Source organism: Arachis hypogaea, chromosome 11, assembly GCF_003086295.3.
Source record: "Arachis hypogaea cultivar Tifrunner chromosome 11, arahy.Tifrunner.gnm2.J5K5, whole genome shotgun sequence".
NCBI lineage: Eukaryota > Viridiplantae > Streptophyta > Magnoliopsida > Fabales > Fabaceae > Arachis > Arachis hypogaea.
Genome location: NC_092046.1, coordinates 3,479,939 through 3,542,865, shown reverse-complemented (window position 1 = coordinate 3,542,865; position 62,927 = coordinate 3,479,939). Strand labels below are relative to the sequence as shown.

Below are 62,927 nucleotides of genomic sequence, written 5' to 3'. Positions count from 1 at the left end.
AATTAATATTAAGGTTACGAGAACTGAACCAGTAGAATGATTGGTTCAATAATTTAGTGGTCCAATCAGAATCAAACCGTAGTTGAATCGGTTTAGTTAGATATACAATAAAATTATTAAAAATTTAATTTATAATTTGTAATATTTAAATTTAATGACTTCTAAACTAATAAAATTCAAAATTTTACCATTTTCACAATAAATTATCAATAATTTATTATTAAAAGTTTATAATCAACTTTAAACGTCAAAATTTACAATTTAAAATGAATTCTCAAACAAATAATTGGATAAAAAAAAAGAGAAAATTTCTTGCATCAACAAATTTACGGAGATTTCTCTATGTGGCAATACAGATTCCACTTCTTTTCCATGTCATACACACCCTAGCAAACACAAACAACCAAGATGAGACTCTTAACATCTGAGGAACAAGAGGGTGATTACCATAACAATACACTAAAAAATCTTTAGTCACACGGAAGACAGATTCATCATTAATTATTACATTCTTTTTTCTTATGGCTCTTTTTAAAAATTACCATAACAACATATATCATTTTATGGTTGTTCCATTTATAAGATATTACCAATCATAATAATCAGAATCGAACTGATAATCAATCTGATTATACAACCGAATCACTAGATCACTGATTTAACTGGTGGACCACTTATTCACTGGTTAATTCGATCATAATTAAAAAGTATGTAAAAATATAAAATTAAAACTAAAATTGATTTTTTCATCATGCTTAAATACACTCTCATCACAATTAACTTTTACAAAATTTGCTTTCAAACACTTTTAAATCTTACTAGCAAACAAACAACACAATTTATTCAAAAACTCTGTAGCAAAGAAAAACTCCATTGTAAACATCTAAACCAATAAAAAATATGGTTATTACGATTCAACCATTATAAAGTATAAATATTGAAAATATGGTTATTTCAATTCAACCATGTACTCCAAATGTTAACAAGAAAGAGAATTTGGCTACGATCCTTGATCCCGGCCTAAAACCAATTTGCAATGAAAGATTAGTTAATGAGATGTTGCCGTCCGAAACTCAAAAAATGCTAGACGCTATATATCATACAAATGCAAAATAGTTTCATTCCAGCCAAGTAATATTTAAATTGATTAATCCCTCAAAAGTTAATAATGCTTATTCTTAAGATGGTGGCGTTCTTGATGGTGTTTGTGATGAAGATATTTTTAAAATTCTAACAAAAGAAAAATAAAAGATTTACAACAATAAAACGTTGCCTATACAAGCATAATCATTAGGCAGATAGGTCCCCTCGAACAGGCAGATAGGTCCCCATTTAAAACGTTGCCGTTTCGTAACTCTGTCTTTCATGGTGGGGACGAATTTTTCCTCCACGAAACGACGTCGTTCGCCTCATGATCCAATACGACGTCATTTTGTTCAACTTGGATGGGACTAAATTGTCCTGGAGGTGACACGTGACAGTTAACCTGACACGTCGGCCCATTAACCTCCACGTAGGACGTCTTGACTGGGTCAAACTATCATGGGACGTATCTGGTGTATAACTAAAAACGTTAGGGTCAAAATTTTAGTTAAATTTTGTTGGGAACAAATATGTCCGACCGTAAATTCCTTGGGGACCTATTTGGAGTATTACTCTTTTTGTTATTTTAACTTTAATTCAAGTGTCGTTTTATACAAACCAGCCAGATTTCAGTTTGATCCGACCAGCCGATTTATCAGTTATTTTTGAAATGGTGTTTTTTTTTAAGAACCGAACCGCAAATGCTTCCATTTTTTATTGGACTAGTCTAATTAATCGGTTTGATCCGGTTTTTAGAATTATAGTTCTCGGGTATCCTTGTTTCTTAATTCTTACTATGAGATATTGAGAGATACTAAGGTCATTAGAATGTTATTGTTTTGACTTTTGAGTCATCATTTAGTCATTAATTTAATTTTTTAATTTAATAATTCAACAACATACTTTATCTCATACTTTAAATATTAATAACTAATTAATAGCTCAAAATAATAAATTTAATGGTCCTTTAACATAATTCTATTTTTTGTTGACTTTTTTATTATGGAATTTTTTCTTGTAATAAGGTTTTGGTGTAAATATTTTACCGGTTCTTCTTACATTATAAACAACTGTTATCTATCTATTTGTTATTATCTATTACATTAGGGTAATGTCATAGTGAATAGTTAAAATTGTTTCTTTTGATAAAAAAAAAAAATCAAAAAAATATCATTACACGTTTTTTATAAATTTAGTAATTTTTTTTAGAAATTGTTCTTCATCCAATTTTTTTTAGTAATTTTATGGGGCAAAGTGTTGCTTGCTTCTCTTTCTTTACGTACAAGTTGGTTTTATATTTTTGTTCGCCATAGAAAAATGGTTTGTCCATATGATTTCCTGGAGGTTATCACCCCATCTAGAGAGTGTTGAAAAATCCACGTCGGGGTGATCTTTCAGACAACCCATGTCCCATAATTCCATCAACATGATAGGAAATTCATAAATGCATAGCATGGGTTAAGGTGATTATCGTGCTAGCTAACTGCACAAAACTACATGCAACGTGTGAAATTTATGAGAAATAAGGAAACGTCGTATCTTCCTGATTATTGAGAACTCAGGTCTCAACTCGCAAGCTATCCTAGTACAAAGAATTCAGCAGCACAGATCCAGCTGTAAGTACTTTATCTTCGCAGTTGCCTCTGCAAAAGCAAATATCAGTAGCATTAAAACCCATCGATGCATATGAAAGTCCAAAACGTATTTTTCTGCTTTTGTCATGTTGAATTTTCATCAATGATTTAAAAAATGGAATTAAAAGGTATCTACAGCATTACAGGACTTATCATGTAATGAAAATGTACATTGCTAAGTACAGAGATAACAAACATACCCTTGGGGCATTTTGGACTACTTGTGGTCGCCTATCAGGAACTCTCTCCGGATCCGGTATCAACTCCGGACTATCGTGCTTATAGAATGCCTGTAAAGCTCTTCCGATGAATGGGCGAACGATATTCACTTCCATGGCAGACAAATTTTTTATCTACAATATATGAAGAATTATGTTGTTCATTGCCAGCAAGAAATAAAAAGACCTATTATGAGAGGTCAACGTCCAAAATAGTCCCTTAGATTTAGGGGCGGAGCTAGCATAAAATTTTGGGAGGAGCCAAAGTTTAATTTTCGAATATAAAGAGATAAAAATAAAAATTTTAAGGAGGGCTAAACCAAAATTTACACAGTTTATAAAAAAAATTGAAGTTTAGGGGGGGCCATTGCCCATTGGCCCCCTTGAGACATGAGAGGCTCCGCCCCTGCTTAGATTGGTTGTGTGCACTATAAAATAGTCCTCGAGATCCTAATCGCTCCAATTTATGTTTCTAAGATTAGCAAAAGTGCACCATGTTAGTCCTTCAGCCCTTTTCCATCAACTGACTCATCACGCCATTAGAGACTAACGTGGCACACTTTTATCGATCTCAGGGATATAATTGGCGCAATTGGAATCTCGGAGACTATTTTAGTGCATGCGGTGAATCTCAAAGACTACTTTGGGATTTAACTCAGTATGAGAACAAACAAGTGTAGGAATGCATGCAATTCTCAATGCAACAATTGTAATTTAAGTGTAGGAAAGTGAGAACCCATTCTCTCTATATTCTACTATATCATTATCTTTTACCTGCAGAGTCAATTAAACGGCTCTACTAGAAGGCAACAAATTGTCTTGCTTGTATGCTTGCAGTTGGTTTCTAAGCATATTAGACTATTAGTATGAATACTATGGAATAGACACAGCACAAGAAAATTTAAGATTCTTTATCTCCCAGCTTTTGTAATCTAAAATTCAAGGGAGGCAACTTTATTCAAAAACAATCTAGGAGTGGAAAAAGTGTGATGAGACCAAAATAACCACGCAAAAACTTGATCTGTTATAGATAATGGTCATGTACATATCATTTTCCAAGATGACCAAGATTTAAGTTTATTGAAATATGTCGACAAAAGAGTTTAGTTTGGGTATCGGAAATTTTATATCTATATACTTTGGCAACTTGCCTACGCATTCGAGGCCCTCAAAATTTATTTGCCAAGATTATTCTTTGTAATTTTTTTTTCTTGTGAACAGAACTCTACTTTCATGAAAGAAATTATTAAAACAGAACTTTAATTTAGTACAAAATCCTATATGTAATCAACAAGAAAGAACCACTTGATTACATATGGCAGGAACACTGGTATTGTAAACAACTATCAGTGAATCAAATTTACCCAATGCAAAAAGGAAATAAAAAATATTTACCTTAACAGCAATTGTGCGACCATTGAATGCCTCCAGGTCAGTTTCAACCTTATGAAATCGTACATCTCTGATGTCCTCAATTAGAGATCTCACCTGTATAGAAAATAATAAGGTAAAGCATCCGAAAAAAAAAAAACCAGGGTATATTTCCACAAGGGAGAGGACCATTTTTATACTCACCATATATGCATCCGAAATGTCATCATTTGCACTAAAATTTGAAAAGATGTTAGTCAATGTAGTAATAGTTTGTTTGGAATGCTAGGAATAAGAATTCACTCAAGAGTTAAATTCTTTTTCTTGTTTTGGAACTAAAAATGAATGATTTGAATTCTTTTGAGAATTTCAATTCTCATTTTTCTTTCATTTGTCAATCAGACCAAAAGGGATCTGATTTCCAAATCCACTCACACACTCTTCTAACTTGAATTCTATTCTATAATATATTATAGTCATTCAAAATCATGGAATTGAGTTTCAAATAGAAATGAATTCTTTTCTTAAAGGAAATAGAATTCTTTTTTCATGTTAAATGGTTTCCAAACAAGCTTTAAGAGAAAAATGGTATACAACAGAATAATGTCTCTTTTTCTTATGAGAAGAGCAATGTCTCTTAAACTCTGGACTTACTGGTCAAACAGAAGTCTAGAAATTTCTACATAGTGAAATGGCAGTTGCTCTGACATCTCTTGCGAGTTTCGCTCAGCTTCCAAAACTTGAGTCAACTTCTCTAGTTACAGAAAAAGAAAAAGGAATTGGAATAATATTAGGCCTTGTATATTTGTTAATTTCACTTCAATGTAAACCATAAACCAAGAACCTTTAAACTAGCAATAGATCAAGACGAGAGCAGTAATATTGTACAAAACTATAGAACACATCACCATCAACAATAAAAAGGGAAAAAATTGTTACATTTTAAACCGTCTAGTAAAGTGATTACTCATATCAAGCTATTGCAAGCAATTTACGACCTGAGACGAGATTCTACCATCTTTTTTACAATAGGCACTACTCCAACTTTCTCTCTTGTATCTTCATTGCTTATTTTGTCCATACGTGCCTAACCATTCATTCATCTCAACATTCTCATCTCTGTCGCACTTAACTTATGTTCATACTCATCCTTTGCCGCCCAACACTCTATTTCATATAATATAGCCGGTCTAATGGCAGTGCGATAAAATTTTCCTTTTAAGTTTTAAAGGTACTTTTTTGTCGCATATATAACCAGACGCACTCCGCCATTTTGATCAGCCCACTTGTATCCAATGTTTTACATCCTCCTCAATTTCTCTATTATCCTGTATCATACATCCAAGATACTTAAAACATTTTACTTGCAGTAGAATGGTTTCTCTAATTTTCACTTCTATATTATTATTTCCTCCTCGCCTGCTAAACTTACATCCTATATACCATCTTACTGCGGCTTATGCTCAAACCGTATCCTTCCAAAGCTCCTCTCCACAACTCTAACTTCTGATTTAAATCTTCCATTGTTTCTCCTATAAGGACGATGTCATCGGCAAAAAGCAAACACCATGGTATTGGTTCCTGGATATGCTTACTAAGCACATCCAAAACCAATGTGAAGAGATATGGGCTTAGAAATGATCCTTGGTGCAATCCTACACCAATAGGAAATTCCTCTATCACACCACCTTGAGTCTTTACATTAGTAGTAACCCCATCATACACATCCTTACTTGCATAAATATATGCAATCCTTACCCTCTTCTTTTCCAAAACTTTCCATAGAACCTTTCTTGGTACCTATCATATACTTTTTCCAAATAAATAAACAATCATGTGTAGATCTTTTTCGTTATTCCGATATCTCTAAAAAGGCAAAAAGAAAATTTTCCTAAGGTAAATCAAAAAGGAGATTTTCTACTATTAATGACAACAAAGTTTTGATTTCAAATTCACTCTTCCATTAACCCTTCTAGTTACACTCTAGAAATATAGAAGAGGCATGAATATTGCTCAAACAGTACAAATGACTCAATGTGAAGGGAAGAAATCCCCCTTAAATATCAGATTAGGAATCATTTAACAATCAACATAACTTTAAGAGAACTTATTAAATTCCTAATTCAATTCCATAGAAATAGAGTAACCAAATTATCTATGATCTCTAAACTTATACCAAATTAAGGGATTGTGTCAATGGCCATTTGATCTCTGTTCCTAATTATTACCTGTCAATGCCTCTAACTTAATCAAGTACCTAAAATGGTATGTATCTCATGGTGCTTATAAGGTTTGAGTTGTTTCACCCACACTTTGTAATATGGTGCTCATAAACTTTAGCTTAATTCCGCTATACCCCAAAATGGTATTTAAGAAAAACTTGCACCCAATGTCCACAGTGCAAAATAAGGAGAGAATATTGTTGGAAGTTCGAAAATATTAGTTCAAACACATCCTTCAAATTTCCTTCATCTATTCTATATTTTTGGTTTCTCAATTATAGGTTGTAAAAGAAAAAATAATACGTATTATTTTTAATGGATAGAGATGTGAAAAGAGAAGCTCACCAACAGACATCCATTGAGGAGGGCAAATGGAGCACTTGCCCCTCTTTTTTAATGCAACAGCCAGCCAAAGCGGTACTTGGGCAACAATCTGTGGGATGAACGGGCCAAAATCTCCCTGCCATTGTTATTAAAAACTAAGTAAATAACAATGCACTGTGTGTAAAAGGAATTAGTGTTGAGACGTTCCATTTATTGGTTATTGCTTACAGAGATGAAATTAAGAGGACCCATCTTGAGATTGGGCACAATGTCCACAATCTCATCCTCAGCAATGAACTCAAGCTGCACGGTGACCAAATCATAACGTATTAATAATCTGTGAACAATGTCAAAGAATGAAGCAGAGCAAAGGACCAAAAAATTTTAAAAATACCTCCTCTGCTGAAAACAGTGAAAGCTCAGGATCTGATTGCCCAGCCATCTCTTCTCTCCGAACTCAAGATGCAATGAGATATACTAAGCTATGATGCACACACACTAGTACAAAAGGAAATTTTCAGAAACTTTCTGTAATACAAAATGAAGTTCTATTTACTCATTGAAATTAAAGAATATATAAAAAGAATTTCTGCACAAGTAAAAAAATTGCAGCACACAAAGACACTCAAATGGCACAAATTTCAGCACACAAAGAACACTTAGAAACAACAGAAATCGGAATAATAAAATAATAGTTTTGGGCTCTTGGCAGAAAAGAGAGAAAGAGGGCAAAGCAAGGTTGCTGGTAGGAGAGGTAACTTTGACTGAAGTTGCTATTTGTGTTGCTAGCTAGTGGCGAACAGTCAAATAAATATGAGTGACTGTGAGAGAAGAAGAGATGTGTAGGCTGAGCCAAAAAATGAAAAAGAAAGCATGGGAACAAGGGTTTCTGGAAAATAGCATTGGAGAGAATGAAAACCAAAATAAACAAAAAAAAATAAAGAAAATAAAATGATCCAGTTTTAAGTCACTAATAGTGCTGAAAAATACTTTTCTTTGCCAAAGCCTTCTTTTTCAAAGGACTTTGACCCTTGTGTGAGGTCAACATCATTTTCTTAAGACCTCTTTTTTCGTTCATTTTTTATGCAGAAAAATAGCAATAAACAAACTTATAAGACATGCAAGATGAATGAAGTGTGTGGGAGCTATTCTTTTGTGAATTACAGCAACCAGGTCCCATAACTTGATTTTGCCAATGGATATCAATGCCATATAATACAAATGACCTGAAACAGAAGAATAAATACTAGCAACAAACAGTTTAACCTGTATAAGAAGGTAGAAAGGCTACCCACATCATGATGCAATGCTATTCCCATCAAATAATAAAAACTGAAATTAAAAATCAGAGGGGAAATAGCAGACTGAGACTTGAAAAGTAACTTCAGATGATGTTGACAGAAATTTAATCATGTAAAACACAAGAACAAATCATATACGCATCAACTTGCCACAATGGGAAAAGGAACTGAGAATGCAATAGCATGATTTACTTTTTCTTGGATTTAGATACATAGAAAACACAATGTGTGAGGATAGATACTATGGCAATCCTTTTAAACAAATGACACTAAGAGAACTTAAAAACAGGTGAAGAAAGCAAGATTAATTAACTGTAAAGGGCCTAGTAAGTTCATGGTGAGTGATATAAGCAGCAAGTGTGACTACTGATCCACCCGATTACTACTTTTGATGATAGACTAAAGCAAGGCAATGACCAAAATCAATTTAAAATTAAGCTAGAAGGATACTTAACCTATTAGGGAATAATTAATTAGTCTAAGATCACTACAACTTGCTAATTAGCCTAAAGATCCTAAAGCAACTAATTAATTAAGTAAATAACTAACTTCCGATGGTATTGAAGTAAACGAACTGACACAATATCCAAAATTGCCACCAATAATGTATGTACATGGAATTATCTGCTAACAAATATTCCTTCATGACCAAATCTGCCTAGTTCTGAAGATTTGAATTTCATAATTTGGGAGAATTCAACAGTGCAACCCCTTATATGAGAAGTCCCTCAAAGATTGTATGTGATTTACACCTTCTTTCCTATCATCTATTATACAAACAAATAGAATGAAAACACCACTATAAGAATTAATAGCCAGACAAGAAGATATATTGTCTTTGAAAAGGAGTCACAATTTAAGGATAGCAATTTTCACATAAGTTCCATGAATTATGGGAAAGGGACTTGGAAACTCTAGGGCATAGTTACTAGAACCGAACCGGTAATCAATCCAGTCATATGACCAAATCACTGGTTCAACCGGTAAATCATTAATTCACCCGGGTGACCCGATCATAATTAAAAAAATATATAATTATATAAATAAAACTAAAATCATGTGTTAAAACTTAAAATGCAAGTCTTTACAAACATAATAATAATCAAATATCAAGTCTTAGACATAACCAATGATGCAAAAAGAGATATTAAATTAGTCTCTAGTACAAAATACTTTCTCAAATCTCAATCTAAATGAACAAGAGCGAGCGAAAGATAATATAATCGGTAAATCAAGTCCAAAAGATGATCTCAAAGTCGGCATCTATATCTTCATAGGACAAATTTAGAGCTTGATCAAAATTTTCCTCATTTTGATATGCATCTATATCTTCCATAGCATTCTTACTCAACTCGGCAACAATAATCAGCAACAAATTCAACTCAACTCAACGATGTTATCCAGCAACAAAATTCAACTCAACGATGTTATCCAGCAGCAAAAAACTTTGCTCCGTGATATGTTCAGCAACAATTGAACTTACGACAACAAATTCAACTCAACTCAGCGATGTTATCCAGCAACAAAATTCAACTCAATAATATTATCCAGCAACAAAAAACTTTGTTCAGTGATATGTTCAGCAACATTTCAACATACAACAACAAATGCAACTCATTCATAATTTGCAACAACAAATTCAACTATAATAATTTTCAAATCCCTAGTATTCAGCTTCAACAATTCTAAAAAACCACATACAACAACAACAACCACCAGTCCATCACCATAAAATTCTAATTTCACTATGAAACCCTAAGGTACACTGAAATTGACACTGAAAGTCTGAAAAAACAGGATCGAAGAGAGCTCACCTGGGACTGACGGTGGAGGAAGTTGACCAACTGAACTAACGGCCGAAACAAGACGACCACCACCACCGCCAGAGGGACCAGATGCTGGTTCCGTCTGCTTCTGCCGCTGACGAAGCGAGCGCAGGGAAGGCGCGACAGAGTGCGAGACCGTGACGACGAGCTTCAGTCTGAGATGAGTCCGAGACCGAGAGAAAAGTGACGGACCGGAGACGAGGTGAGGGGAGAGAGTGACGAGGTGAGGCCTGAGGGGAGAGATTGAAATAATAAACAATTAAACATGACCAGCCGGGTCACCGAGTTTACTAAAAACCGGCCAGGTCGAACCGGTTTTTTACAGGTCTAATACTTGTTCAATTTTGGAGAGCAAAATTACGAGTCCAATGGTTGAAATGGAAAAACATGAACACACAGTTTTTCCATTCTAAAACTCATTGGAAACCAGAAAAACAGATTGGAAAAATTAGAAAATGGTCGTGGAGGTACTACATCAAACGCTAAAGGGATTGGAGGAATTGCTCAGGAGTACTTTCAGAATTTATTCTGCATCTCTAACTGAGGGATCCGAGTGAAAAAATTAGCACAATTCCTCAAAAAGTCAGCCAGAGCACCAATTGAATTCTCACAAGGCCGACAAATGAGAAGGAGAATAGAAGAGCAAATTTTCCATTTACCTTTTCTTTGCACCTTGAGAAGATGAATTCACTGCAAAGTTTTATCAGTTTTACTGGAGCATGATCAAAGAGGACATTATTCAAGCAGTGACAAGCTTCTTTAATGGAGGTAATATGCCGAAATCCTTTAATCACACAGACACACACACACATTTGCTTGATTCATAAGGTGACTAGTGTTTTTATTATGACTCAAATAAGACCTATTAGCTTGGATTCTATGTTCTATAAAATTATTTTTAAAGTGCTAGTACATAGAATGCAGTTTGTTATGTATAGAGTCATAAGTGATAACCAGATCGCTTTCATAAGGTGAAGACTGATTAGTGATAATGTGCTTATTGTTTATGAATTGATGCATTTTCTAAAGAACATAATGAGGTGGGGATTGCGAGCTTACTCCGGAGGATTACAAAGCAAATTAGCTTTTGTGATCGATGGATTAGATATAATTAGAGGAGTGTTTGACTACTGTGTCTTATTCATGACTCAAGACTTTGTTAAGTCTACAAGAGGTATTTGCCAAGGGAATTCTCTTTCCCTCTATCTTTTTATTTTTTATGCATAGGAAATTAGGAATTTTTTCACTTGTCCTACAAAGAAAAAAAAAAGAATAATGTGATTAATCCATTGTCATGCGTAGAGTAATCAAGTTACAGCTAGTAGCTCTCTTGTCATGCGTAAATTTTGAGGCCTGCACAAAGCAAATATCGAGCATCATATCAGTAACAGGAAGTTAACGAAAACTGTTAATCCATTGACAGAAGAACAAACGTGATTAATTTTAAATATTTCAGAAACTAATTTGATTGAAAAAATCATTCGTGGACGGATTTAAAATTCATCCTTCAGGAACTAATTTAACCATTATTTGCTAATTAATGAAAATAGAGGCTGCAATGCACAAGCACAACTCATTCAAAATATATTTAACCCAAGACTAAACAAGCAATTCTATAAACCCCAATCAGACAAGAAGATGATAAAATTGTACGAAGTAACAAGGAAAATGACATTTACTCCGTGAAGACGGGTTACAACATGAGTTTCAATTTTTTCACTCACAAGTTGAGATGGAAGTGGTGTTTTTTAATGTGGCGTGGTTCAGAATCTGAGGGTGAAGCAGGATGAGTTAGGAAGGTGTACGAGTGAAGTCAAATATTTTTTTTTTCTTTTTGGTTCGAGAAAAAATCCAGCACCTTACCAAAACATAAACGACACCATTGCTAAGATTTTCCTATCTTCAAATTTTTCATTCAAAGGTCCCATCTGTTGAGGTTAGAGAGCAGAGTCAGATTGCTTGTAAAGCTAGTTAGGCAAAGTTGCGGAGTAAAACCCCATAATAGTCCCTCAGATTGAGCCCGTACACTAATGTTACCCCTGAGTTTCGAAATGCTCTAATTGCACCCTTCAGATTGAGCTCCGTGCGAAATTCTGGTCCCTCCACCCAATTCCGGCGTGACTTAGCAGCCGGAGCGCTGAGCTGGCAGTTCCACCACCTCCACGTGGGCTTCATCACCTTCCACCATCACCATTGTTCCTCCAATTGGAGCCATTACCCTTCTCTCCCAATTTTCCTTTCTCTTTCTCCCTTCCTCAAGCATTGTAGCTCTTTCCATTGGCCTAAGGCTGAACCACCACCGCGAGCCACCATAGCCTCCACCATCTGCGACTACCGCATCCAACCTCCTCCCTCTATCCTCTCCTTCCCCATCAGGTCCAGAGTCGTCGAGCTTTTTTCCTGGTGAACCACTTCTGCCGGGCCCGAGCTTACTGTCGCCGCCAATCTGCCATCTTCATCACCCTCTTCCACGCACCGAACCCTAGCCCTATCGCAGCTTCCAGCATCTCCATCGCCACCACCATCACCTCCAGCCTTTACCTAGCGCCGCCACATCTTCCTCACCCATTTCCTCTTCTCAGCTAAAGAGCCGGGTACCTTCATCTTTGTTCCTCATCACCGAACTACTGCTACCGCAATAGCCGCTGCAACCACTACTCTGCCGGTGTCCTCCCCTCGTCTACTTCTCCTTGTCATTTCCATCACCCATGATGACTAACCCTCCTCTCCTTCCTCACATTTCGGTTTGCCTTCTTCTCTGAGTTACAATGCCTAATGGAAACAAAATTTGAAGCCTATGATGATCAGACATAAGATTTAACTTTCAGGCAATTTATCGAACAGGTTGTATGCAGGATTCATAAACAGCAATTTCAGTTTAATGTAAGCATCAATCAACCCAAAAATTTTAACCAACCAATACACATTCAGTCCAGAAACACAAATAATCAACTATCCTAAGTCTAACAAGATCAGTAAAAGCAGAATCAAAAGGCACTGAAATAAAAAAAATAATTAGAAAAAAAAGAAACAGACACAGAGGAAGGAATGGAACCTGTGTTGAGGAGTGAAAAAAGAAGATAGCGTAAGGAGTGAAGGTAGTGTCGTAGTGGCACAGAGTTTCGCCGCCGCTGGTGGTTTTCACCGGAACTGGAAGGTGCAGACAGAGGTGGCGCCACGAACAGGGGTGTTGCGTACAGGAGGAAAGAAATGGAGAAATAGGAAAGAAAGAAAAGGAAGAAGGGAGGAGGGAGGGTCAGCGATGGTGGTCGCCGGCGGTAGAAATGGACGGACGGACGGAAGGTTGGTGTGGAGGTCTGCGGGTTGGGCTGGGTTTCAGAGAAGAAGAGAAGAAAGAAAGAAGGTTGGGCGGGCGTGGCTTCTTTAGTTTGTTGGATTCTAATTGTTGTTGAAAGTATTCTCCAAGCTTGAGGAAGGAGAGAAAAGAAGAGAGGAAGAAGAAAAGAGAAAGGGTTGCGGCGGTGGTTCTAAGGTAGTGATCTGAAGGCTGGTGAACTGAGAGAAGGAAAGGGCTGCAATGCTTGAGGAAGGGAGAAAGGAAAGGAGGATTGGAAGAAGAGAGAAGGGCAGTGGCTCCGTTGGGAGGAGAGGAGGAACGATGGTGATGGTGGAGGGTGATGAAGCCCACATGGAGGTGGTGGAACTGCCAGCTCAGCGCTCCGGCTGCCGAGTCACGCCGGAATTGGGTGGAGAGACCAGGATTTCGCACGGAGCTCAATCTGAAGGGTGCAATTAGAACATTTCAAAAGTCAGGAGTAACATTAGTGCACGGGCTCAATCTGAAGGACCATTATGGGATTTTACTCCAAAGTTGCGCTTATAATAATTTGTTGACTGACTCATTGGATAGTTAGTTATATGAGTTAGGGTTTTGAAGGTGTTCTTGTAATATGCCTCAAGCCACAGCGCGCGCATATATATATATATATATATATATATATAAAATGGTAAATTCTACCATACCTTTTATAAAATAATATATAATTTATTCTGTATGATATATCACTTTTTAATTAGTTATTAGGTTAACCATAGTTAGACTATTTTATAATTAAATTAATTTTTAAAATGGGCAATTATGTAATTTTTTAAAATATTAAAAATTGAAACATGACTTTTTCCTCAAATTATTTCCAAAAATTATATCGTAACCCTTTGTAATGGCTTTTGACCTTTTGCTCTTCTCTCATTCCTTCATCTTTGTCATGCTTTTCAAGCAGCACCTTCTCATTTATTGTAATCAAATTATAAGCCAATTGAATAACTAAAAAAACTTATAGGGAGTTTCAAGAACGAGAAGAAAAAACCAACCTGTTAGAGAATCTTTAGAGAATCATTAGAATCATTTTAGATCAGTTAGTATCGTTTATATTTATATAGCATATCTGTATATTAATTATAGGATTCTATGCTTTTATTACTTTGATTCTTCTGGCACCTATATATACCCATTGTACATTGTACTTTTGATCAAACTGAATAATACACAAAACACTTTTCTCAGTCTTATTTTTAACATGGTATCAAGAGTTTATGTTGTTTTTTTCCAGAAACTAGGGGTGAACGCGGATCGGATCGGAGCAGATATTGCCAAAATTTCGATCCGATCCGCACTAAAATCATCGGATCGGATCCAATATCCGTAGTTTTTTAGCTTGGATCCAATCTGATCCGATACGCACATTTGCGGATCGGATCGGATATCGGATATCGGATATATCCGCAAAACACAAAAAAAAATTTTAAAAGCTTATTTTTACTAAAAAAAAAATATCAATAAAATTTATTTTTTCTATTCTTTTAAATATGTTTACTCTTAAAATAATATTAAACATACTTTTCTTAAATAATAAATTAAAATAATACAACATATATGATCATTATTAGTTGAAATAAAATATAAAAAGAATATTTACTTATTTATTTCTCTATTTTTTGCGGATAAACTGATATGCGGATCGAATATGCGGATATCTATACAAAATCCGCGATCCGATCCTATTAGTGTGCGGATCGGATCCATATCCACAATTTTTGGATCGGATTCGGATAAACGCCGCGGATATGCGGATCGGATCCGATCCATGACACCTCTACCAGAAACAATAGGTTTCTAGGTCCTTTATCTCGTTCTTTCCAACGAGCTCCGCCACGCCGTCTAAAACCTCCGCATGTGCCGCCGAAACCTCGATGGCCGCACCCATTGTCTCTCTTTCCAGACGCTTCAGCAACCGTTGGATATTTGCGCACATCGAACGCTCCACAGGCTTCCACGTGTCGCGCTGCAGCTCTCCCAGTGACCCGCCCCGTGTGCCCCAATCCGACCCGCAACTCCGACCCGCGTTCCAGCTCAGCGTGTCTCCTCCCTCCAGTCCGAAGCTGCCACGCGTATTCCTTTTTGCTGACGTGGCCCATAGTGGGACCCTCCTTAAGGTTTTTTGGTGAGCTCTTTCCAATTTTACCCTCCATTTTCTCATTTTCGGCTCCCAAGTTGCAGTTTTTCTCTCCTCTCCGTGATCTTTGTATCTGCTATTATGGAAAAGTCAGTTGTTTTTACTACCACACACAAAAAGGATAAATTCTGTCGAAATTGCAACCGTTTTGGGCACCTCTTCTCTGTCTGTCCCTCTGTTGAATGTCGCACATGCCACCAGAAAAGTCATATTAGCTACCATTGTTCACAATTGTTCTGCCATTATTGCAAGCTCTCGGGAAATTTGATTACTACCTGTCCTACTCGCCCACCACGTCCTGAGCCTGCTTCTGCTGTTGATGCTACTCTTGAATCTACCACGTCTGCTTCTCTCAACCCGTCTCCTGTCTCTCTATCTGATATTGCGTCTCTTCTTCAGCGTCTTCTCTCCCTTTCTGGTAATACCCCTGCTGCTCTTTCGACTCCTCCAGGTAATTCTAAATGGTATTTTGACTCGGGATGCTTTAATCACATGTCTCCATTGCGTAATCTCTTCTCGTCTCTGTCTACCACTACAAATGGACCTTCTGTCAACACTGCTAATGGTTCCCTCTTGCACGCAACACACAAGGGTTCTATCTCCCAGTCGACTCTTAATCTTCCTGATACTTATTTTATTCCCAACTTAAACTTTAATCTTATTTCTGTTGGTCAACTTGTTGATCTGGGTTTTGATGTCACTTTTTCTATCTCTGGTTGTCGTGTATAGGATCGTCGAACGGGACAAGTCATCGGGACTGGACGTAAGGTTGGAAGGTTGTTTGAAGTTGAGAATCTTCATATTCCTCTTGTACCAAATCTCTGTGCTGCTTCTTCTCCATCTACCCTTCACTTATGGCATCAACGTCTTGCCCACAGCTCCTTAGAAAAATTGCGTCCTCTTGTGTCTCAAGGTGTTTTGGGTCAGGTTCCTAATGAATCTTTTGATTGCATTTCTTGTCAAACTGCAAAACAACCTGCTTTATCTTTTCACAATAATTCCTCTCTTGCTTGCTCTCCTTTTGATCTCATTCGCTCTGATGTTTGGGGTCCCGCTCCCATCGCTTCTATGGGAGGAGCTCGATACTTTGTTGTTTTATTGATGATTATTCACGCTTTACTTAGGTTTATTTGATGACCAATCGCCATAAGTTACCTCAGATTTATATTAACTTTGTCACTATGATTAAAACTCGGTTTTCCAAGGTCATTAAGATTTTTCGCCGTGATAATGCCATGGAATACCGTGATTTCAAACTCTTAACCTTTCTTGCAGAACAGGGTACCTTGTCTGAGTTTTCTTGCCCTGGTACGCCTCAACAAAATGGCCGAGCTGAACGCAAACACCGTCACATTCTTGACTCTGTTCATGCAATGCTTATTTCTTCTTCGTGTCCTAAGCGTACTTGGGGTGAAGATGTTCTTACTGCTGTTCATGTTATCAATAGACTCCCTTCTTCTGTTCTTGGTAATGTTACTCCCTTTGAGCGTCTTTATCGTACCTCCCCAGATTATACTTCTCTTCAAGTTTTCGGTTGTGTCTGTTTTGTTCTTCTTCAGCCTCATGAATATAGTAAACTTGAACCTCGGGCTCGTATGTGTTGTTTCCTTGGTTATGGCACTAAACACAAGGGTTATCGTTGTTGGGATCCTCCTCTCTCTAAACGTATTCGTATATCTCGTCATGTTGTCTTCTGGGAGCATCACATGTTTTTTCGGTTCTCCTCCTTTGAGTCTATTCCTCCTACTCAGTCACCTTTTTTCACTAACCCCAATGTTGATTTTTTTTCCTAGTGACGATTCTACAGGTTCTATCTCGAGTCACCCTCCACAGCTTCCTATTCTTCCGCCTTCTCCATCTCCCGATGATTCCGGACCGGATGACGCTCCTACTCCTACCGTCATGCCTCCTCCTTCCACTCGCTGTTCCAGGGTGAGAAATTCACCTTCTCATCTTCTTGATTATCATTGTTTTTCTACTATTCTTCATCAACATGAACTTAAGTCATTCAGAGAAGCCTCCACAAATCCAAATTGGCACCAAGCAATGTAGGAAGAAATACAGGCACTTGAAAAAGCACACACTTGGGACTTGGTTGATTCTCCTTCTAATCAGGAAGTTGTGGGAAGCAGATGGGTATACAAGATTAAGACTCACTCTGATGGTTCTATTGACTGTTATAAGGCATGATTGGTTGTTCAAGGTTGTACGCAAGAGTATGGTATTGACTATGAAGAGACTTTTTCTCCTATTGCTCGTCTCACATCTGTTCAAGCTCTTCTTGCCATTGCTGCGGTCAAAAAATGGTCTCTCAGTCAGATGGATGTAGAATGCATTTCTTAATGAAGATTTGAAACCGAATGTCTATATGAAACCCCCTTCGGATTATTCTTGTCCTTCTGGCAAAGTTTGTCTCCTTCGCAAGGCACTCTATGGGCTTAAGCAAGCTCCTCGTGAATGGTTTGACAAGTTCAGCACTACCATATGCTGTCTTGGTTTCACTTGCAGTCCTCATGAGAATGCTCTCTTTATTTGTAAAAGTGAATGTGGAGTTGTTCTTCTACTTCTGTATGTTGATGACATTATCATTACTGGAGATGATGCTGATGGTATCTCTGATCTTAAGGCGTCCCTTCAGCGTACTTTTGAGATGAAAGATCTTGGTTCTCTCAGCTATTTTCTTGGTCTAGAAGTCATATCCACCGATGATGGCATCTATCTCTCTCAAGCTAAATATGCTTCAGATCTTCTTGCTCGAGCCGGAATTACAGATAGTCGCACTGAGTCTACTCCTCTTGAGCCTAATGTTCGATTTACTCCTAGGGATGGCACTATTTTGGATAATCATACTCTCTATCGACAGCTAGTTGGAGGACTCGTCTACTTAATTGTCACCCGACCAGACATCGCCTTTCCAGTTCATGTACTTAGCCAGTTCTTGTCAGCTCCTCGTACTACTCACTATGCGGCAGTTCTTCGCATTCTTCGTTACTTCAAAGGCACTCTATTTCATGGCCTTTATTTTTCTGCCCATTCCTCTTTGTTCCTTCAGGCATACTCCGATGCTGATTGGGCTGGTGATCCCATTAATCGTCGTTCTACTACTGGTTACTGTTTGTTTCTTGGCGACGCTCTCATTTCTTGGCGTGCTAAGAAGCAAATGTTCACTGCTCGATCAAGTACAGAGGCTGAGTACCGTGCCCTCGCTGACACCACTGCTGAGGTTATCTCGATTCGTTGGCTTCTCGAAGATTTGGGTGCTCCTCAATCGTCCCCTACTGATGTTTTTTGTGACAACCGCAGTGCTATTCAGATTGCCCATAATGATGTCTTTCATGAACACACCAAACACATTAAGATTGATTGTCACTTTGTTCGGCAACGTATCCTTATTGATGGTGTTCGTCTCATTGCTGTCGGAACACTGGATCAGACTGCTGATATCTTCACGAAAGCTCATCACCCGACTCGTTTTCGGACTTTGTTATCCAAACTCAAGATGGTATCTTTAGCTCCCACTTGAGTTTGAGGGGGGATATTAGAGAATCATTAGAATCATTTTAGATCAGTATATATCTTTTGTATTTATATAGCATATTTGTATATTAATTGTAGGATTCTATGCTGTTATTACTTTGATTCTTCTGGCACCTATATATACCCCTTGTACATTGTACTTTTGATCAACTTGAATAATACACAAAACACTTTTCTTAGATTTCTCTCTTGTTTCTAACACAACCTATCAAAGCACGGCGAAACAGACTCTGGGCAGGGTGACAACAGCGACGGACGAGGATGCGACGACGAGAGATGCACCGGAGCAAGGAGACGCGATGACACAGAGCAGGGAAGCCACGGACACGACGACGCAGTGTTAGATACACACCAGAGCTGGCGAGACGAATCAGAGGAGCCGGCGATCGTGACTTCTGGACTCTGAAGTTCGGCCGTTCGAAACTTCAGGAAAGGCTGATTGGTGAGGAAGAGTTGCTGAGTGATATTGAGAGAGAACAAGGAAGAAGAATTTAGGATTAAGACCACCATTTACTTGATTTGAAAAATTAAAAAAACCAGTTTCTAATATTTTAATAAATGATATGTTTACCCCTTTTAAAAATTTAATTACAATATAATCTAATTATGATTAAGATAGTAATTCAAATTAAAAGTAAATATCCAATTAAATTGTGATATATCATAAAGAGTAATTTACATATTATTTTAAAGAAGATCGAGTAAAATTCATATATATATATCTTGTTCACACATGTTCAGAAGTCTTATGCTAATATACTGCACTCTTATTCTTTTAATTCTAGTTTCATATACTGCACTCTTATTCTTTCAATTCTAGTTTCATTCTTCTTATTCCATAGTGAAGAGCATTGAAAATCTCTTGGTTCAGTGTAAAACCTCATCACACCATAGATATTATATGATTGGGCACATTGAAAATACATATTTTAATTTAGAGTAAAGTATCGTTTTTGTCCCTAATGATTGGAGTAAGTACTATTTGTGTCTCTAACGTTTAAATCGTCTTATTTGTATTCTTAACGCTTATAAAAATGATTCAATGTTATCCTACTATCAATTATATTAACAAATCAGATTATATTTTTCAATTATTCTCACTTGGATGTATTCATTCTCAATTAGGTCTCACTTGGATGTGTTTGATTTTAATATTATACCCACTATTTGTGTTTAGATTCAATTATGTCCCTAGAAAAGTGAATTATGTAAATGTTGTAGGAATTAGTTTTAACATTTGATGAGCTATTTTTTAGAGTAGATCATCGATTCTATCTCAAACATTTATATTCTAACTTCAAGAAGAAATTTTTAAAACTCAAACTAAAGCACTCATGATGTGTAATTGACGGCAGGATAACATTAAAGATATAAATAGGACGATTTAAACATTAGGGACACAAATAGGATTTACCCCAAACGTTGAGACAAAAACGATATTTACTCTTTAATTTATCATATAATTTAAGAGTTTGAGTATTAAAAATAAAAATGGGTCATTTACATCTTGATGTTAAGATGAAATAAGATGTGGAATTGATTGAGATGAAATAAGATGGGTCATTTATTCGTTATTTAATTCTTATTTAATGTCAATATTCTACTGGATTTCTCCACAATTACGTGCAGCTACAGCAACAATTTGACAAGTAACTACAAAAAAAAGTAATGAATTCATAGTCCTCAATCAAAATCCTGTAGACCCTTTCTTTTGAAGACCAATCCCAGAGGGGTTTGTTAATAGGCCACACTTGTAGTTCTTCGAATCATATGTGACGACGGTATGGTCATGTTCTTCTTGAAAATAACATCAAATCTATCAATGAGCGAAATTCAGAGCATCAATCATGTTCATGAACAGAGACCGATTTACATCGGAAATCAGCTTTAATGTGAGCAGATTCTTATTGAGTGTTCATCTAAAGGGTTTTTAGAATATTAAATACTCTAATCAAGATTTTATAATTATCTTTGTATAACGATATTTTATTTTTATTATTGAATGATAGATTTTAGAATTTAATTTTTATATTTTATAAAAATATTATTTTTGTTTAAAATAGGGCAAAATAAATAAGTCACACTTCTTAATTTAATCATTTATTTATATCTTTTAACTTAATTTTTTTTGAATGAATAATTTCATAATATAATATAAAAATTTATCCATCTCTTTAATATTATTTACAGATCAAAATTAATTATTAAAATTAGTTATAAATATATGTGTTGTTTAATTTATTTTTAATATATATTTTATATTTTAATGTATACTTTATTCTAATAATTAATTTTAGTGTATATTTAACATAATTGATAAAAATTTCTATAATTAAAAAATTTAAAATTCAATTTTTAGTAACCAAAATAAAAATTTTTAGTATTAGACAAATATTGCAACATGAATATTGTCTAATAAGAAAGAGTGCTCACAAACACACTCACTCAATTACTTTTTAATTTTTTTTTTAAGAGAAGGAGAGAACTATATGCTAATTTTACAAGAGAACATTATCTCATCTAAACGAATCCAACAACAAACTTTTAGGATTCTTGAAAAATCCAGAGTTTTTTTGTGGTAGTTGTTGTCATGGTGGTTGGCTTGTCATAATGAATGGTTCTTAATTAATTTGTTGTGGAAAGTTGAAAGTGTTTGATATAATTAACAATATATTATGAGTATAGCAATTTATACTGTAAGAATGTTATATTAGAGAAAATACCAAAAGAAAATATTTGTTGACCAATTACTCAAATGAATTAAAACCTCAAATATATTCAAAATATCTTATAGTATTAAATTAAATGGTGTATATTTAAAAAACAATCATTAATATAAAAAGAAGATATAAAATTTAACACAAATCTTTTCTTACGAAAAAAACCAATAAATAGACTTAATATACAAAACAAATGTAAAAAACTCCAATACAAAAAATTCTAGGAGTTCTTAACAGCGAGTTTTCTAACTCACACCCATGACTCTCTAACTTAATTGGCTTACATTGTGAATTTAGACATTTTAAAACACTAAATCCTTAGCATTTATATAGGCAACAAATGTGAATAATTTGGCAGAAATATCCATCACATATGCATGTGATGAACACACAAATTTCAATTACTTGCAATATGCATGTGAACACACAAGTTGCATTGAAAAAAAATGTTTTGCTCCATAAGTTTTTCAACCTTTTAAATATATTGCATTCAAATTTTGTTGCTACCACTATGCATATTGAGACTCTGACTATTTATTACAACTTGAACCTTTTTTAAATTTCTACCATTTGTATGAAACTATAATTTGATAACCTTGTACTCATATTGATTTTGATTTTCTTCATATATATATATATATATATATATATATCGGATCGAATTTGAAAAAATTCGATATTCGATCTATTTACAAACCATTTGAGTTTTTGTAATTATGGATCAAGTTAGTTTCTCTTATATAGTCTATTTTGACGCCATTAATAAGAGGCTAAAATGAATCGAAATAATCATACTCACCTCACATGACACATGCAAAATAATTTGGGATATATATGGTATTGTCAAATAATGTGAAGATGCCACAAGGCACTTTTTGATCTACATGAACATCTTATTAACAAGTTCAAAGATAAAATTCACAAAAAAAAAAAAAAAAACTTAGATTCATATTTTTGCTATGCGTTGTTTTTCTATCTTTTTTCTTATAATATTGAGAAAACAAATTGATCCATTTAAAAACTCATAGACCAAATTGACGAATAACAATAACTTTTTTTTTGTTTTGAATCATCTCATTTTAAAATTAGACACTCAAAATTAAATTATTTTTGTCAATTTCTATAATTTCATTAAATTTATAATTAAGTTTCTACAGTATAAAAATTTTCAATTAAATACTTATGTTGTTTTAAATTTTATAATTAGATTCTTACTATACTTAAAGTTAGAATTAATGGAATATTTTCTCTTTAAATTCAAAATACTCATACTTAAAAGCCTAAATTTCTAAATTTGGACGTTTTTTTATTTTCAAAATTTTTTATTAATTCTAATATTTTAGATTTGGTAAGAACCTAATTAGAAAATTTAGAATAATATAAGAATTTAATTAAAAATTTTTAAATTTAGAGATTTAATTATAAATTTAAAAAACTTATAACGAATCATAAAGTAATTTAACGGACAATCAATTTAACTAAGAACCAACAAACTTTGAACAATTTTCATTAAAATAATTGTCGGGGTCTCGGGGATCCAAACGATTAACACCATGCTATTTTATTTTTTAGCCTCAATCTACTAACATTCCCAATTTCGCTCACTTACACTCTCTTTTTTTTTCACTCTTCCCCTTCAGCTTGTCTCAAAAATTCAAACTACTCCTAACTCACACTCACAATTATTCAAAATAGGTAAAAATTCAGGTGAAATCGACTTCATGTGAAGTTGATATCTAAGAGCCGTTAGATAAAAATTGAGTTAAATCAGTCAAATCATCTAACGACTCTCAGGTATCAACTTCATGTGAAGTCGACTGCACCTCAATTTCTACCTTCAAACTATCAAATCAAATCTTCTCTCGCCCCATAACAAACCTATCTCCGCCGGTCACAACTCTATAATGTCACAACTGCCACACATATATTCCAACATCCAAAACTTAAAATTCAATTTCACGACAAAAAAAAAAAAAGAAGAAAAGATGACAGATATTTTAATATTTATATGTTATATTTGTCTATCTGAAGTCTAAATAATTTTTTTTGTAAGGTTAGCATCACTAGCTGATTTGTTTTCAAATGATGCTTAATGACACACAATTCAATTGGCAAAGAGTCAAATAAATAAAAATAATGTGGCCCAATCACCTTAAATTCAAGTGGTGTAGGGTCCCTTTAATTTGAACATAATCTTTCACCATCGATAATATTTTTATTATATTTAATTATTTACTATTTAGCATGTATTGTTGTTTATTTATTCTTTTACAGTAGTTACTCTTATGATAATATGAGTAGTCACCTTTGAATTTAGTAAAGCTAACTGTTTGTTTAAAACATATAAGCGTAAAAATTCTTTTCATAATGCAGACAAAATATGGTATTTTAATTTATATATGTAGACTTCATTAGGGTAAAATTTATCTCTATTTTTATCTTCCCCGCTTAATATTTGTTTAAATAAAAGTCAATTCATAGGATTACTCATAAAATTATACTGGCCCTAATTAAATTTCACAAATTAAAGTATTGACCTTAAACATTTTCTCATTAATTAAAACAAACTTTGTCTATACTTGTAATAGAATCACATTTTGTTGGTCTTTAGTATTTTTCTGAAGTAAATGCTGTAGGCCCTGCAAGCATTTGCACAATTAAATTATCCTGGCCGTAATTAATTTCACAAATTAAAGTATTGACTTTAAACATTTTCTGATTAATTAAACAAACTTTGTCTTTTTGTAATAGAATCGCACTTTGTTGGTCTTTAGTATTTTTTTCAGAAGTAATTGCTATACTCGCGTGCACGCATTTGCACAATTTAATAATTCTAATCCTTTTACATACATCGTCACCATCCAAAAATCTAATTAAATTAGAATTATAGAAAGAAAATGTGTATATGACTGGAAAGTTCTAATTAATTTATTAACTTATGTTTTATGCAAATTAAATTTCAGATGCATATCAGTCAATGCCTTAAAAATTGACACATACCCTATCTTCTTTGGTCTTATAGTTTATACAAATTCATTAATTTAATTACATTTCAGTGCTCCAATAATAATTGGGATGAAAATGATAAATTTTACAAACTTACTCCTCATGTTGTCATGCACATGTAGGTTATCTTGCTCATTTTTATCTAAATATATTTAAGATATAATATTTATCTAATTAAATACACTAGCTAATAAAATGGATAAAAAAATTTTAACAACAAAATGAGATTAAATAAAAAGCTTTATTATATATTTACCTAGTATATATAACGCGTACAATCATTGTTGACTTTAATAAAAAAATAGGAATGCTAGAGGCCAATAATTTTGGTATTTTGTAACTATCAATTGACCATCAATGATATTTTTAATGGTGTGAGATTATATTTAATGATAAAAAATCACTCACTTTTCTTTTAATGGTTAAGTGTTGGCCAGAAAATACAAAAATTGTTGACCCCTAGACTTTTCTTTAAAAAATTACTAGTATAGAACCGTAATCACTATATATTCACCGCAACCAAACTTACCATCATATACCTAGCCTAGTAATTAATATTGATTGCTTTGTCATATATATTACATGTTATGGTAGTTACTATTATGATCATTTAATTATTTAAAAAGTATTGTTAAAATTAAAATAATATTTTTTTAGTTTCACAAATTTTTTAATTTTAAAATAATAAATATTATAAAAGAAGAGTATTAGAGGGCAGTAACTTTTGTGTTTTGTAACCATTAATTGGTTATTAATAGTGTTTTTAATGGTGTAAGATTATATCCAATAGTGAAAGATGACTCATTTTTTTATGATTAAGTACTGGCCATAAAACACAAAAATTGCTGGTTCCTAGATTTTCTCATTATTAAAATATAAAAAAAAGAGAAAGTATGAGGAGCCAATAGAATATTTATACAATGTGTACAATGGAAGTTTAGAGAGTATTAGAGATATAATCATTAGTGTTACCTTTTTCCATCAGCTGAAACTTTTGAGATGAGTAGTATTATGCATGGTATTAGAGCGCTAGATTCGAAAGGTCAAGAGTTTGAGCCTTGGTGAATCCCAAAATCAGTTTAAACTTTTGGGAAGATGTTTATTATCGTTAGTACTCGAATGGTTATTCTAGATAGTATGAAAGATTTTCATTTTGTAACTCAACAGCCCATTATATACATTGTACAAATAGTCCATTGTCTCCTTAGCAGGATCCTTTAAAAAAAATGATCTTAATTCTGATAGTAGTCACCGCAGATTCCATATATATAGAGAGAGAAAGAGAAACGTTACCAGCATATGGACAACACATTAATAACTAAAACCAAAATTCTTGTTAAGCATAAAACTCTGGAGATAGCTTGAAGAACAAGAGTACATTTTCGATCAGATGAAGCGAGAGAGAATCTCCGGCGCACTACCGGCGGCAGAACAAGAAGAGCGCAATCGGAAGATAGTGAAATCAGTGTACAAGGCGTTGCGTGGAGGCGGCGACACGGCGAAGGTAGAGAAGATAGTGGGAAAAGAGCTTGAATGGTGGTACCATGGGCCTCCACATTGGCATCACATGATGAAAGCGTTGACTGGGAAGTCAACGGGAGATTGTTTCGAGTTTAGGCCAAGGAGAGTGAAGGCCATTGGTGATGAGCGTGTGATTGTTGAAGGGTGGGAAGGGGTGGGAGAGTATTGGGTGCACGTGTGGGGACTCAAGCAGGGGATAATTTCCCAGCTGCGTGAGTACTTCAACACCTTGGTCACTGTAGTGGTGGTGGTTCGCGTCGATGAGGATGGTGGCGGTTGTAAGCGCCAGGAAGAAGTTAGCTTATGGCGGACCACGTCTTGGGCTAGGGCTCGTGGATCTTTACCTGATCTTGTCCTTGCCATATAAATCATACAAAAATAATTGTTTTCCTATTAGGATGAATGAAATTTAGAGAATTGGGTGATATATATATATATATATATATATATTGAAAACTCAGATACAATTAATTTTATATAAAATTGATAACCGAAAATTATTAGATAAAAATTTAATTAAATTATTTAACGATTTTTATTTATTAATTTTACGTAAAATTGATATGAATTTTCACAATATGATATTGTTAGTATTTTTTTTAGTATACGTGTGCAAGTGTGTAACTGTAACGATCACCATATATTTATGGTTTACGAATAAAATGCGTTCAAATTAACGATTTTGTTGGTTAATATATTATTTTTTTTATGTTTTCTTTTTATTCTTTTTATCTGCATATAGTTCGGAGTTTCTTTTTTAAGGGACTAAAGTTTGTGAGATTTTGATTTTTAATTGTATCTTTCATTACGATAAGATAAGAATTAATTTGTAGCGAATTAAAATTTTATTTAAAAATTTATTGTTAATTAATAAATTGCTATATGCACAAAATATAGATATTAAATTATCATAATTTTGTGTCAATAAGATTTTTAAAAAAATCATGTTAGATTCATCTTTTGGCTGTCTAAATACTGGACCCATGATTATTTTCATTTCATTTCAATAAACGAAATAAATCATTAATTTTAGAAAAAAAAAGTTTGTGAGTCTTCATTTTTATTATTGAAACCTAATTTTAAATTCAATTCGAAATGAGACGTCAAAAGTGGCAGAGATTTTTGACAATTATTTTTTGGTAAACGCTACAGTACTGTTTCTAAAATAAAAAGTAAATTATCCTTGAGATATATATAGTATTTATAATTACAATTAAGTTAAATATTAATTATAATAATTAGATATATATTTTTTATTTTTCTTTTTTTTTATGATTATTTAAATTTAGTTTAGCACCATTAGTTTATGGTGGTGGTGGTGGCTATTATTACCGAAAAAATTTCTTTGTGATGAACTCACAAACCCATCAACAAGGTGCATACGTATTTAGCTTGTTACACGTGGTAACATTTATACTACCGACGTACGGAGAATCTTTGTTACATAGGCACAACTCCTTTCCAACCTCAACATACACCCACTGCGCCTCATCCACCCTCTTATGCTCGGAGTTCACTATCCACAAAATTTTTGTCTCATGAAAGTGATTAAATTTTTGTGCATAATTGTCAACTCATCTTGCAAATCCTATTGTTTGCAATTGAATTCAACTTGATCTCCACCTCATCGACAACAATGTCTTTAATTTCATGAGAATCCGAATCTACCATCCCTTGAAACTTGTATTTAACATCATCAACAACAATGTCTTTAACTGTGTTTATAACTTGAGGATCTGAAAAATCTTTTCAAATGTCTTTATGACTTCTATTATCACAGACTATAAGCTCTTCTCTACCTTTAAGTCCATCAATTGCATTTGTAAAGATCTCTTCCACTTTATAAAACTTATTTAGTGAATCACTTTCAATATATACATTATAAGAGATAATTTACCTTTTATTTTAAAGAAAGTATGATAGAATTCACCTTATTTTTTTATTCTTCCAACTTAAATATGAAAAAGAGTGATACTACAAATTGGTCTCTATTAATTTTTACACAGGATGAATTTCTTTTATTCTTCAAATTTTAGACAATTTAATTAATCTCTCAATTATAATAATTTCTAGAAGAATTAAGAACTAGTTTATCACTTTTAAAATATTAAAAATTAATTTATTATTTTATTTTATCAGAGATTAATTATCTAATATTTTAAATGATAATTTTTTTTTATTTTTTAAAAATTAATTTATTTGATTAAAAAAAAAAGTTTACCACTTTTACAAGTGACTACTAATGGTTAATGGGCGAATTAAAGGTTAAAATTAAAAAAAAAAACACACACACACACTTTATGTGTACCATTGTTGGCAACCATATATTTTTACATTGGAATTTATTAATCAAGAAAAGCTAATAAAACTAAACATATATACAAACAAAGCACGGTGACATTACATCCACAAATGATAGGACGTGGCATATGACGTGGTTAATTAATGTGATTGCATATATAACCACCCATAATTTCCACAAGACCATAACTAGAATCAAACAGAACATATAAGATAAGATATTAAAACAACTGACTAGATCACACTCACTACTCACTCACTCTTTTAATTTGGTACCTATATGACTCAATACATTTTCAACATGACACTATGCTGGCAAAGAGCATAGTATGTTCAGTTCTGAAAACCTAACAAGGGTTTTCCATTATTAACATGCATCATATACAGTGATTTCGACATTAATCGAATTAGTATTCAAATGCCAACAAACATTTGAAAATGAGGAATGATAGGGCCAGCAATTTTTATGATTTGTAGCTATCAAATAGCTATCAATGATAGTTTTAATGGTGTGAGATTGGTTTGAGATTTCATCCAATGACTCACTTTTCTTTACTAGTTATATGCTGGCCAGAATTTAACAAAGTTGCTGGCCCCTAGACTTTTCCTTTGAAAATACTAAATTGTTAGAATGAGTCCAGGTACGGACTCATCCGAAAGAGTGCTTTTCCAAATGCTAAAGCATTTAGAGGCATTTTGCACTGCCTGTGATGGTGACGTGGCAACACCAAGTTGAGTCACTGTTAGGGCAGTGTTCACATATTCTCTAACTTGAGTGATGACACCATTTTCATTAACGGTCCATGCGTGCACCCACCAGATTAAATTGGTCTCGTCGTACCCTTCGGCCACAACAACTGAGCCGAACCCTACGACGAGATCAGGAACCAAAGACGGTGGCGATGGTGAGGATCCAGTCAGCCATGGAACCAAGTGGTGGCGATGGCATGGTGGTCCATGGAACCACCACTCCAAGTCTTGAGCCACAAGCCCATAAAGTGTTTGTGTGTCTTTGGAGGTTAAGGCTTTGTAGAAGTCCCTCACCACTCTTTTGTTTCTTTCCCCTAATTGCCCTAGGCATGCCTTTGACTCTGAGTTTGCCAGCTCCGAATTATCGAAAAGGGTAATTTGGGGTATTTGTTATTTTTTGCTTCAAATAAGGGAAAAATTAAAGAGCTATATATGGATATGTTAGTGTTAACTGAGGAAAATGGAAGTGAGTGAAGAATGGGAATGTGAGGATACTTATATATAGGGGTGGAGGTGAGATTGACTATGGAAAATGTTTGGGGTTTGCATGGACAAGGGAGCCACTCCTTATGAAAATAATTAATTATTGAATTTTTTAAGCTTCTTGCAATGCCATTTAGTGGTTATGAATTATGATTAGGTTGATAGTTGATAGTTAGTTGAGGATGAAGGATATAGCCAACAATTTTCATATTAGGGGAACAGACAATTTTTATTATTTAACTAGAATGTTTGTCACAATAATATATATGATATAGTGATGGAGTAAATATGAAGTAAATTATAGTCACCTTCTTTAAAAGCTATATAAATTAGCATTGGCGTGTGTCTTAAGTGTTTGGTTTTAATTATGTTAAGTAATTGAAAAAATATAGGTTACCAACATATTATCTGTCAACTTCTGCCAACTCTTATTTATAATTGTGTTTCATGGAAGTGTGTTCGTGGATGTGTCTAATAATTAATATATTTTAAATACATATATATAAAGACATATCTAGAAAATATATCTATAAAGACACTTCTATTAAACACAGCTATAAAAAGACATTTTTATTAGACACATCTACGAACACACTTCTATAAAACACAATTATAAATAAAAGTTGGCAGAAGTTGACAGATATGCTGTTGGTAACGTAGCGAAACCGAAAGTAATTTGTCTCTATAATAAATGACTCGTGGTAAATTATTGACAATGCATGCATCTAGTGGTAAATGAAAACCAAACCAAAAAAGGAAGGTTTTTTTTTTCTTTGATTAACAACCAAAAAAGGGGATTTTTTTTTTAAGAATTATGGTATGTATACATTAAAATCAGCCACCAAAGTCAGCCACCAATATAAAATACATATTGGAATACAAATATATATTGAAAATAAATTAAACCACATATATATTTATATACAAATATATTGGTGATTAATTTTAATGACTGATTTTGATATACAAATAGCATTTTTATTTTTTTACATAAATATTTTAATTATTTTATTTATTGAAATAAGTATTTTGAATATTATTTACATTTTTAAATTTCGTTACGTATCTCATTTATATATCACAGATGCAAACGATTTATTTATTTAAAATTTGTGTATATCTTATTTCATTTACAGTATAAATAAAATATATTCATAATTAATTCATTTATATTATAAATAAGATACGTAATAAAATACAAAATAATAAATATTCTCTAAATTATGTATTTTTTGAAATAAAATATTTAATTTATTTATTTAAAAAAAAAAACCAAAAAAAGGAAGCTTCCTTATTGTCACCTAATTCACTACTTTTAAGAATTTATCTTTAATTATTATTGGACTTATGTCACAAAGCACCTAGCTAGTGCAAGCCCCAACGACCTACTAACGTTTATTAGGTAACTTATTTATTTATTTATTATAAAATAGCTAATAACCTTTTTACTAACATAAGGCGACCTCATACTATTTATTTATTTATTAAAAAAATAGCTAATAACCTTTAACTAATAAACGTCAACGTTAGATTTAGGGATGACAATTGAGATCCATAACCGTAAATATCTGTGAAAATACTCAAATACGAAAAAGAAAAATCATCCATAAAAATAAAGATTATGACTCATAAATAAAGATTTGGAAGGGAGATTAAGACTCATAAATAAAGATTTGGAGATAAAAATTAAAAGATAGAGATTAAATTAAATTAAATTTTTGTATTATGTTTAGTGTAAATCGTATTGGACTGAGTTATATCTCAGTATTATGTTTGGTTTAAGATAAATATAAAGATTGAAAAATAAATTTAAAATTTAAAAAATTAAAGAAGAGTATTTAAATAAAAAAAAAATAATTCATCTCCGTTTTTAAAAAATTTTAGTTCCCTATATTTTTATTTTTTAGAAGTATTGAAATGATTAAAATTTTATATTTTAAAACTTGAAATTTTTATTTTAATCTCTTATCACCAAACACAATATTAAGTATTTTAATTTCAGTTCTAGTCCCATAAAAACGAAAAGTATATTCACAATGACTCACATGAGATAAACAATTTATATATTTTTAGTTTGAAATATTTAATCATAATAAACAATTCAATATGTAAATAAACAAATTCCTATTCTAAAGTCAAATATTCAAGGTTCGAAAAACCGGATCAGTCATCGAACCGTTCTAGTTATTACTAGTTTATTGGTTCATTAATCTAACCGATTCAATCGTGGTCCAATCGAAATAACCGTTTTAAAATAAAATAATAAATAAATTATAAATATATATCCTAAAATATAATTATAATCTAATATAAATCTTAAAATATCTTCTATCATATGATCTTATCAAAATACAAATTCAATTTTTTTTAAAACACTCTTAAAACATGTTTCTGAACACTTTTGTCATCATCATCTTCAACTTTACACTCATCACTCGGTTAAACAATTCACAACCCTAATTCTCTATGATTTCTTTTGGAAAAATAAAATTGTATTCAAGAAGAAAACCATAATGGTAAGTAATTGAGAATATTTGTTGACTTAGCACCAAGACATAAAATAAATATACATATAGGACAGTACCAAATAATCCAATTCTCAATTCCATGAATCATAAACAAAAGAGTGTCTAAAATATCCACATAATCAATCAAATTCAACATTAAAAAATATCAAAAATTAAATTTTGCAATTGAAAAAAATGAAATAATAAAGATAGGATTTTATACTCACAAATTCCCTTAATCTTGAACCATGTCTCAGCACAACCCAATTCAATTGGAATATCAAACTCAGAACTATCACTCTCCAAATTAAACCCATGTGACAAATTCTACAATTTCTCTCCACTTTGTGATTAGTATTACTAATAATATTATTAATAATATTAACATTGCCAACTAATTAGTGAATATCGGAACTTTAAACTCTCTTTGACTACAAGTTGTAACATGACCCAAATAATAAATTAACCAATTTAATTAATACACAACTCCAAACACAGCAAGTAATCTGCTTCATACACTTCTCAAAAGTGGTCCCAAATCATTTGCAATAACAGTGAATTATGCTTCATAAACAACTCAAATTGTCGAAATCAGAAACATGAAGCACACTATTTAGAATCTACAGAGTCATACCAATTTCAAGAAATACATAATTGGCACAATTTATCAAGCATGAAAAAACTAAGTTCTCAAAGAAAAATTTAAATTGAAAACAAAAACACAGCACAACAGTCAACAGAGCACAGCAGCAAAGAAGACACATAACAATTACATCACAATAGCAGTGAACAGAGCTAATCAATAATCAATTAATCATTCACTAATCCGTATAATTGCTGAAAAAAATAAAACAAAAAGAAGAACAAGCACTAGCAGTGAGTAGAGAAGCCATTGCCTTCTTCGATCTGAGCAATCTGGGCAGAGTATGTGAGAAAGTGGTTAAGCATGATGGACGATGGCGACTAGGCAACAAGCACGACGATGGACGGCAGCAGAAGCGCAGATGAGCAGAGGTAGACCAGACGACGAACGCTAAGCTCGACGACGAAGCTGTGATTGGAGTGAATAGGGGTTGGAGAGCTCAAGAACGACGACGGCGCGACGGACAGCGACACTGTCTCCCTCCTTGCCGCGGCGGTGGAGGCTACTGTAAGCTAGGGTTTCTTTTTGGGAGAAGAGAGCTTCGTTTGAGAGAGTGAAAGTTGAGAGGAGTTGGAGTAAACAGGAGTTGGAGAGCTCAAGAACGATAACGACAGTGTCTTCCTCCTTGCGGCGGCGGTGGAGGCTACTGCTAGTTTGCTAGGATTTTTGTTTTGGGGGAAGAGAGCTGCTTGAGAGAATGAGAGTTGAGAGGAGGCACTGAACGTCTAAAGGCTTCCCATTTTTTCTTTTTATCCAAAACGCGAAACAATACCATTTTAGAAAAACCGGCCGACTCTTGGTTCGATCCAACTGATCGGTTTTCGATCAATTCAGTAATTTTTAAACGATTTTGTAACTAGCAGTTTTATAGATTAAACCAAACCGTAAAAATATTTGATTTACGATTAAACCGATCGGACCGATCGGTCCAGTCCGATTTTCAGAACATTGCAAATATTACACATTGGACATTTTTATCAAGTAGCTGTTTCCTTTTTCGTACCAAATTAGATTAACATATCTAAATGTGGCTTAGATATTGGACTAATATCACCTTTATTAGCCAAGATCTGAGCGAAATAAATTCCAACTAATGTTATCGCTGTTAAGTATAGATTAGTCAGAATCTCATAATAATTCACTTGGTAGCATGTGAATAGTTCTCATATATATAGATGAATAATAAATAATACGAATACATATAATTAAATTGGGTTGGTTTAATAATTAATTTACTAATACACTTAAACAAGTGTTGGAAGTTCGAATTCTGTCTTGTGCATACATGCAACAAAAAAACGACGTGAATTAAAAAATTTGGTAAGATAATTTAGTATTTGTGTTGTTGATGGCCAAAATTACTAAAAATTACTTGTTCTAAAGAGTTTCTCTAAAAATAATAGTAACACATATATGAGAATAGCACTATGCATGCATATTTGAAAAAATATTTATATATATGAATGGTGTTATGTGCATAAAATTAAAGTGAATAGTATTATACTATTATTACGTGTAAATAATTAAATAATGACAAATACATTCAAGTGAATAACAATACTCAAGTTATTTTTACAATTTTTTGGAGAGTGTTGTAATTAATGAGGAAAAAATGTACATCATTTTAAAGTCTTTTTAATATACAAAGGAGGCCAGGTATATGTGAAGTGTCTACATACCAAAGATGAATTTACATTTACATATTAAAGTGTGACGGCAATTTTTCTAAATTAAATTATAATCTAAATTGTTAGTCACCATATTAATAATTAGGTAATTCACGAAACTCTCCAAATATAGTTTGAATTACTAATATATCTTTCAAGCTTGATAATTGTTTAGATTAATTAGTTAACTAATAGTTCCAGAAACATCATCATGTTCCACATTGTAATTAAACTAGTGCGCTACCGAAAGTTATGCGTTATCTAGAATTATTATTATTGCGTCACACTTGAAACATTGAAGAGTATACACACTATCTTCTCACATCTAAATAAACATTCAAAGGGACCGACCTTTGGTATTCATCAAAGGACACTTATCATTATGTCCTGAAGCGGAATAATAATGCATATATAACAACATAATAAGGGTTAAAGATTTAAGATAATGTTCGAATATAGAGTTATTTGAACAAGATTATAGAAAAATTTATAAGAAAGATGAAGTTGTTGTTGATTCTCTCATTTTAAGGTAGTATTTGTTTTGAAATACTGGAACGGAGACTAAAAAATTGGAATTCAGTATTATATTTATTGATCTAAAGACGGGTATTAAAATTTCAGTTTCTGTCTTTAAATTTTTAGTAGTTAAGTATTTTCAAAAAGTAAGAACATAGGTAGTGTTTGGTGGAGAGACAGAGACAGAAAGATTAAGACTGAGAGACAGAGACTAAGAGACAGAAATTGAAATAAATCTCAGTATTCTGTTTGGTGCAAAGTGGGAGACAGAAATTGAAACAAGAATAAAACTCTAATTTAATTTGCACAAAGGGTAAAATTGGAATTAATTAATTGAAATAAGGGTATTTTAGGTATAAAATGTTATTAAAATTTCGGTCTTTATCTCTAAAAATTTTAGTCCCATGTGTCTCTATTTTTTGGAGGTACTAAAATACTGAAATTTTGGGGACAGAGACAGAAAATTTAGTACCAGTCTCTAAACCAACAAACATGATACTGAGTCTCAGTACTTCAAAACAAACGCTACTATAGGGACTGAAATTTTTGGGGATAGAGATTGAAACTTTAATAACATTTTATATCTAATATATTCTATTTTAATTAATTAATTTCAACTTTATTCTTTGTTAAATTAAATTAAAATTTTATTCTTATTTCAGTCTCTGTTTCTTACTTTACACTAAATACAATACTAAAACTTATTTCAGTCAATCCAATTTTTCAGTTTCAGTTCAGTCTCTATCTCTCTTCTAAATACTATCTAAATAAATTTATAGGTCTCTTATAAGTTATTGGTTACTAACTTTTAAGTTCTAATCATTTTATAAATAAACACAATGAATAATGTGTATTGAAATCAATAACAAGGTCATGTCTACATGAATGCTACAGAAGTGCTCTTACATTAGCATCAACAATGCCAAAGAAATTAATTGTAAAAATGTTAATAAAATATGGGGAGCATATGCTATAAATTTTGTATGATGCACAAAATTTATTCTAAGCAGGAAAAAGATCGATCTTTCGATTAATAATTGTGACTACATTAATTGAGATTTAAGTGAAAAACTTTGTCAGCACAAACTGCTACAATAACTGGTCCCGCTAAATCACCAATAATACAACCTGAAAATAAAGGGGTCATATTTAAAACTATAGGGAAACGGAAAATAATAGAAAATCATCATTGTATGAATCAAAGAAATTCAATTCACAAGTGGTAATGTGAGAATGTTAGGGTTATAAATTTTAATTAGGCTTGGGTTAGTAAAATTTTATTTTTCGAAAATAATTTATCAAGGTTAGTTTTTGAAAAATAGTTTTTTAAACATTGTAGTAGTTATATTTTACCAAAATAATTCTTAATAAGTGCAAGCAATAATAATTATATTTCATAAAATAAATTTTAAAATTAAAAAAAATCATAATAAATATAAAAATAAAAATAAATTTAGATATTTATTAATATATGATATTATATTAGATTATTAATTTTAATAAGAACACAAGACAATTTTAAAAAATTTTACCTTAAGTATTTTTAAAAGTATCTTTAATTTTTAAAAAATGTTAGTACAAATACGTGGTCTTTTTTATTTATCAAATACAACGAAATGTTTGTGATTTTAAAAAGTATAAACATCTCATCAAAAACTTTTATCAAACCAAGCTTTTGGTTTTCGAAATAACACATGCGAATTATTTTAGTTTTAAAAAAGTTAGATAAGTTAAAATAATAATTTTCGCATACAAGTCAAATGAGTTGTTTAACATTATTTAAGTTAATTTCTCATAAGACACTCAAATAGCTAATTTAACTTACTTACATTTATTATTTACAAAAAGAATAAGTATAGACAGGGATTTATATTAGGGTTAGGATTTAAAATTTAAGATTAAAAAAATTAAAAAAACTAATTTGATATTAGCGAAAATTGATTTTCTAATTGAATTGCATGCTTTTTAGTGTTGATAATAATCTTACCAATCCACTGGCCAGTTGAAGGTTTAAAGAGGGTAGCACCAATTCCAGCCCCAATAGAGGCAAAAACAAGAGAGGCACTACACTTTACTGTTGCCACAAAAACCTTCTGCTTCAGTTGTCTAATTTTCTCACATTTTTCAATGTTATTATCATTTACTTTCTTGCATGGGCACATAGAAATACCAAATTGACATAATTTGCTTCCTATTTGGACAATCCATGATGCTGCAACTCCAAGTATGTACCCTACCACAAAGTCACAAACACTATTAGCACATAATAGTTTAAGTAAACAATTCAATTAATCAAACATTAGAATATACTAGTCACTTAATTGGTGCTATTAACATTATAATATACTAGTTATTAAGAAAAAAATTAGTTCATGGCCTAATTTAACCTTAAATAAATACAGAGAATTAATTTTTAATTAGTTAATATTAAGGTGGAAACCCAGGTGCAGTCGACTTCACGTGAAATTGATAGTTGAGAGCTGTTAGATGAAAATTTAGTCAAATCAGTCAAATAATCTAACGGCTCTCAGTTATCAATTTCATATGAAGTCGACTGCACCTGAGTTTTCACCTAATATTAATATTTTTTTAAGGTGAAAACTCAGGTGAAGTTGACTTCACGTGAAGTTGATATCTGAGAGCCGTTAGATGAAAATTTAGTCAAATCAGTCAAATCATCTAACGGCTCTCAAGTATCAACTTCACGTGAAGTCGACTGCACCTGAGTTTCCATCTTTTTTTAATTATAAAATTTAATTTTTTTTAGAGAACTTTTTATAATTTACGGTTTAAAATTTTAAAATAAAAAATATTTTAAAAAAATTAGTTAATATTACTCGAAAAAAGTTAATTCTTAAACTCTTTAACCTCTGAATGTTGTTCTGGTCACAGAGAGGAAGTAGACAAGAGTTGGCATTTTTCTTGCAGCCTTGCGAGTAGCTGATGCAGGAACATCTGATCATGAAAATCACACATAAATAAAATGCATGTAAGTGTATGTGTTAAACATTTTATTTTATTTTTGAAAGAAAAGAAGTATCATCTAGAAATAATTTGAAAGAACAAGCACAATATATACACTGTACCTTTAAGAAGTTTCCATGCCATTCTTCGAGAAAGATAATAGAAAGAGACTCTTTCTAAAATGCGTCTAGTTGTTAGGACAGTTACCTGTGTGATGATGAAGAATTCAAAATAAATCAACTTTTGAACCATCTTGCAAAAATTTTCTTGACAAAGCTAGACATAAATGCAATAGAAGACATCATATATGCTGGTAATGTTAAAAAAAAAAAAAAAAAAAAAAAATATGAAGTTGTCTTATTTAACATTTATCAATTATTGTAATAATTAATTAATACTAAATATAAGATAAATTCTGATGGTTTTTAGTTAATTTTTTAGTAGAAACTCAGGTGTAGTTAATTTTATGTGAAGTTGATAGTTAAGAGTCGTTAAATGATTTGATAGATTTAACTAAATTATTATCTGACGACTCTCAGCTATCAACTTCACATAAAGTTAACTACATCTGAATTTTCGCCTAATTTTTTTTGTTATCAAATATTTCCGTATACCTAATAATGTGGCCATTCTTACTTATTAATTGATAAGATTTCAAGTTCTGAAATGTAAGAAGAGTTTAACTAAAAAACTAACTTTTTTCAACTAATTTCAATAAAAAAATCATAATTTTAAATTCTCTAAAAAATAAAAGTTAAAAAAATAATTTTACAATAAAAAACAAATTAATATTAACTATTTAAAAGTTAGTTTTTTATAATTTTTATATAGAAAAAATCAAACATAAATCGATATTCTGACCTCTCGAACGATTTGCCATAACGATTTTTTAAAAGGGACGGATAGGTTGCGACAGAAGGTATCTTGATTATTTGTTTGAAGATAGTCATGATCGTCTTGTTCCATCTTTGCATGAGGCTCCAAAAGTGGCAAATAGAACATCAAGAATGACCTTAGGGTAATCAATCCAAATGTCCACAATTCAAAAGCAGAAGACAAAGGCTTAAGTTCAATGTTGTAGTTCTTTGCTGTTGTATATTTTAGAGTATCATGGTAAAAATATCTCTCAGGTACACTTCGTTTAGTAGGAATATAATCTTCAGATGTTGCTGCTCCAACATCACAATAAGCAATAACTGGTGTCCTGAAACTAAAATTAACGTGCCTACAATGTTAGTATGCATCCACAAAATTTAAATTTAGAGTTAAAAATTCAATTTTTTTTTATATCATGTTAAAACATTATATGATGAAGCCCTTTAATAACTTACCAAGTTTAATTTGGCTACTATAATTCACTTAGAAAATAAAAGACCTAAATGGATGAGCTATGCAAGCTATCACAACACAATAGTTGTTATAATTCTTTTTTCTTATAAAATAGTAAAAAAATAAAAAAATCTGTGAATCAGACCAATGATTTTCATAGAAAAGGGAAAAAAAATTCAAAAGATTTTGCTAGGATTTATCCTTAAAATTAGGTTTTTTAGAAATTTCATTACCTTTTACACTCTTAATTTCAATTTGTTTTGATAATATTGTTCTATAATCTTAATCGATATGCCATTTAATTTACTGTATAAAATTTTAAAATTTCATCAAATTTTTAATTAAATTTTTACAATTTAAAATTTTGTAGGTAAATTTTTATATTAGATAAAAACTTTCAATTAAGATCTTATTAACAATTGCCTTTAAAAATAATAAAAAAACTATTTCAAGAATATTCACTCTCATTAGTAAATATATTAAAAAAATCCATTTTTTTTAACGATAACTATATATTAAAAGAAATCTACTGAAAATTTGTATCTAATATAAACATTTAATTACAAATTCTTTTAATTGAAAGACTTACTTAAAAAGTTGATGAAATTATAAAAACCATAATTTAACATTCTTTTTCAAAAGAAATTATAAATAACTGTCCATAAAATATAGACATTCAATTAGATAAACTAGCTATATATAGGGTGAAGGATCATACCCAAAAAAGTCCTTTGAAGCAAAAGCGGATCCTACAGCAAAAGAGGCAGTGGTAGCAGATGCAGAGATGAACCATGAAGATTGATAGTTTCTTGCAGTGTTAAAATTTTGGTTTTTCCTCCATAGATCCAAAAGCAATGATATTCCAGCCATTGTAAGACCTTAATTATGATGATACACAGTTCTATGACCAATTAGAAACTCATGAAATCAACCTCCTCATGCAAGAAAATTTAATGCACCAAAAGGTTGGTATTTATATAACACTAGTAATGTAGTCCATTTATAAAATCAATAGGTCAGGTTTGAGCTAGTCTTCATCAAGATCGATATAAGTGGTAAAGACTCGAAATATTTTTAACAAAAATGCGAGTTCGAATATTTTCTATTAACTGGGAGATGACTACCGTACAATGCAATTGTAGTGTAACACTTATTTTTTGCAAAAATAAATCACAATTTCCTCAATTGAAACAATTGTGGCGAAATTACATTTGCAATCGCAATTTAAAATCATCACCTAAGCTTTTAATTGAAAAACGTTGATTAATTCGGTAGTTTCTTATACATTAAGATAGAGTGATATTAGATATAGAAATATAATATTTTAATGCAAGAATAACCTAAAAAAATAATAAATTAAAATTGTGTAAGTGCAACAAAACAAGTAACATGAGCATATACCTTATGTGTTTGTTGTGGAGTTTGAGACACAAGTTGGGAGAGAGTAAGGTAAGAAATTTGGTAGCAGAGGAGAAACAGAGTGAAGTGGGAAGAGGTAACAGTTACAAGATCCGTTTTTGTGGCAACTTGGCTTCGTGAATCGTTCCTTCTAACTCCTATCAGTGCTTCATGCTTTTTAAGGTAAGTCTTATAAGTTTTTTTAATTATAAATAAAGCATGAATCAATACAATATCACACAAAATAAATAAGTATATTTATCTAGATTACATTATTTCTCTAGCGTTAAAGCCCAAGCCAATATTTTCAGCCTAATACTGAGTTCCTGTAAAAAAAAAAATAGAGGTTTCAGCCCAAGAATGAATTTGTATTCCTTTACAATACGAAAGTACAATAACACCCCTACACCACTCCTCAATTTCCCAACTTCGCTACCCTCTTCTCTGCCATTCCAAAACCCAAAACCCAAAACCAGAGAAAGAGAGAGAAATGTTGCGGTCCCTTGTGAGAGCCACAGCGACAACAAACTCCAAAATCCAGCCATGGCGCGTGGCTCCTACTTTTCGCTACTCTTCCAAGCCCGCTCACTTTCTCAAACCCGATCCCAGGAATCCCGGCGCCGCCGCCACCGCTGCCATAGCCGGCCAGGCCGTCTCCGATCGACAGGAGCGCCTCCGCCTCCTCGCCGAAGATGACAAGAACCCTTCCCTTGACGTCGGCCCCAGTGGCCGCCCCCTCTTTACCTCCGCTCCTTCTCTCTCACACCTCGCTCGCCAACACGCTTCCACCTACTTCAAATTCACGTACTTTCTGACATTTCTTTCGTTGTGACATTTCTTCGAACATCTTATGTGCACTGGTGAAATTTTTTTTTTTTTTGGGTTCAGGAAGGAGGGGTTGAACTCTGTGTTACCGGAGGGGTTACCGATGGGAATGGTGACGGAGTTCCAGGAGTCCATGAGAACAGCTTTGCTTGTTCGCCAGAGCTTCCTCGATCTTCGCGACAATTTCCGGCGTGTTGTTGATCCTCCAATGTGGTCTACTAATGCTAAAGGTGTGTAGATCATGTTGAAAGTTCTTACGTTTTGTTTTTTCTGGGTGCTTCATTATGCATTTCCTTAGAGTCAATGTGACTAGTGTTTGGATTTAACTTAAGTTTCCTTGATCAGCTGAAAGTGTTTGATCCTAATATATGGAATTTGGCTTGCTTTTCTATGGTTGATTCTGATTTTGGGTGATTTTTCGCTTTTTGGTTATAATTATTATTTTTATTATTATTATTATTATTATTATTATTATTATTATTATTATTATTACTAGAAGCTTGATTGCCACACTGCTAATCTGCTCCCATTGAAGCTGCAGTTTTAAATTTTTGAGATATTATTATAATTAGACATTAACTTTCATGTTTTGAAAGTTTGATACATAGGAGTAGTTTTGTTGGAGATAAAAATGAGAGGGATAGTTACTATACTGAATGTATTTATGGACTTGAGAAAAGATTTAATACAATTAACAGAGACCAAAAGGTAGTTATTGAACCCAATTCTCTTTCTTATATGTATTTATATGTATATGGATATATAATAAAGATTATTATTAATATGCATATTTGAGGCTGATGGTGATGTGTCTTTGGCTTGATTCCCCCACCCTCTCTTTTGGTTCCATCTAGTATTGTAATGAGGAAGCAAGTTGGGTTAGAACCAATAGATATGGTTGGTATTTTTTAGGTCGACATAGATTTGGGTGATTTCTGGTGTCTGAATATTCATTTTTAAAGTGAGGTTCAGTGTGATTTGCATGTCTGTTTCTTTTTTTAGGTGTTAAAGTTAGGAAGCAAGTTGTGTTAGATGGTCCGGTTAGCTGTGGAAAGAGCATTGCACTTGCAATGCTTGTGCATTGGGCTAGGGAAGAAGGTTGGCTGGTTTTCTATGTCCCTAGAGGCAAGGCATGGACTCATGGAGGATTTTTCTATAGGCACCCGCTAACTGGTCTGTGGGATACTCCTATACAGGCTGCAAAGGTCCTCGAGGCAAGTATGCTAATTTCATGCTTGTTAAATTGAATAATATCCCAGAGGTACTCTTCATTGGCAATTCCATTTGTTAATATGTTAAACAGAAGGGAAAAGAAGGAAACAGCATGTGTATTTTATTGACTAGTATATTAGCAAATCAACAATAGATCAATTTACAAATGGTTTCACTGTTGCTTAGGAACTGAGCAACTTTTTGCATTATCCAAATCACCCTATAGATTGCCATTTCTCAGGGATGTATTTGTATGCGGCAACTTTCTTTCTTTTACGAGTTATCGCCTTCTCTTTTCCAAAATACTTTGACAGCATTTAAGTTACCCCTCCTTTAGGATTTGCACATATGATAAGAATATATCCTTTTATGATACTTTCTTTAACTAAATATGTGCTCTAGCTGAGAATATCCCCTATACTTATTCAGCGTTATGATAATTTCTGGAAAATTTTTATAAAAGAAAAAAGTTGAAACCACAGCTTCCATTTCTGGAAAATTTAATACCATTCCGAACAGGTATAAATTCAAAGAAAAAAATAATAAAATAAATTGAGATAGAAGGAAGAGAGGAACTTGTTATCTTAATTTGAGATCAATGCTCTTTTGAATAAAAAGGATAATTATTTATACCTTAAAAGGTACCTTTTTACAATCTTTTGCATGGTATAAAAATTGCATTTTTTGGAATCTATAACTTCAAGCTTCTTAAGTATAAAATATCTTTGTAAATTATAAACAAGCTGGTTAAGGATTAACAACTGGTTAAGATGTTACGTTCTGTCAAACTTAAATTTTACCTTTTTCAAAAGATCATTTGAAAAAGATGCTTTTTTAAGAAGCTCATGGCCTCATCAAAACTAACTCAGTATTTATTAATGGAAAATATTACCGCACATAGTATTTTGTTGTCAGGGAATTTTAAATTTATGAGTCATTTGTTTCCAGGATTTTTTGAAGTACAATGAATCCTACTTAAAGCGACTGCCATGCCAAATATTTGATCCAATCCCATTAGGTGAAGGTGCTGGTGTTGGATGGTTGAAAGATGTTGATTCCTTGGCAGTTTCTGAAGGAACAATGTTATACGAGCTAGTGAAGACTGGAATTGAAGAAACACATGCAGCTGTTGGAGTTGTTGTTCGTTTGAGGAAAGAGTTATCACTTGTGAAAGACATGCCTGTTCTTATTGCAATTGATCAAGTGAGAAACATATTCCTTGAAATTGTTTGTTTTCAAAGTTGTGTTCTGCACTATTTTTGGTATCTTATTTGCTGTGGTTGCTGTCTCCAGTATAATAACTGGTTTACATTCAGTGAGTACGAGGAGCCAGTCACAATTCGTTCTTGTCGACCAATACATGCCAGAGAACTTACAATGGTTAGTGTGATGCTGCCATATATTTTGCAACAATGTTAGCAGTAGATCCCTTTATGGGTAATATATCTGCCTCTGCTAAAGAAAACATGCTCATATACTACATTTTATCTGCATGCTTATCTTGTTGGTTTATAGTTACTTCTTTGAGAATGTTGGCTATCTTTATCAGGGGGGAAGACTTAAGAGTTAAGAGAGAGAGTAAACTACCATTTTTACCTATGAAAGTTCAGAATGTTGATAAATCTATCCTTTAATAAATGAAACTAACTTTATACTCATAAAAGATGAAAAACTGTCATTTCTACCCATAAAAGTTCGGAATATTAACAAATCTACACATGAATAAAATTAACGTTAGAGTACTTTTATCACATAGCAACCATCTTTTGTGGGTGCAAATTAGTTTCGATCATTCATTGTTAAATTTGACATCATTTTAAAATTTCATGGTTAGAAATTACAGTTTACTCCAAGAGAACTCTAATGTCTGGCATCGAAAAAATCTTCCTTTATTTGCTTGCCAGCAGTTAGGCTTATGTGCAATTAATCAATGCTTCCGTCTTACTGTTGTTGTAGGTGAATGCATTTAGGTCAATGATGCATGATGATATGATGGTAGGGGCTTTCTCTCATTCAACAGCTGTAGGAAAGCTTCGAAAAGACTTGCCTGATGTTCCGGTAGATGCCCGTGTTATGTTTCCTCGATATAGTTTGGAGGAAGCTGAGACTGTTTGCCATTATTATTTGAGGTACTTTCACAGTGTCTTATTCTTGCAAGCAAGTTAATGTTGGCAATATTCTACCTTACATCTTCTTTGTGAGAAACAAAGTTGCATTTTGCTTTGTCATGGCTGAGACTTGAGTGCCAATGAACCACAGAGCTCAAACTTCTGTTTTGGATTTTGAGCTTATTCTGTTTTCATTTCTGACAGGCAAAGGCTTATTCGCCATGAAGTATTTTCCGAAGAAAATTGGAAGAAGATTTACTTCCTAACCAATGGAAATGGAACAGAGATGCGAGGGTTACTTCCTCACATGGTATCATAGACAACAAATGCATTAATTTTTTGTCCAATTTGATGGATTCAGACTGTTAGTTAATAAGAGAAAATTTTGATGTTTACAATTATCCTGAGTTATTCATCATAGGAAACAGTGGGTTTGCTAATTGCATGATCCACTTAAATCTGTTAAATTAGCATTAAGAATCGTTGTCCAACCGAATGTACCACTGGTTCTTCACCGTCCTGCTTGCTGATTCCTTAGGTGGTCTGTGTATCAGGTTGTTTTATGTTTCTGTCGCACAGGAAAAATGGCAATGTACTACAATGTATATTAATTTGCATCTTGTAGTTTTAGAATTAGAAATATTTTGTTTGATTTTTGTATTTACTATGATATATTGTTCTCTTAAATGATGAATATGCTTGTTTGATTGCCTAGAAGAGTAAATTTTTGGACAAAAGTGTATAAACATTGCCGGAACAAGATTTATGCCTATGATTGCTAATCAATGAAGGCAAAGTATTCCATGACCATGTCATGGACATGGGAAAGGCATTGATGGCGTACAAGGTTGAGAGTAGAGAGTTAAAAGCCTTCATGGCACATAATTCAGCTTGCAAGTTCATTTCTCGGTTTAAAGATACAAATAATTATGTGCAAGAAACCCAACTAATCACCGTTTCCTGTCCTCAATATTTCAACAATGAACTAATACAAAATATGTCTATTTCACATATCATTTGTGATTGATTGCATTATTTGTTAGAGAATCAAGAGGCCAAGTATAAGAAAGTACTTATAGTGGCTTCATAGCTTACAGCACACACAACTCAAGATTGGAACAAAGGTGCACATCAAAGGACTACAAACAAAGAAGAAACAAATTTGAAAATTTCTTGGTCTGCCATATCATTCTAGTTTGGAGCTATTATCATATAGGATGATCAAACTCGAGAGTTTACTTGAACATTTGAACTTGTAAACTTGTGAACTAAATTTCGGGACTTAAACTTGTAAATTCACTAAATTCGGGAGTTTGACAACCTTGCTTTCCTCATCTTTCATAATCTTGAGAGCCTCCATCTCCTCCTTGAACTTGGGCATGGAAGCTTTGGGAAGGGAAACATAAACTCTAACACCTCCTTTCATTGAAGGATCAAAGTTACTAGGAGGCAAGAAAAGGGTCATATCCACATAGCCAAACATGTTCCAAGGGAGAGGTATCATATTAACCGAAGCTTTCCATCCAAAATCCACTTCATCCAACAATTCCAATTGCCTCCAATCTGTTAATACCATTGATGCACCTAAACCTCCAATCTTAATGTTACATTTCCTCATTGTCTCCAACATGTTGATGTTGCTTCTTATGTATTCCATATTACAAGGTTGTTTTTTGCTTTCCTTAATGAGCTTCACAACCTCTGAGAGTGGTTTCTTATTAAGTTCTTTCACTGTTAAGACCACATTTGAATTCACAAAAGCATTCCCATAATACCCTTCTGGCAAAGGTGGATCCAATAGGTGCCTCACACCAACTGCTAAACACAATAAAGTCTTCCCATCACTACTCAATTCCATAGCTCTAGCCTTTGATCTCCAAACATAGGCACCAAGTGCTTCAAGTGTTGTGAAGCTTTCCTTACCATTATTATCATCACCATTTTCCTTCATCAACTCCATTTTGAGTCTCTTTATGCTCTCACCTATTCCATAATACAAATACAGAATAAATATATGTGTTATTTAACTTATTTTCAATATGTATTTTGTATTTCAACATATACGGGTGGTTGATTTTTTTATAGTATGATTGATTTTATACAGATACATATGATATACATATAGTGAGTAAAACGAAGTGTTTATAAATCATAGGCTCTCACCCTTGAAGTGAAAGCATTCATGTGAAAGCTCATTAGATGGCCAAAATGGTGAAACTGCCATTGAAGTTTTATCTAACGGAAATTTCAGTGGTTGCTTGAGAACTGTTCCGATTAGTCTCTCCCTCTCCCACACAGGTTTCACAGAAGGCTCACTTTTCCCACTTGCAAGTTCAGCAACAGCTCTAAAGAATTGCGACGCACCAAAACCGTCACAAACAGCATGTGACAATCCCATTCCAATTGTGAAACCGCCACAAAGAAACTTTGTTACCTATATCGCACATATGCATGTATAAGTATTAATACAATACAATACCATAAGAAAAATACAGGACAATATGTATTACATAACATGCCATAATTATATAATAAAAGAAATATTAATAAAAAATTTTAAAAAATATATTGTCAACAGAAAAATAAATAATAACATCAGACAATAAAATCATTTATCTTATTCTCTTCAAATAATAAAACTTTTAGCATATCAAATATTATCTTAACAAAAGAAAAAAAAAATTAATTTTCATCCAATGGTAGTATAAAAAATTTTACACGATCATTTAATCATGTGTTGTCATATTAATAAAAATAATTAATTTTCAAACTTACTGATAATTAAAAAAATTATCTAAATATGAAAATCTAATTAAATGACAGCATAAAGTTGTTTATATTGTATCACTGAATCAAAATTAAATTCAAAAGAAAACTATGGAGATATGTGAAAAAGAATAATAATGCATCCAAATGCATAATAAGAGTAGCCAAAGTTATAGCTCAAATGGCATAGTCTATCCATACTCAATTAAGAGGTTGCGGGTTCGAGTCTCTTATCCTTGGTAAAAAAAAAATGCATAATAAGAGTATTGATATATACGGTTGGGTTTTAATAAGTGTATATCACCAATTTTAAAGTATGTATGGCATGATTGTTTAGTCACCTTGAAAACCAAGGGATGTTGACTAGTTTGATCATGATGAAGAGAAGGGTTGTCATAATCAAACACCAATTTCTGTGCTGTTGGAACATCAATCCCTTCAAGATAGTGAAGAGAAGAGAGTTCACAATTAGCATCTGCCTCCAAGAATGGAACTCCATCATCAACATTATTGCACTTGATTCCAAGTCTTCCATCACCACCATTATTTGTTATTATCTTACCTGCAAGAGGGTAATAGTAAACCAAAGCCTTTGAAATGCCTTGTTTTATCACATGACAAGGATCTAATAGTAATTGGCCTTTTGGGTCATCAAGATTTGCTTGGTATGCATAAATGATGTGACAGAGAACGTTGAGCTCAGGATTGTTGTCAATGCTTGATAGAGAAAGAACACAAGAAGGTGTTGGTTTGGAAGGTTTAATGATCACAACATCCTTCATCTCAAGTGAGAGTGTAGTTGCATTGTTATTTGCCATGAAAGAATGTGAAAGCTATGTGTTGAGAGAGATTATTTATTAGATTGGTATGCTTAATATTATTGCTTCATCTCTATATATATAGGTAGATTAGAGCTTATTATTGTGTGCAAATGCATGTACTTTGATCTTATCCATTCAATGTGAAATTGGAATCATTATTACAAGGAAAAGTATAGATAAACGATGAAAATATTAAACAATGTAAACAATAGATATATCAGATGTTCATTTTATTAGTGTACGGATGATTATTTTAATATTAAAATTTAGAGGGTTAATTTGAAAGTGTAATGTATTTTTATTTGATTGGTAGTTGTTCATATTGTTCAACAAAATTATTGTCCCCTAACATTTCCCTATTCAAAAGTGGCATTGGAAGAAGTTGCATTGTCACTGACCGAAGAGGAATTGGGTAGTAGTGACCCCTTGATTATTAGGAAGGTAAGCAGATCTTGGAGTATAGCATACAGTAGTTATATTACAAAGTTTTTCACTGTAGGGGAGAAAATATTTTTATAATATATTATTTTAACTTTTTTAATATTAGAGACTTTACATGTACCAAATTAAATTATGAACAATATTATATGAGTAACAAATTTATTAATTTTAACTAACGCTTGACCAACTTTAAATTTTAAATACTAAATTCTAATAATATAAAAATAAATATTGACCGAAAATATTAGCTAATATTAATAAAAAATATTAATTCTCATAAATTAATATGATTATGCTATAAAAAAATAAAAAAATTTAGTAACAAAAAAATATTAATAAAAAAAAGTCAGAAGTTACTTTATTTATTATTCATTAAATATTATAATAATTAATAAATATTAAATAAAGAAAATTTCTGCTGTTTTTTTTTTCTAACATTACTGATAAAAAAAAGTGTATTTTATTGTATATCCGTATAAACCAACACATCTCTCTTCCTCTTTTAAATAGTTGTTACTTGTTAGATTTTTTTTTCTTTTTTTTTTTGGGAAAATAAACCACCCCACTCCCACTGCCCTTAGACATAAGACATGGCCATCGAAAAATGGAAAGTGTTAGAATATAATTAGGATCAATTAGAATTATTTAATATATCTGAATATTTATTATAAGAAAATAGGTCTTTATTATTACAATTCTCTTAATTCTTATAAATACCTTTTTATATTGTATCATTCAAGACAACTTGAATAGACAAATTGAACACACTCAATAATATACAAATTCTTTCTCCAATTTTTAGTCTCTTATTTCTAAGAGGGAGCAATAAATTTCTCGTAGAAAGAGTTTGAATCTCTTAATCTAACTTATTAATGAATTTTTCCTGAGCATTTACAATCTTGTAACATTGCCTTAGATACAATGACAAACAAAATTATTGAAAGAACTATAGATTTTTATAATGTCTTTGTCTAGTACAATTGCTAAAGAAAAAAGGCTAAAAGAGCTAAATTTAAAAATTTTGTTTTTGAATGAGAATGGTAGATGAGTGATAGATGTTAACGATGCTTCGTTTGATATAATTAACGAAGCAAGTAAATTTCGTGCTCTTATATATTATATGGTAGAAACACATTCCTCTTAGAGATGTCTCTTAGTCTTAGATAACTTCATTTAAAAGTTTAAGCTAAGAGTATTTGGCACTTGGTTCGTATGTATATTAACTTTCAACTTAAGTCATGAATAGAATGAATGTGGGACCTTGAGCACCCATAATACCCAAATCTTTAATAATTGTTAAGTATTTAAGAAAAGTGGGAAATCACACTTTAAAAATTAACTGTTAAAGGTGAATAACCACTCTCCATATATACAACATCAAGCATCCCATACTACTCGATGTGAGACTTTGAGCACCCATAATATCCAAGTCCCTAACAGACTTTCTCTAAGAAATTATGTGTTAGAATATTTTAGATTTGGACTTTACATTGATTGTCAAATTTTGATTTCTTGGACATGGATTTAGAAGTCACTATATATTATTAGACTTGAAGTGGTTTTGACGCTTTGTACCTTGAATAGCTTGTAAAATGGGTTGAGTATATGTAAACTTAAAAATTTGTGTCTTTATTTATTCTTTAGTGCATTTTATTTGTTGTCTTATTTTTTATGTAGATTTTAACTTCGTCCTAAGATTGGTGCAATTGATGTAGGTTTCCACAATACATTGAAGAGCTAACAATCAGGGTTTTATTTTTTATTTCAAATCTTAAATTTCAATTTCAGTTTGAATAAACTTTAAGTCTTTAAGTTCTCCATGCGATTTAATTACTAATAATTAAGTGTAAGCCGGAGGTAAGTACATAATCACATACATAATATAAAAAAGAAAATTTAATGCTAACTCATATATTATACATAACAATATAACATGCTTTACTCTAGTGCAAAGACCGTTCTAAACTAAAATATTACACTAATAAGATCACAATTAGAGCATGTTCGTCATCCAAGATTATGGCATAGTGCAATAGGCTTCACATCTTTAACATTGTGTAGTCCATCACATCTACAAGAAAATCTATATAATGATGCAAAAAATGGCGAGAATTAGCATGAAAACATATAATAAGTACTATGAAGAGAAAGAAAAAAAAGGTGATGATAGTGATGACAATAACAAACCTGCATCTTCCTTAGTGAAACATAATGGAGGTGTAATCCTTATAACATTTCCATGAAAGCCACCTTTCCCAACTAGCACCCCCATATCTGAAATAGAATTGTAAGCTTAAATGGGGTTAATTGCATTGTATTTCTTTTTCTTAACAAGTAATTACGTTCTATTTCTTAAACTATACATCACGGCGGTTATTGAAAGAGTAAAGTATCGTTTTTCTTTTCGGGGTAAATTATATTTGTGTCTCTAACATTTAAATCGTCCTATTTGTATTCTTTATATCTGTAAAAGTGATTCAATGTTATTCTCAATTACACATCATGAGTAATAAAAATGTTTGGGACACAATTGATGATTTAATTCGAAAAATAGCTCATCAAAAGTTAAAATTAATCCCTGCAACATTTACATACTTCACTTTTCTAGGGACATAATTGAACCTAAACACAAATAATGGATACAATATTGAAATCGAACACATCCAAGTGAGAATAATTGAAAAATACAATATGATTTGTTAGTATAATTGACGGCAGAATAATATTAAATCACTTTTATAAATGTTAGAGATACAAATAGAACGATTTAAACATTAAGGATACAAATAGGACTTACCCTAAACATTGAGGACAAAAACGATACTTTACTCTTTATTGAAAATATACAAATCTAAAAAATTTTGAGAGTAAGAATAAAATATATAATTTTTATAGTAATTTAATATAATGAGAATAAATAAATATTATTATTATTATTATGTATTACTCAAAACATTTTTAAATTCTAGTGGGGCACTTGCCTCCAGAACTTCCTACGTGGATCCGTCCCGAACAAGTTTAATTATATTTTTTATCAATAGTTGACAAAACTAACATTTTTTCAATGAAAAGTTTAGGGGTCAGCAATTTTTGTGTTTGGTGGTCAACATTTAACCATCAAAAGAAAAGTGAATGATCTTCCACTATTGGATGTAATCTCACACCATTAAAAAGACTATTGATAACCAATTAATGATTACAAAATACAAAAATTGCTGGTCCTAACACTCCTCTTTTTTCAAAACAATGTTTAGGAGATCAACGTTGTTTATTGAAGAAAGTTTAGGAAGTGATTTGCTCATAACTCAAAAAGTTCAAGGCGTATAATGCACTTAAGGGTCTATTTGTAAAATTTGAAAGTTTAAATGACTGAAGTGCATCATATTATATGTAAAGTTGAACAGAGAATTAACCCTGATTAATAGGTATCACCGATTCACTATCACAAGTTGTAGAATGAACCTTTCATCTTTTCAATGATATGCAGCATTTCAGCATTAGCAGGAACTTTCAACTTCTGATCTTTCACAAGCTCAACTCCAAGCAACATTCCTTTTCCCCTCACATCCCCAATTACTTGTATAACAAGAAAACATAATGTTATTCATCATAGAAAAAAAAAATAAATAAAACTAGAAGAAGCAAAAGAAGCTTACTTTCATGCTTATCCATGAGAGAACTAAGGCACTCTTTTAGATATGATCCAACAACAAATGCATTTTGCGCAAGTTTTTCCTTCTCAATTACTCTCAAAACGGCATGCCCCGCCGCACTACATACCGGATTCCCACCAAATGTGCTAAAGTAAGTGCGGCGACTCAACACCTCCGCTATCTGAGGAGTTGTAACCACCGCGCCAATAGGCGCGCCGTTACCAATCCCCTGAAATGTATAATTAGTTCAATAATTCGCATACACTTTGTCCAACAAGAACAAAGAGACCAACTTTTTTTATCTTATCTTTGTTTACTTTATGACAATTCACTGACCTAACACACAATGCTTTCTAGTCTAAGAAAGTGGTTTAATTCATTGTTACATGGTGAACACTCACGTGCAGTTCTTTTTATGTGAAGTTAAGAGCTATTAGATAACAATTTAGTCAAACATGTCAAATCATCTAACAGCTCTTAACTAATAGCTTCACATAAAGACAACTGCACGTGAATTTCTACTTGTTATATACATGAATGTCTTGTGCAAATTCCAGTGCATGTCACTTGGGACTAAAGAAGTGCTACCTTAGCCAGAGTTATAATATCAGGGACAATTCCATGTGCCTCAAAGCCCCAGAAGTGGCTTCCGGTTCGACCGAATCCGGTCTGGACCTCATCTGCTATAAAGAGACCCCCTGCTTTCTTTATGATGCTATGAACCTCAGGCAAGTAACCAGGAGCCAATTCTATTACTCCACCCACTCCCTGTCAAATACAAACCCTTCACTAAATTAAGGAATAGAATTCCGATTCATATAAAGAGAATTCCTCACTTCTTTCTCATTCAAAATCGTGCATGAGACTTTCATCTCGCACGGCTCCTAAGTGATAAAAGAAAGAAGATCAAATCCATTCGATTTAGAATTTTTTGTAAAATGACCAACAAAATTTAACCTCATCAAGGACTGAAGTGATGAATGATAGCATCACCTGAATAGACTCAGCAATAAACCCAGCTACTCGACCGCAAGTTCCATAATCGATTATATCTTGAACATCATTTGCATATTTGACTCCATCCGAACCAAAGACACCTCTATATGGATCTGGATTAAGGGCATGATGAACTCCACTCTAAAAGGCATAGTAGATGCAGTGACTATTAACTTCTAACTTTAATTGAACATTGGTTTAAAACAGAGAACCGTTCACCTGCACAACATTGAACTTGTGAATGTTTTGAGCAGTGGCACCCATTGTTGAGGTTGCATTGCCATGGTAGCCATTTCTGATGGAAATTATGTCATGGCAGCTTGTGTACAGCCTGGCAATCATCAAAGCCAGCTCGTTGGCTTCTGTCCCGGAATTTGTGAAGAACACAGCCTGAATGAAAATTTGCAAGTTAGGGAATTCCTAAGGAGGAGTACTAGGAGGCCAGCAATTTTTGTGATTTATAGCCATTAAATAGCCATCAATGATGATTTTAATGGTGTGAGATTGATGTGAAATTTCATGTAATGGTTCACTTTTCTTTACTGGTTATATGTTGGTCAGAATTTGAAAAAGTTGCTGGCCCTCTAAACTTTTCCATCCCTAAAATCTAAGCTTGAAGATCACTCCATCAAATGAACTAAGTGAAAGAAATCATGATTACAGAACAAGGCGCACAAGCATCCTGCGGGAACGCTGAAAAATCAGGTGCAGTTAACTTTATCTTCGTGTGAAGTTGATAGCTGGGAGCTGTTAGATGATAATTTAGTCAAATCTGTAAAATCATTTAACGACTCTCGGCTATCAACTTCACATCAAGTTAACTGCATCTGAGTTTTCACCTATTTGAACACTTCAACTAGTATCATTGAAAAAGCATAGAGATAAATGAAAAACCTTGAGGTCACTGGGAAACTTAGCAGCAAGAGCCTCGGCGAAATCGATGACAGCATGGTTCAAATAGAGGACAGTGGTATGCTGCAAGAGTCTCATCTGATTGACAGTTGCTTCAACTACATCAGGGTGGCAATGGCCGCATGAAACGGTGGCAATGCCACCAAATGCATCAAGATACCTTCTACCATTCTCATCATATAGGTACTGCATTTTACCCTCCACCAGATTCAACTGCCACAAATCATGTATCGTATATCATTTACAAGGTCTCGAATTGAATTCAATACCTTGTTTAAGCAATATCAAGCTGCTTATTATTTGGACTAATCCGTATTAGTACTTAAGAGATTATATTTGCATTAAAATAACTACTTTATGCAAAGTACTGATAAGAGAAGAGAAGATATGTCATATAAATCATATAAAATTGAAAAAGAAACTAAATTGAACCATCACCATCGTCATATAATTTGAATAATGTTTGAGCTACAGAGATACAAGATTTGGAAAAAAAAAATATAACGTTACTTTTTCTCATTTAAAAAATAAATAATAGTATATAAATGCATGATTTAATTTGATGTTTTATAAACAAGTTGCATTATAACCGTGGAATTGGTGTCCAAAACATTCATTTTTATCTTAATGTACGAACTAACATACTAACAAACTAACTAACATAATAAGTCCCTAATTAACAACCAAAATAACTTTTTATAAGTAACTAATGTGTGATTGAAAATGCTTACTGGGTTGGTGTAATAGGGGCCAACGGATGTAGGTAGGTAGTGTTTGCGCCTCTTGAGGAGATCAGATGCTGAAGGACCACGGTAAGGTGATGGAGTGTGATTGAAGTGTGGCATTTCAGGAGGAACAACCAAATTGCCACCAACACCATCTTTTTTTTCTTCTTCTTCTTCGTTGCTTGGAGCTATGGTGGTGGTAGACAACAAAAATTGCGAACTAGTTTTGTTGTCCTTCTTCCGCAGAAGTAATGAGCGATAAGGACATGAAAAATGCTTCATCATGGTCCTTTACAGATTTCAGTTCTTGGTGGTTGGTGTTGGGTTGTCATCTACAGTTACATCCGTACAACACTTGAAAGTTATATCATAGTATCAGATGTCTTCACAAAGTGATGTTAAACGCTAAATGACAAAAACGGGGTGGTCCATGATAATCTTAAGTCATAACTAGTTTTTTTTTTTTTTTTTATATTATTATTATTATTTTTTTCACCGTATTTCCCAAATCCGACATAAAGAGAACTAATTCGTGTAGATCTGTCACCAAAAAAAAAATTCGTGTAGATCTAAATTTTATTTGGGGGTTTATTATTTGTTAATAAATTACTGCATAATTAGTTATTTTGAGAAAAATTAAGTGCTTGTTTGTGTATCATTAAATTGATAAAAAATTTATTCAAACACGTTAAAAAATTAAAAAAAAAAATTATTCAATAAATTTTTTTAATTTTTTAGCGTGTTTAAAAAATTTTTAATAATAAAAATAAAAATACTAAAAAATTAAAAAATATATTTTTTAAAAACTACAATTTACATCTTTTTAAAAAAAAATTTTAAAATTTTTTATCACATAATAAATAAACAAAAAATACTTTTATATTATTATATACTCAAACATAATTGATAAATAAAATTTTTTTTTATGAGATATCTAAACATAAAATTATTTTTATTTTTTTAATTTTTTTAAAAAAATAACTCAAAAATATATCTTATCTTAAAAATTCATTCAAATTCGTCCTAATACTAAAATAATTTAATATATTTAATTAAATTATATAATAATTTATAATATTATTTTTATATGAAAATATCTTTATGAAAATAGTCATTTTTGGATAATATATGGTGAAATATTATATGCACTTTTTTATAAATTTTTTTAAGAAAATAAAATCAGTGTTTTTTTTGTGGAAAAAAAAGTATTTTTTCAAATGAATAATAATGTTGAGATAAAATTTTCAAAATATATTATAATCAAAATTAATAATTATAAATTGAAAAATAGTTTATAAGAAAAAATAATATTTTAAACTTTTTACTATAAACAAAAGCTTATTGTTTTCAAAAAGAAATGTCAGAATACACAAGATTATGTATAAGTTAGCATTCTAATTATGAGATGCTACACATTCATGTAATCAAGTTGACCCAACATAAAAAAAATTTAATACCATTAAATGAAACATGAAATACACGCGTCTAACACACACAAAATCGCTCTTGCCCAACGCTTCTTCTCCCCCACGCTTCTTCTTCTTCTCCCGCGCTTCTTCTTCTTCTTCTTCTTCTTCTTCTTCTTCTTCTTCTTCTCACGCTTGTTTACGCACGGAGCGTCTTCTTCTTCGCGTTCCTCCTTCTCCTCCTTTTTCGCGTTCCTTCTTCTTCACGTGTTTTCTCCTTATCGTCATTCTTTTATTGTTGTTGCTGCTGTATTTTTTTATCTTTTCCTCGTTCTCTCTCTGATGAAGAAGCAGTAGAAGATGAGGAAGAAGAGTTTTGAATAGTGCAGAATAAATCGAATACAGTACTCATGGTGAACCGAACACAGTATTCATGGTGAACCGAACATAGTACTTATGGTGAACCGAACACAATACAATTGTATAGTATTGAGTGAACGAAACATAATCCATTATATAAAATCAAATTCAAACAACTTTCTGCACCGAACACAGTACTCATGGTGAAACACTTGTATAGTATTGAGTGAACGAAACATAATCCATTATATAAAATCAAATTCAAATAACTCTACCTACAATTTACATATTATCAATTCAATTCAATTTAATTCAGTACACCTCCGTCCATTTAATTCAATTCAAATTAGCAATTGCATTCCATTCAATTCGATTTAAAATTGAATAATCCAAACTTTGTCAGTTTGATTCGTTTCAGAAGAGTAATCCAAATCACTCTCCTATTTACCAAAAAATTATGAACCCCTAAACCCTAAACCCTAAACACTAAAACCAAAACCCTGAACACTGAACCCTGAACCCATAAACCCTAAATTCCTAAAACCTTAAAACCTAAACCCTAAACCCAACACTCTAAAACCTAAACCCTAAACAGCCTAAACCCTGAACCCGAACCCTGAACTCTGAACTTTGAACCCTGAACGTTAAACCCTAAACCCTAAACCCTGAACCCTACCGTAAACCCTAAACCCTAAACCCTAGACCTCTAAACCCTAAACCCTCAACCATGAATACAGTGAACCAAAATTAATACACGGGGCGAACCAAAAGTTTGAAACACACTGAACCCCTGTACATTGAACCCTGAACCCATAAACCCTAAACCCTAAAACCTTAAACCCTGAAATCCTATCGTCATTCTTTTGTTGTTGTTGCTGCTGTATTTTTTTGTCTTTTTCTCCTTCTCTCTCTGGTGAAGAAGAAGTAAAAGGTGAGGAAGAAGAGTTTTGAATAGTGCAGAATGAACCGAACACAGTACTCATGGTGAACTGAACACAGTACTCATGGTGAACCGAACATAGTACTCATGGTTAACCGAACACAATACAATTGTATAGTACTGAGTGAACGAAACATAATCCATTATATAAAATCAAATTCAAACAACTTTCTGCAGAATGAACCGAACACAGTACTCATGGTGAAACAATTGTATAGTACTGAGTGAACGAAACATAATCCATTATATAAAATCAAATTCAAATAACTCTGCCTACAATTTACATATTATCAATTCAATTCAATTCAGTATACCTCCGTCCATTTAATTTAATTCAAATTAGCAATTGCATTCCATTCAATTCGATTCAAAATTGAATAATCCAAACTTTGTCAGTTTGATTCGTTTCAGAAGAGTAATCCAAATCGCTCTCCTGATTTGAAGTTGAGTCATTTATTGTTTCGATTCAGAAGTGCAGATCGAAGAAGAAAACGAAGAAGAATAGAAAAAAGATAAATGCAACCAGATCGAAATAAGAAAATGAGATGATGAACGCGAAGAAAGAAGAAAAAGAAAAATATTTACGTTGCAGCAGAAGATTTACGTTGAGCAAAATTTTAGGTTGCAGCACGTTATATGTAACGCGTGTGGAGGAAATTACTTAGTTAATAACCATGTAAAAAATACATGGATGCATAGCTTTTTCAGATAATTTATATATAAAAATCTAACTCTTTCTTTTGTATTAAATTATATTTTTTGGTTAAATTTATTATTTTATTTATGATAATTACTTAATAGAAAAGCAGAGAAGATGACTTGAGAACTAAAAATTCGAGTGTGTATTTGTTTATAAAAATTTGAACCAAAAAAATGAGAATCAGAAAGCTTAAAGCTGAACAAAGGGAAATTGAATATCAAGTGTGTATTTGGTATGAATTGAGTTAATACACTTCTAGTAGCTCAAGTATATATAGTGCACATCATAATAGAATTCGACTAACAATGTAAAGAGCTTTTGATTGAATCTTTTTCTTAATAATCTGTACATTCAACTGATAATGCTTAGTACGATTATGAAATATTGAATTAGCAATTAACAATATATTACTCATGTCACAAAAAATAGTTGGTAAAGTCTTAAAAAAAATCTGCAACTCAACTAATAAATTTTGCAATTATTTTAACTCAGTTTCTATAAACATAATATCCACACTTAATTGACTTCAAGATTACTCACTCACATAAATAATGTTATTATATTTTTTTATTTTTTCAATTCACCAACACACTCACAAAAAAAGAGAAAAATTTATAACAACTCAATATATTTTCATTCATATAAAAAAATTATTAAAGTGTATGCCTTTCAAGCCTTTATATAAACAAAATATGATAACATACTTAATTATTAAAAAAGAATATTATTAACTATGAACAACTAATCATTAGTTATAATGGAAGTGATAAAACTTGTAAAAAATTGAAGTCATTATTGTTGACTATTTTTAACATATAATCAAACTTTGTAATTCATATTTGACTTTATATCCAAAACACGTCTAACATGTTGTAAACAATTTGTAGCATTTTTGAATCTTTTAGTGTTTTATAGAAAAGATCATATAAATTCTTAAATCTTCTAACAATTTGGTAATATGTGAAGTCTTTTAGTTTCTTTTGTAATTTTATCCAATTTGACAATTTGCTTATCTTAAGATCATTGATTCTAATATTGAAGTGGATACAAATTAATTTATTTTATGCAACAATGCTTCCCTTAAATCAAACTTGTAAAATTTATTATTCCAAGCATATTTTTCAACTTGTAAAATAACTCGGTGTTCAATGGGTTTGTAAATATATTCGCAACTTGTTCTTCAGTATGATAGAATTTGATCACAACTTCTTTCTCATTCACCAATTCTCTAATTTTGTGAAACCGTAAATCAATATGCTTTCATCTCCCCTCTGTTGGGCATTGTCAACTCCTTGTTGCAAATCTGGTTCAATAAAATTTCACAGGTTCTGATAGCCTTCAAATGAATAGACATCAAACTCTCCTAGTAACTATAGTCGAGTTTTTCATCTAATTTGGAATCATATCATACAATATTGAAAGTGTTTGCCATACTGACTCTATAAACAAACAACTATGAGAGAACCCTCTCACACCTCACAAATTCTCAGACATCAGGCGCTAGATTAATCAGCTCTGATATCAAATGTAAGTATAATACCCGCACTTAATTGGTCATAAGATCACTCACTCACATAAATAACGCTATCATATTTTTTTATCTCTCAAACTCACCAACACACTCACAAAAGAGAAGAGAATTTCTAACAACTCAATACATTTTCATTCATATGGAGAGATTATTAAAGTACATGGATTTTAAGCCTTTATATAGACAAAATATGATAACTTACTTAATTGCTAAGAAAGGTTATTATTGGGTATGAACAACTAAGCAAGGTTGTAATGGAGGTGATGAAACTTGTAGAAAGTTCAAGCCGCTATTGTTGACTACTTTTAGCATGTAGTCAAACTTTGCAACTCATATTTGATTTTATATTCTAAATACTTCTAGCATGTTATAAGCAATTTGTAACATTCTAAAATCTTCTAGGTTTTGTAGAAAACATCATATGAGTTGTAAATTTTCAAATCTTCTAACAACTTGGTAATATGTGGAGTCTTCTCGTCTCTTGTACTTTTATCCAATTTGACAACTTACTTATCTCATGATTATACATGATGATTGCAATATAGATGTGGATACAAGTTGATTTATTTTATCAAACACTGCCTCCCTTAAATCAAGCTTGTAGAATTTATCATTTCAAACATCTTCTTTAACTTATAAAATAACTCGGTCTTCAATGGCTTTATAAATATATCCGCAAATTGTTATTCAGCATGACAGAATTCGATCACAACTTCTTTCTCATCTACCAATTCTCTAATTTTGTGAAACTGTATATCAATATGCTTTGATCTCCCTTCTTTTGGGCATTGTCAATTCCTTGTTGCAAACCTGGTTCAATAAAATTCCATAGGTTCTGAGCTTTCAAATGAGTAGACATCAAAGTCTCCCAGTAATTGTAGTCGAGTTTTTCATCTAATTTGGAATCATACCACACAATATTGAAAGTGTTTGCTATACTGACTCTATGAACAAACTACTATGAGAGAACCCTCTCACATCTCACGAACTCTCAGGCACTAGGCACCGGATTAACCAGCTCTAATACCAAAGGTAAGTATAATACCGACACTTAATTGGTCCTTGGATCACTCACTCACATAAATAACACTACCATATTTTTTTATTTCTCAAACTCACCAACACACGCACAAAAGAGAAAAAAATTTCTAACAACTCAATACATTTTATTCATATGGAGAGATTATTAAAGTATATGAGTTTTAAACTTTTATATAGGCAAAATATGATAACATACATAATTCTTAAGAAAGGTTATTATTGGCTATGAACAACTAAACATGAGCTGTAATGTAGGTGATGAAACTTGTAGAAAGTTCAAGCCACTATTGTTAACTACTTTTAGCATGTAGTCAAACTTTGTAACTCATATGTGACTTTATAATCTAAACACTTCTAGAATATTGTAAGCAATTTGTAACATTTTTGAATCTTCTAGAATTTTGTAAAAATATTATATGAGTTGTAAATTCTCAAATCTTCTAACAACTTGGCAATATGTAGAGTCTTCTTCTAGTCTCTTGTACTTTTATCTAATTTGACAACTTGGTTATCTCATAATCATACACGATGATTCTAATATGGAGGTGGATATAAGTTTATTTATTTTATCCAACACTGCCTTCCTTAAATCAAGCTTGTAGAATTTATTATTCCAAACATCTTTTTCAACTTGTAAAATAATTTGGTCTTCAATAGCTTTGTAAATATATCTGTAACTTGTTATTCAGTATGACAGAATTCGATCACAACTTCTTCCTCATTCACCAAATATCTAATTTTTTGAAACCGTATATCAATATGCTTTTATCTCCCCTCTGTTGGGCATTGTCAACTCTTTCTTACAAATCTGGTTGAATAAAATTTTACAGAACTTTTAAATGAGTAGACATCAAAGTCTCCCAGTAACTGTAGTTGAGTTTTTCATCTAATTTGGAATCGTACCATACAATATTAAAAGTATTTGCCATACTGACTCTATGAACAAATAACTATGAGAGAACCCTCTCACATCTCACTAACTCTCAGACACCAGGCACTTGATTAACCAACTCTAATACCAAATGTAAATATAATACCCACACTTAATTGGTCCTAGGATCACTCACTCACATAAATAATGCCATCATATTTTTTTTATCTATCAAACTCATCAACACACTCACAAAAGAGAAGAGAATTTCTAACAACTCAATACATTTTCCTTCATATGAAGAGATTATTAAAGTACATGAGTTTTAAGTCTTTATATAAGCAAAATATGATAACATACTTAATTGTTAAGAAAGATTATTATTGGCTATGAACAAATAAGCATGAGTTGTAATGGAGGTGATGAAACTTATAGAAAGTTCAAGCCATTATTGTTGACTACTTTTAGCATGTATTCGAACTTTGCAACTTATATATATTTGACATTACATTCTAAACACTTCTAGCATATTGTAAATAATTTGTAACATTCTTGAATCTTATAAGGTTTTGTAGAAAATATCATATGAGTTGTAAATTTTTAAATCTTTTAACAACTTGGCAATATGTGGAGTCTTCTAGTGTCTTGTACTTTTATCTAATTTGACAACTTGCTTATCTCATGATCATACATGATGATTCTAATATGGAAGTGGATACAAGTTAATTTATTTTATCCAACACTGCCTCCCTTAAATCAAGCTTGTAGAATTTATTATTTTAAGCATCTTCTTCAACTTGTAAAATAACTCGGTCTTCAATGGT

At 32.2% G+C, this 62,927-nt stretch overlaps 6 protein-coding genes across 7 annotated transcripts; 2 read left to right on the top strand and 4 right to left on the bottom strand.

The window, feature by feature from the left end:
* Positions 1-2,510: 2,510 nt before the first annotated feature.
* LOC112719924 (DNA replication complex GINS protein PSF2) lies at positions 2,511-11,051 on the bottom strand. The gene is made up of 10 exons (XM_025770663.2): positions 10,639-11,051; positions 9,968-10,209; positions 7,247-7,350; positions 7,081-7,155; positions 6,874-6,988; positions 4,961-5,060; positions 4,511-4,541; positions 4,331-4,423; positions 2,918-3,070; positions 2,511-2,726 (listed from the first exon to the last, which is right to left on the bottom strand). The coding sequence occupies exons 3-10, from the start codon at positions 7,292-7,294 to the stop codon at positions 2,709-2,711; spliced, it is 633 nt and encodes a 210-aa protein (XP_025626448.1). The 5' UTR covers positions 7,295-7,350; positions 9,968-10,209; positions 10,639-11,051; the 3' UTR covers positions 2,511-2,708.
* Positions 11,052-26,106: 15,055 nt separating this feature from the next.
* On the top strand, positions 26,107-26,604 carry LOC112723741 (senescence associated gene 20-like). Its single transcript, XM_025775185.2, has one exon. It carries the CDS (start codon positions 26,107-26,109, stop codon positions 26,602-26,604), a length of 498 nt encoding a protein of 165 aa, XP_025630970.1.
* Positions 26,605-35,935: 9,331 nt separating this feature from the next.
* Positions 35,936-40,267, bottom strand: LOC112723740 (uncharacterized). Its single transcript, XM_025775184.3, has 6 exons — positions 40,114-40,267; positions 38,930-39,267; positions 38,191-38,275; positions 37,973-38,059; positions 37,092-37,337; positions 35,936-36,232 (listed from the first exon to the last, which is right to left on the bottom strand). The coding sequence occupies exons 1-6, from the start codon at positions 40,265-40,267 to the stop codon at positions 36,153-36,155; spliced, it is 990 nt and encodes a 329-aa protein (XP_025630969.1). The 3' UTR covers positions 35,936-36,152.
* Positions 40,268-41,137: 870 nt separating this feature from the next.
* On the top strand, positions 41,138-45,657 carry LOC112719922 (uncharacterized). Its single transcript, XM_025770661.3, has 7 exons — positions 41,138-41,599; positions 41,684-41,850; positions 42,623-42,834; positions 43,781-44,035; positions 44,126-44,212; positions 44,789-44,961; positions 45,145-45,657. The coding sequence occupies exons 1-7, from the start codon at positions 41,286-41,288 to the stop codon at positions 45,257-45,259; spliced, it is 1,323 nt and encodes a 440-aa protein (XP_025626446.1). The 5' UTR covers positions 41,138-41,285; the 3' UTR covers positions 45,260-45,657.
* A 269-nt stretch (positions 45,658-45,926) lies between these two features.
* Positions 45,927-48,579, bottom strand: LOC112719919 (inactive tetrahydroanabasine acetyltransferase pauper allele). The gene is made up of 3 exons (XM_025770659.3): positions 48,048-48,579; positions 47,104-47,374; positions 45,927-46,923 (listed from the first exon to the last, which is right to left on the bottom strand). The coding sequence occupies exons 1-3, from the start codon at positions 48,522-48,524 to the stop codon at positions 46,223-46,225; spliced, it is 1,449 nt and encodes a 482-aa protein (XP_025626444.1). The 5' UTR covers positions 48,525-48,579; the 3' UTR covers positions 45,927-46,222.
* A 2,272-nt stretch (positions 48,580-50,851) lies between these two features.
* On the bottom strand, positions 50,852-55,661 carry LOC112719918 (alanine--glyoxylate aminotransferase 2 homolog 3, mitochondrial). Of its 2 annotated transcripts, none has more exons than XM_025770657.2 (9): positions 55,261-55,661; positions 54,512-54,742; positions 53,837-54,007; positions 53,579-53,758; positions 53,210-53,389; positions 52,625-52,850; positions 52,431-52,544; positions 51,156-51,242; positions 50,852-51,051 (listed from the first exon to the last, which is right to left on the bottom strand). In XM_025770657.2, exons 1-9 carry the CDS (start codon positions 55,537-55,539, stop codon positions 51,008-51,010), a joined length of 1,512 nt encoding a protein of 503 aa, XP_025626442.1. In that variant the 5' UTR covers positions 55,540-55,661; the 3' UTR covers positions 50,852-51,007. The 2 variants fall into 2 exon arrangements, with proteins under 2 accessions (XP_025626442.1, XP_025626443.1); XM_025770658.3 differs by having other exon boundaries at positions 53,615-53,758; positions 55,261-55,659.
* Between the last annotated feature and the right edge of the window lie 7,266 nt (positions 55,662-62,927).

Bases quoted from the DNA above. Each gene is read 5' to 3' on its own strand.
- LOC112719924 (XM_025770663.2), bottom strand. From the start codon at position 7,294: ATGGCTGGGCAATCAGATCCTGAGCTTTCACTGTTTTCAGCAGAGGAG. The intron at 6,989-7,080 runs GTAAGCAATAAC...TAACAATGGCAG, and splicing joins GTCCTCTTAATTTCATCTCT to GGAGATTTTGGCCCGTTCAT. The intron at 4,424-4,510 runs GTGAGTATAAAA...TTTTCTATACAG, and splicing joins ACATTTCGGATGCATATATG to GTGAGATCTCTAATTGAGGA.
- LOC112719919 (XM_025770659.3), bottom strand. From the start codon at position 48,524: ATGGCAAATAACAATGCAACTACACTCTCACTTGAGATGAAGGATGTT. The intron at 47,375-48,047 runs GTGACTAAACAA...TGTGCGATATAG, and splicing joins AACATCCCTTGGTTTTCAAG to GTAACAAAGTTTCTTTGTGG. The intron at 46,924-47,103 runs GTGAGAGCCTAT...ATTATGGAATAG, and splicing joins TGAATGCTTTCACTTCAAGG to GTGAGAGCATAAAGAGACTC.
- LOC112719922 (XM_025770661.3), top strand. From the start codon at position 41,286: ATGTTGCGGTCCCTTGTGAGAGCCACAGCGACAACAAACTCCAAAATC. The intron at 41,600-41,683 runs GTACTTTCTGAC...TTTTGGGTTCAG, and splicing joins TCCACCTACTTCAAATTCAC to GAAGGAGGGGTTGAACTCTG. The intron at 44,213-44,788 runs GTTAGTGTGATG...CTGTTGTTGTAG, and splicing joins ATGCCAGAGAACTTACAATG to GTGAATGCATTTAGGTCAAT.
- LOC112723741 (XM_025775185.2), top strand. From the start codon at position 26,107: ATGAAGCGAGAGAGAATCTCCGGCGCACTACCGGCGGCAGAACAAGAA.
- LOC112723740 (XM_025775184.3), bottom strand. From the start codon at position 40,267: ATGGCTGGAATATCATTGCTTTTGGATCTATGGAGGAAAAACCAAAAT. The intron at 39,268-40,113 runs ATGATCCTTCAC...GTTTCAGGACAC, and splicing joins TTCAAAGGACTTTTTTGGGT to CAGTTATTGCTTATTGTGAT. The intron at 36,233-37,091 runs GTAAGATTATTA...CTTTATTTTCAG, and splicing joins TTCAACTGGCCAGTGGATTG to GTTGTATTATTGGTGATTTA.
- LOC112719918 (XM_025770657.2), bottom strand. From the start codon at position 55,539: ATGATGAAGCATTTTTCATGTCCTTATCGCTCATTACTTCTGCGGAAG. The intron at 53,390-53,578 runs GTTAAATTTTGT...TGTATTTGACAG, and splicing joins TCACTTCAGTCCTTGATGAG to GGAGTGGGTGGAGTAATAGA. The intron at 52,851-53,209 runs GTAGCACTTCTT...TATACATTTCAG, and splicing joins ATATTATAACTCTGGCTAAG to GGGATTGGTAACGGCGCGCC.